A 72089-nucleotide genomic window follows, 5' to 3' on the forward strand; every position below is an offset into this window, starting at 1 on the left:
GAACATTGGTTAACTCAAGATAAGCGTAAGTTCCTTGCAGATGTACGCCATTATTATTTTGACAACCCATATTTGTTTAAATATTGCTTTGATTAGTTGGTTCATAGATGTGTGTCTGATGATGAATTCACTTATGTGATGCATTTTTGTCATAGTGGAGCGTGTGGAGGCCACTTTGCTTCAAAGAAAACTGTTTTAAAAATTTTGTAAAGTGGACTCTACTTGCCTACTATGTTCAATGTGAGGCTTGTTAGAAACTAGGAAAATCACAACAAAGAATGAAAATGCCTATGTCTCCCATTTTGACTCTTGAAATCTTTGACTATTGGGGAATTGACTTTATGGGACCTTTTCCAAACTCTTTTGGGAATTCTTATATTCTAGTTGCTATGGATCATGTTTCAAAATGGGTAGAAGTTATACCTTGTAAGACAAATGACCACAGGTGTTGACCTTATAGGTCACATCCAATTTTGATAATGACAAATACTTGTTGTATTTAATGGATGTTTGAGGAGATGTGCATTTATACAATTGGCAACTCAAAATGATGGCACAAGAAGTAGAAGTTGGAGGCCCTAAAGACCTTATTTATGTTGTATTTAAATTCATTATTCATTATGGGTCTGTAATAGTAAATAGGTTCTAGGTTGTAATAATTATATGCATCACCTACATGGTATGATAGGTAAGCTCAAACAAAAAATACCTAGAATGACCATAAGACATTAATACATGCACATATATATATATATATATATATATATATAGGTTATGTGGAAAGGGTGATCATATAATTAAATTGAACCGAAATGCACTTAAAATGCATGTTCGGTCGACCATACTACACAAGTACAAATATGTTGATCGACCGAATTGGTGACCGGGTCGGTCAACACTTTGACCACTGCCCAGTCGACCGAGCCATGCCCAGTTCATTCTACTCGGTCAATAGAACTTCCTCCGAGTCAATCATTTGACCATATGGTCGACCAAGCCCAAATCATAAGCCAACAACCTGGTCAACTGTACCCACACGTGAGAGAATCCAACGCTCCGGTCGACCGAACTACTTAGTTCAAAACCTCATGGTCTATCAAACCACACAGAAAAGAAAAATCGCCTTTGGGACACTATGGCTGGTCGACTGAACTTTTAGTTCAAAACTTGCTCGATCGACCAAACTTACACAACTCAGTCAACCGAACCTTGCCTTCGGTCGACCGATGCTCTCGGGTTGCCCTAATATTTTTACCGCGGTTAAAATAATAAAATAGGGATAATTTGGATAAATTGTTTTAAAACATTTATAATAATTCCTTATGTGTGTTGGACGACTATAATCAAGGGGAAGTCTATATATACCCCCTCATTTAAAATGATTAGCATCGAATTAGCAAGCTTAATTAGGAAAAATCCTCTAAAATTTGAAAATCTCGTATACTCATTTTTGAGTCTCCTACACTCATTCTTACCAGATTTTATTGCTTAAATCCCTTTGTAAGTGTGATTGAGTGTTCTTCTCATTAGGCTTAAGCTCTCTCTTGTTCTTGTTGATTGAGGTTATTTTATTAGAGAGCTAAGCTTGAAGCTTCTCTAGGAGACTTTGTTAATAAGTCTTCCCTAGGAATACTTCATTGAGCCTTTGAGTTTTGCATAGTCATTGCAATACTCAAGGAGTTCACTTTGGATTATGATTGCTAAAATATTTTACAAATCATTCTCAAAATATCTCTTGTGCTTATATTTGAAAAATATATATTTTGAAATATTTGTTTGAATGTCAAAAGATCTTTGTTTCTATACCTTTGATTAAGATCATCATTTTAATACAAAGATCAAATAACTATTTTTACAAACCATTGTTGAATATCTCTTGTGGTTTACTTTGATAAAAACTTATGTTGAGATATTTGGAGTATACTGTGATCTTTGCTAGTGCACTGTGATTGAGAATATTATTTTGACACAAAGATCCCGTCACTTACACTCTCACGTACTGATTACGTTATTGACATTAATTTGAGAGTAGACACTAAGGCTACACTGAGCTTATCGTATCTTATCATTTGGTGGTGTATGTGATTGTTTATATTGGGTACATATTAGTTTATGTAAGAAGCATTTCCTTGTACACAAAAATTGTATTTCAAATCTGTTGTATTCCAAGCACGGGCTTGAAGAGGGAGACTAGCCTTGGTAAATAGTCCCGGACTAGCTTAGACCCAGTTAGGAAAGTTAGGTGCGCCATCCTGGTAAGACATGTTGGTTGAGGTAAGCCCCGCTAATTGACCTAATGGTAACCAGTGCCACCCCACCCATTAAGTGAGCCTTTAGTGGAATCCTTAGGCTTGCGAGTTAGAGGCGGGGACATAGGCATAGTTGGACGAACTTTGATAACATATCGTGCGTGTACTTTATATTCTTAGCACTTTATGTTTCTGCACGTGTATATTATAGTGCATGATTTAATTTTCGCATATTATCTGTGCATTTGGGTTTGTGTACATAGAAAGACCCTAGGTTGTGAAATACTGCTGTTGAATTAGCTAAACTTAGGAATAAATTTTAAATAACCAATTCACCCCCCCTCTTGGAAATACACCAAAACTAACAACAGGGTTGTTATCCGGTTTCTCAAGGAGTTATTTGCATGCTTTGGCATGCCTAAAGCGATCATTAGTGATGATAGGTTGCACTTTTGCAACAAACCATTTGAAAAACTAATGCAAACATATGGAGTTACCCATAAGGTCTCTGCTCCATACCACCCTCAAACTAAATGGTCAAGCCGAGCTAGCCAATAAAGAGATTAAGATCATACTTGAGAAAATGGTTAATCCTAATAAAAAAGCTGGTTGATGCACTCTAGGCCTACCGAATTGCTTTCAAGACAAATTTAGGGATGTCTCCCTACAGGTTAGTTTACGGTAAGACATGTCATTTACTTGTTGAGATTTAACATCGTGCATTATGGGTTATTAAACAGATTAACTTTTCAGTTGATGATGCCAAAGGTTTGAGGAAGTTGCAGGTATGTGAGCTTGAGGAATCTAGGAGGCAAGCCTATGGCAATGCTCATTTAGCGAAGGAATGAATGAAGCTGCTGCATGATAAGAAAATCAAGGACCAACACCTTTTCCCAAATCAGCAAGTTCTTCTCCACGACTCTAGATTACATCTCTTTCCTGGGAAGTTGAAGTCCCGATGGGGTGGCCCATACATCTTTATACATGTTCATCCTCACGGTATAGTAGACATTGTGGATCCAAAGAATGGTAACGGATTCACGGTCAATGGATAGCGGTTCAAACCTTTCATGACTCCCTTCGATCCAAATGAAGAGGTCTTGCTTCTGCAAGACCCTAGGGGAGTTTTCTGACCTTTCTCTCCTATTACTTTCCTTTTTATTTTTCTTTTTTGCTTTATTTGTTTCTTTATTTACATTTTTCTTTTCTTTTTATGTTGCATTAGTTGGCAGTGATTTTCTGTATTTTTTTTTCCATCAGCTTGTTTCCCTTGTGCACTGTTTTTTTTTTAATTTCCTTTATGCTTTCACATTGAGGACAATGTTCCACTTTAGTTGGGCGGGGTGAGAATTTGCATATGACACTGTGCACTTCCACTTGCTAAGTTTTTATTATTAAAAAAAAAGAGTATTGAAGATGAATGATTATGTCATGATAAACATTGACTTATACCCTTCACATACTTGCATATAACCTAAGAGTTACACACTCGAGTTATTTATGTGTAGTTTCTCTTTATATGACTTTGTAACTCGATGGAGGTTGATTGGTAATTCATTTGTGTTAATCTGGTTATATAAATTCTTGTATTTACATGCTATCTCATGACACTGAATATACACATTCACGCGATTCGTTGCACTTAGGGTTCCTTGTGAGCATTAAGAGAACACCCGTGGCGACTATGACACTTTGTGAGGTATTCTTGAGCTATTTATTGTTCTTTTGAGTGTTAACATCAAATCAGAGTTCATGACATTCAGTTTTCTTTTCTTCTGGACAATTCTTTGTACACTAGTATTTGTTTTTGACTTGCTAGCCTAGAGGTGACATCTAGTAAGGAGATAGAAACCTAAGTCTTGTAGCCTACTCAAGATATGAAGGTTGAGCCACCCCTAGAGATAAACTTAGTTCATAGACTACTGTTCGAGCTTAATTCACATTGGTGATATGAAGACAATAAAAGAAGTGTAATGATTGTCCTAATTGACCATGAAAAGAAAGAAATTAAAAAATGAGCAGAAGAAAAAAAAAAAAAAAAACAGAAATGCACAATAATGAAGTGAAAGATTAATACCTGTTCCGCACAAATACCACAAAAATTCAGGGACACAACACATGTTCTCCACATATAAAGACTCTTTAACCACCTAATGTCTCAGATGTATTCATATATGGTTTGTGAATAAGTTGATCTAGGGTGGTCTTGGTCAGATATGGTGAGTAGGTGAGAAGATGCTAGGGTGAAGGACTCGACACCTCACAAATAAGTTGGATCCTTTTCAGACTAGTCCACTCCATACATTTAGTATTTGATCTTTGCAATATGTGGGGTGTTTGATCATGACACTCCTCCTTACATATGATGAGTGAACCCATCTTTTTTGAATGTTTTTGAGGGTATACAAGTTAGGCCGAGTCAAAATGACCGTTCTGTAGGTGTCCATGGATATCCTGGGTGTAACGAGTCATACACATTACATAAGTCTCGAGATTTCGCCTATGTATACTCGAATTTATATGGTTACATTAACTATGAATTGTATTGCTAGTTGAACCTATGTGAGTATATTGTTCTTAATGGCTATATAATGATGAAACTTGCATGAGTAACTTGCTTTGGAGTTGCATGAATTGTGTATGAATGGGTTTGTGTGTAATCCGGTGATATTCTTGTATGTGAAATGGTATACTTGTGTTGCATGTGTGTTCATTTAATATTCATTGGAATTAGTATCTCTAGGTATCGCCCTGAATTACATTCACGTTATTTGTTAGAAACTAGCAAAACGTTAGTTTGGGGGGGGGGGGGCGGTGTGATTACGCATCAAAGATGCGTAGTTAGGCATTTAAATTCATGATTTAAAGATTAAAATTTTAATTAAATGCCTGATTATGTCTAATACTTTAATCAATGAGTTCGTTTGATATTTTAAGATAATTATCCTATTTTTGCCAAAAATTTATGGGTACTCGCGTTTAATTATTGCAGGACAATTTCTAGAAGCTGGACCGCACACATGAGGAGAGCCCGAAGTTGGAACACGTGAGCATGCAAGGAATTATTTACTTGAAGCCGTGTATGTGGGTGAGCGTGCACGCAGATTAATGAAGTATTGCATGCAAATTCATATGTATTATGCATACTTTTGACGTGGGACCTATTTGAAAAAATGAGAAGGATTGAAGGCCGTGTGAACGAACGTGTGTCCGCGTCAAAGTGGCATGGGCTTAGTGAGTTCATGTGTGTGTGTGTGGCTAGTGTGAAGATGCAAGGCTGTGAAAAAAAATCATGAAGGTAGCTAGGTCTTTAAGAGCAGCTGGGCCGTAGGCCCCATGATGTGACCCGACCATGCAATGTGAAGTGTGGGTGCACTGGGTCTTGAAGAGAGGCTGGCTTAGGGCTTCACAAGGGGTTTTCTTTTTATGTGGGAAGTGCCACACAACAGCAAAGGGTGGTCTCGGCATTCTTCTTTCAGGCTCACGTCCTCTCTAAGTTCTCTCGTCCTCTCGGCTCTCATCGTCCCTCTGTCTCATCTCTCTCAGCTTTCCTCTCGTCTCTCTCAGCCCTCTCGGATCCGAGTGTTGCTGCTTGCTACTTCAACTGCTGCCTGTTGTGTTGTTCCAACCTGAAAGCTACACCCCGAACTACTGTAACACGACTTGCCCTTCTTCTCTCCCTTCTCTCTATCATCTCTTCTTTTAATCTATTTTATGTTTATTTTCTGTTCTCTTTTTTAAAGTAAGGTTAATTTTTTTTTCCTTTCTTTGTTTGCAACAATCTTTCTCTTCAGGTTGAGTTTTGTTTCATTGACAAGCTCGGTTTGCTCTTTCTAAATCTTAAGTTTGTTTTCTTGAGTGGATTGTTTGGTTTGGTTTAGTCTCTGTTTAAACTATTGACTAGGTTAATTTTTGTTTGAGTTAGCGTTTGATTGAGTTTTTTTTTTTTGGATTGAATGTTTTAGTCAAGTAGTACAATATTGGTTTTTTTTTTGGCCTTTATCTGGAAGTTCAAGCACAAGGTTTCTTTTCCGGTCCGAACATTTAATATAGGATTTAATTACTGTTACTTGTTTCTTGTTTAGATTTCCCACTGTTTTTAAGCTTCGTTGCACAAATCTCAAAAATCTTAGGAAACTAAATCTGAACTGTGTTCAGTAAACTTTTCTTTTCTTTCGGAATTATACAAAGTTTGGAATTAAATTGCATTCCCTAAGGAGACGATCTGACCCTTGGGCTAATTAATACATGACTGAACTCTTATACTTGAGATAGCTTTCAAGCTGCTTATTTTTAGAGTGAGTCATTAAACATAACAATTTTTAAAATTTGTTTATTTAGATCTCTAAACACTCTTTATTCTTTACATGCCAAATTGTTCTTTTGTGTTGTTCATTGTTTATATAGTTTTTTGCTATTAAAACTGAAACAATCTTAGACAAGCCAATGATAGTGTGACATATGAAACTTGGGAAACATTATTATAAGGGAAAATATGATAGAGGTATGATGACCATATATAAATGGGTTTTATTTAATTGTTTTTTTTTTTTTTTGGCTAGGCAAGAGATTACAAAAAGCCAAAGAAACCAACAAAAATAGAATGAAAGAAACTCAAAAAGGAGAATACAACATAGATAGAAAATTTAACAAGAGAAATAAAGAAAAGTTAGGTGACCTCATTCTCTAGCGAGCAATATTCAAATCTTATCTTAGCTTCCACTAAAGGTGGGAGGAGATAAGGAAGGAATGATAATTCCTAATGTAGACTTTTGTCAACTATCCACACAGTAAGGCTATGAGCTGATGAGTTCGCTTCTCTAAAGGCAAAAACAAACTAAACTAAATGAGAATCTTTAAGATTGTTGATCTCTTTTAAAATTGGACAAGTCTTTTGGGGTTTTTCATAACCAGGCTATTAATTTCATTAATGACCAGTTTCACATCCCCTTTAATTTGAGAGTGGCGCACTAGCGTAATTGTAACTTTCTTCACTGCCAGGCAAAAGGCTTCCCCCACCAAAGGATTCATAACATGGAAGTTCCCGCCTAGAAACTTTATTCGGGCTCTAGAAAAAAAGATTTAGAAAATATAAATATTCTACTCATGGTAATGAAAATTTTATTCATCTAACAACAAATCATCGGTTAGTAGCGTAAAGATATTATATTAATCTTACAATTGTTTTTCTCTTTCCTTTAATATTTCTTTTTATTCAAGTTTAAATTATTCGAACTTCAACAACTATAATTTTTGGCATTCCAACACGTTAATTCCTTGCAGGTTGATTATATAGTGAACCATTGTTTTCCATTTGTCATCCAAATGCAAAATGACCACATATGCAAACAATTATAAGCTTTTCTATATCAATATTATATACATTATTAAATTTATTACGATAATTGTATATCTTGAATTAATAAGGTCTTATTTTTTTGGAGCCCAAATTGAATTATTATTATTATTATTATTAAAAAGGTAACGCTAAATTAACTATGCTACGTAAATATTAATTTAATTATTTTTAAATATTATAAGCTTTAACATCCCAAAGATCTTAGTCAAATTATTTCAAATTTAAGTTTAATTTTACATAAACTTAATTTAAATTAAATGAGAGCTTAAATTTACATTACTTTCATGTTCAAATTTTAAGGTTAAAAAAAATAAAAATAAAAATAAATTTAATATCATTTGGCCACGCGAAAAATCCACATATATAGAATTCTCCTTTGTTAAATTTAAATGTATCTTACTTACAATAAAAACAAAATTTAATCGCCAGTTGTCCTCTTGAGCTAGTGCCATCTCAGCAGAGTGGGTTCCAAAGGCCACATGGCAGCTTCCAACTGGTGATTTATAAAATTGTAAATTTATTCTATTTAATTAATGCTCAAAGCTTAGACAAATCCCAATTTGCCACTTTAGAGTAAATTTTCCGTATATTTGAATTTATATATGAATTTTAAAACACGTATTGTTCTGCTTGTTTCGAATTAGAGAGAGCCACTGTTCCCAGATAAGCATTTCCGCCGTATTTTATCGCCCGTGGTGGCTGTGGTCTGCTTGCGGTGATCCGACGGCTTGACTTTGAGATAATCAGCCTCGCTTTCCTGGGTTCATGGCTATCTCTTTGGCAAGGTCAAGGAACATTATCCGTCGTCTCAAATCAAATATTGGTTTTGTGGGTGTTGCCAGCGACAGTTCTTGGACTTCTTCTTCAACTCATCATCCGCAGCGCCATATATCTTCCTTAACAGCCCCAATCTTCATAAATTACAGAAGCCCTCGTGCAGCTTTCAGTAATTCAGTAGCCCATTTCTCCGCTGGCCGTTTTGAATCGAGCGAAGCTGAAAACCAGTTGGATTCTTTCCGGGATGTAGATGGCGGTCGGGTACTCGCGAATGCCTAATTTTTATCTGATAATAATGATGCTTATATGATCATGACAGTCACGGTGTTTGTATGATTGTAGTACGTGATTATTTTGAAATTCGCAATTCATTGAAGTTTATTGTGCTGTATTTTCATGGGCAGCAAACTCTATTGTTGTTATTTCTGTTGGTTGGACAAATTGTGAGATTGTGGTTGCTAAAAGAATTGTGAATTTGGGGCGAGTGGCTTCAAGTCAATCGGAGTTGTAGAGAAATTAAAACTGGTAGGACTTTCTTTCGGGTATCACGTGTTGAAACCCATTACGCTATTATTTTAGGGTTCGCGTGGTTCGCGGTTATTCCTGGGAATCTCATCTCTATTACTGTAAAGCTGATTCTCTCTTTCCTGTCGTCTTTTAAAAATATCAAATTTATCTTATAAGTATATTATTCCAAATAACTCCTTCAACTACCTACAACTATCTCGAAATATCCTTACAATTATATCAAATTTATCCCTATAAATACTTGTAATTATCCCAAAATACCCTTATAACTTGTCTACAAATATCTCAAAATGCCCTTATACTATTCAATTTTTTTATTATTTTTAATAAATTTTTAAAAAATTTAAAAAATAGATAGTCTTGGGCACGCACTTTTTTTTTTTTTTATAAGAAGAGTGACACCTCCATTTATTTATTGATAAACTCTCACTTTTGGCAGAAGAATATCGTGATTACAAGACAATTAATGAGAGAAACAAAAGATAAAACTTTAAAAGCCTCCTAAAAAACAACACCAACATCCAACCAAAACAGGATTACAAGTCCAAGCAAAACAAAACAAAACGAGGACCTACAAAACAAAACTCACGCAACAAAAACAAATAAAAGATAAACAACATAAGGTATAAACCAAAACCAGTAGGAAATCAGCTAAACATACCTCATATAAGCCGTACCCATCTTCTCTAGTTTATACAACCTATTGATAACTCTAGAGAGTTGACTACTATTTGTAAATAAATTATTCCTCCCCATAGCACCTTGTCGAGTCAAGACATCTGCCACTTTGTTCCCTTCTCTATACCAATGCTTTATCGAAAAATCTATTCCCTTAATAAACCAATCAGTTGCTCCCAAAAATCTCACAAAAATACCACAAGGAGTACCTACTAGATCCTATCCAATTTACAATAATATTCAAATCACATTCAATATCAATCCTAGTATGGCACAGATGTTTGCAAATCTTTATTCCCTCCAACACAGCTCTCAATTAAATTTCGTTATTTGAACAAGAGCCAAAATATTTTGAAAAACCAAAAACAAAAGAACCTATATGGTCTCTAAGGATGCCACCACCACCCGCCGGCCCTGGGTTCCCCAAGCTGCTCCCGTCCAAATTTAGTTTCAACCTCCCTTGCCCCAGTTTTAGCCTTCTCACACATTGCATAGTTTTAATTCTTTTATTCATAATTTGCACTTCCAGATTCTGCAATATCCGAAAATTAGCATCCTTTAACTGAGTCATTCCTGTCGTGTTCTTGCTCAAAACCCCCACCCAATACTTAATGGACAGCCACACATCTGTACTACTCTCCAATTTTCCCTCCATTCTAGCCGCACATGTCTTTCTCCACAGCCTCCAAACTACTAAACAAGAAATCAAACCCATCAATGATCCCAATTGAGAAAATCTGGAAGCCCTATTAAACCATATTTGGACTCTTTCTTTCCAACTTTGTTGTCTAAGAAAAGGAACATCTACCTTCACCGAAACCTTCCTCCAAACCTCAGTAACAAGGTCACCCTTATTTAGCACATGCTCCATATCTTCTGGCTGCCGCATCTCACAACAATTACACGCCGAAGCAAGAGAAACCCGCACCCTTCTCACCTTTTCATCAACACTTAAGCACTCAAAAGCGGCCTTCCACATGCATATAGTAATTTTTTTCGGTAACCATTTATTCCAAACCCACTTTGCCCAATCAAACTTTGGAGTTCTAACTCTGATAACATCCCATGCGGACTTTGTATTAAAGCAACCATCCTTTTCCGAGAGCCATAGCAGTAAGTCCAAAGAGTTTCTAAGATTTCCCACCTTTTCCATCACTTCTTCCGCTTTATTATACCCCAGAATCCTCTGCAAATTTTTCGCATCCCACGCATTATTGATAACTAAATCTTTTAATCTGATATGTAAATGTGCACCATCTGGACACTCTGCAAACAAAGGTCCCGAATCTAGAAATTTATCATACCACAATTTTACATCTCCTTCTCTAACCTTCCATTTAGATTTACTTAACAGCTCAGACATACCCTGTAGAATTTTCCTCCAAAAGGAAGAATCTGATCCATGAGGTCTGCAAAGAGCAATATGTCCTCCTTTCACATATTTAGTTTTAAAAAATCTAGCCCATAAAGAATTTTGAGTTAATAAATGCCAACCCAACTTCATGAACAAAGACTGTTGCACTTCCGAAATGTCCCTTACTTCTGTGCCCCCCTCCTCCACAGGAATGCACAATTTCTTCCAAGCTTTCCATTTCATTTTTTCTTTTCCATCCTTAAATCCCCAGAAAAAAGAAGTAAACATACCTTGTATCTCTTTTATCACCAGTTTCGGGACATTTAGAACAGCTAGCAGATGTAATGACCTACTCGAAAGCACATGTCCCAACAAAACTAAACGATCTCCTTGAGACAACAGTCTACTTTTCTAGCCCTCAACTCTCTTCCTTATATTTTGAATTAAAGGGTCAAAATGACAGCCCTTCATTTTACCATCCACTATCGGCACACCCAAATATGTAAAAGGAAATTTACCTTCACTAAAACCAGTTTTTTGAAGAATTTCTCCCTTCCTTTGAACACCCAATTTCTTTGAGAAAAAAATAGTTGATTTATCTTTATTCACCCTTTGGCCAGTCCAGTTTTCATACTCCTTAATCACCTCCATTATCTGTTTAACAGATTTTTTTCCAGCATTAGCAAATATAACAACATCATTCGTGTACATTAAATGCGATATAATAGGTGCACCACACGAATGTGCAAGTAAAATCCGCTTCTCAGACAACTTTTTTTTAATTAATTTAGAAAAAATTTCTTCCATGATGATGAAAATATACGGCGACAACGGATCCCCTTGCCTCAAGCCCCTTTTTGACTTGAAGATACCTCTATAAGTGCCATGTATCATGACAGAAAACCATGGAGTAGAAATATAATTCTGAATCAACTTACAAAACCAATTTGTAAAACCAAGAGAATGGAAAATCTGATCTACCACCTGCCACTTCACTCGATCATACGCTTTGCTCATATCAAGTTTTAGCATTATATTACCTTCTCTCACCCACCTATGTAATAATTTTATCATCTCTTGAGTAAGCATTATATTTTCAAAAATATTCCTCCCTTTCAAGAAAGTACCTTGTTCTAAAGATATTAAATCACCCATCACCAACGAAAGCTTACCAACAATGATTTTGGAGAAAATTTTATAGATTACGTTACAAAGGCTTATCGGTCGAAATTTATCAAAAGACTGAGGATACTTTACTTTAAGAATAAGCACTATGTAAGAGAAACAAAAAAATCGAGGCAACATATCACCTTTGAAGAATTCTCTTACCGCATCCATCACATCATTTTTAATAATCTTCCAACAGGTAATATAGAAAGAAGACCCAAACCCATCTGGTCTCGTGCTACTATTCACACAAATAGAAGAAATAGCTTCATAAACCTCCTCCTCAGTCGGTTCTTCCCTCAACCAACCTATAGACTCCTAAAAAACCACCGAATGGATAATACCGTTCAGATTTGACCTTTGCATAGAACTATTTTGCCTCAAGAATTGCTCAAAATAATTCACAACCTCATCATGGACCATCTGCATATTTTCCAACACCGAACCAACAGGAAGCACCATTGAATTTACACAAGAGTTACGCCTTTTTTGTGTAATCACAACATGGAAAAACTTTAAATTTTGATCACCATCAATCAACCATTTCATCTTTGCTTGCTGCCAACTTAGCCTCTTCCCTTATATACCATACCACCAATTCAGCCTTAGAAATAAGGAACTTTTCTTCAACTGATTTTGAGTACTCTGTCTGTAATAAATTCTCATATTTTTCCCCCATTTCCTCCAACTCTTGAATAAAACCACCAATATGACCAAAAGTCTGTTTATTCCACACCCTAAGCCTTTGTTTTAGCCTTTTCAATTTACCTGCCAATTTTCACAATCCTGAATCCACCACAATGTGTTCTCTCCAAGATGATTCCACCATTTCCAAAAAATCGTCATTCGACGTCCACATGTTTTGAAAGCTAAAAGGCGCTGACCCATACCTCTCCATACTCGCACACAGCTGTAAAATGATAGGAGAATGATCTGAAGTATTTCTTTTCAACAAAGATGTCTTAGTTTCACCATATTTTATAGAAAAAACATTATTAATCAGCACCCTGTCCAGTTTCTACCAACTTCTCATCAAACCTTGTTGGCCGTTACACCATGAAATTGACTTCCTTCGAATTTGAGGTCCAATAATCCACATCTATTAATACAACCATTGAATTCAGCCATAGGCGAACCTAAGCGAGGTCTACCTCCTACCCTTTCCTCATCTGATCGAATTACATTAAAATCCCCCATAACAACCCAAGCCACATCAAAACTCGACAGCCCCTGAAGCTGTTCCCATAAATTTCTTCTCTTAATATGATAACATTTAGCATATACAAAAGTAAGAAGCAAAGAGTCTCTATCTTCTGTTAACAAAACTGTTACACATTGATTTGAGGTACCCACCCAATCCACTTGAACATCATCTTTCCAGAACAGTCAAATCTTTCTTCCTTCCTCTACATTAGAGCAAGAGTTAGTAAAATTTAAAAACGCTGCCCACCTTCTTATCTTTTCTATATCTTGAAAAGGTTCTGAAACTGTCAAAATCGAAACTTTCTAATCTTTCACAATTTGTTTCAATCTTCTCTTCGACGTGCCCAACCATCTTATATTCCAAAACATAATTTTGTCAATCATAAGTTCAACTTTTGAGGCACTGCCTTAGCCCTCTTAGACTTTCTCACTTGACCATCATCTTTACTTCTTCCTTCCGATTCACCCACTGTCACATTACCTGGATCAGAGCAATATTCTTTTTGAGTATCAATTCCATATCTCCCTCAAACAACACATCATAATTATCCCTACACACTACACCCTCCGCATCACCCTCTCTCTCATCCACCTCTTCCACCAAAATCACCTCCCCATCTTTGTCCTTTTCAACTTTTCCTCTCCACCCTTCATAAACAATTCTGATTTCCTAGGCAGACCTAGAACAACCTCCTAGTTCTACTTGCACCCCTACCACCCCTGACTTCTGTTCTTGACAACGATTGACTTTCTCTCCACTATTTTTCTCTACCAAATTAAACTCATCCACTTTTTGACTACCCGCATTATTAACCTCATTCAAAATTTCTTTATTTTTCTCAATCCCATTCGACGGACCACTCACGTTTCCATCCTTCTTCTCCTCCACCCTCTGATCTCGAATCTTCAAAACAGGACCTTCCTCTTCAACTCTCATATTCTCTTTTCTACCCACTTCCTTCCAAACCATCTCATCTCCCTCCTTCCTCATACCTACCTTCCATTTATCCTTAGGCTTAACTCTAAACCGGCATATTACTTCAGTGTGACCTTGCATACAACATTTATTACAATAGAATGCCCTCTTCTCATATATTACCCTTTGCCAATTTTGCTTTTGTCTTACCACCAACGGAAAACCCTTCACAGGATCCTTTTGCAAGTCCACTTCAACACATAATCTCACACCAGTGGCTCGTGTTCTATATAATGTGGCATTATCCGTCCCCAGGAATCTACCAAATCTAGTGGCCAAATTTTGCAAACACTCCATTCTATATAAATGTAAAGGTAGACCTAGTAGAAAAATCCATTGAGGTGTGATCGATGGCTCCTTGTTTACATCAAAATTCACGGATCAGTTAAAAAGCCGAAATTTGCACCCTTTCACCCATCTTCCTTCTTGTGCCTATGCATGAATGTAATCCTTTTCGTTTACCAAATGCAACAAAACATGATAGTTGTCCAAAAAACTTATCATTGGGACTTCAGAGAGACCGCATAATTGGATAATATGCCTATGAAGGACATTGATAGACGGCCTTGCAGAAAGAAATTTATGCACCAACGCAAACTTCAGATCTTTAGCAGCCTTTTCCATCTCCACATCTGATTACGCGTCAAAACTGCGTAATTGAGCATCTTAAACCGGGTTTTACGGTTTATATTTTTAATTAAATGTCCAAAATTGTCCAATATTTTAATAAAGTGCCAAAATCATCATTCTTGAATTTTATTTCATTATTTATGAAGTTTTGGTAATTTTTTGTCGTAGGAAAAATCTCGGAAACAAAAACCGACACCTGTTCGTATTTCGTGCATAACTTTTCCGTCCGAGCTCCGATTGAGACGATTCAAATTTCTGAAGAAAGAGGAAATGATTATCTACAACTTTCGTGTTTTGAGTTTTGCGAGAAACGGGCTCCAGAAGAGTTAGATTTGTGGTGAACAGAGAACGAAAAAATGAAAAAGAAAAAAAAGAAAGAATATATATTAAATGGGCTTTGATTTGACCCGGCCATGCAGCCGGGTTGGGTCTGGCGATTGGGTCTTAGGGCTGTGTTTCCCCTCTCCCCTTTTTATTCTTTTTTTTTTTTCCTTTCTCTTCCCGGTTGGGCGCTGCCCCAGCCGCATCCTTCTATTCCCTGTTCTCCTTCTTCTTCTTCTTGCTTCTCTCCTCTTCGCTTCTTTCCCCTGCCCTCTGCTCTCTCTCTCGTTTCAGCTCTGTTTTCCCTTGTCCCCTTGCTGTTGCACCTCCAGCAACACCAGCCCCAGCCTCGAGAAAACAAAATCTAATTCCCCATTAATTAGTTCTGATTTCCTCAATGGGATTTTGAATTTTGAAGATGGAATTAGCCTCTTCAAGGCTTCCGCAAACGATTTTTCCCTAACGAAACCTTCCCCCTTTTCGACCTTATTATCCCCCAAACCACTCCCCGCAACCCATAAACTAGCGTCGACACCTCCCCTCAACCCTCCGGTAACAGCTACCGTAGACGGTGCGGTCATGTCTATTAACTACCTGTTTTCCATATTGAACACCAAAAAACAAAATAAAAATAATCAATAAAAAACCAAACTTGTGGTAGACCTATGTCTTCCGTCACTGTATGTTGCCGACGCAGGTTCGCCGTCATCACTTTGTCGTTGTCGCCGTCTCAGATTCTCGCAGCCCAATGCCGGAGACGAAGCTGCTGCTGCTCTCCGACGAGAACCGCTGCCACTGCAACGCCTGAGTTCTGCAGCGGAGATGCCGGCACAAAGACGCTGAGGCAGACGAGTTCTTTGAAGCGGCGGAGATGGCGGCGTTGGCGAAGACAGATGCAACTCCTCCTTTCCCTTGGAGCTGCACGAGAGTCAGTCCCAACTCCACCACTGGCCGCCAACAGCACCGACGGTGACTCCCCATGCCGTTTGGGGCGATGGAACAACAGGGCGCCTCGCTGTCCAGAGGCAAAGCTCCAACGCCGTCGTCATCGTCTCTCGTTGCGACGACAACACGAGTTTCACATTCGCGGGGCAGAGTCGGAGAAGCACCCCCAAACGCCGTCTGGGGCGACGAAACAACAGGGCGCTCCAATGCGTGCAAGAGAAGCTGGAGAAGTCGGAGATAACCTTGTGGCGACTAGGCTTTCACAGAAAACCTCACGTGCAAGTGAAGCCGGAGGACACCCAAACGCCATATGGGGCGACGGAATAGTAAGGCGCTCCAACGCCGTCGTCACGGAACAACAGGACGCTTTAACTCCGTCGTCGTCTTCCCTCGTTGCGATGGCGGCTAGGGTTTCAAGTCTTGGGGCACGCACATATGCTAGTTTTTGTAAATAGGATGCCTGCCTCGTGGGGACATTTATGTTTGATTGGCATTGTAAGATTTCTAGGAATATATACAAGATTCTCATGTCAATGTTTGGCTCAACATGAGAAACCTAGTAGGTATTTTAAGACGATGACTATTATACCCTTAATAGGTGTGTAATGAATATATAAGTAACAATTGTATTTTTCAACACAAAAACCTACTAAAAATATGTACTTAATTAAATCTATATGCCAAAAATTTCAACAATTATAAATTTAAAATATATAACACTTGATAATCGATTAACCAAAATAAATGAGGGCAATATAGTGTCTAAATATTAATTGTTATATTAAATTTTTTGTTAAAAAATAGTAATATTACTTTTATTTAATAAATTGAAATGTCAATTAAAATGTTAATGAACATAAATATTAACAATTTTAATAGACATTTTTTATATTTCTAATGTAAAAATGAACTAAAATTTATGTTAATTAATATATTTAATTGCCATTTTAATATTTTCTTGATGAAAAATTTTAATTAAAAATTTATTATTTATTAATATCTTCAATTAACAATTTATATATACTTTCTAATTAAAATAGTTAATATTTATGCTAATTTAAAATTTTTACTTTTACTTCATTAGTAATTTATTATCTAATAATAGATTGTGATTATATTATACTATAGGGGTATTATTATCCAGAATCAAAATAGTGAGGGCAATTTGGTCCATAAAGTAGGATTTCCATGGGAATAGGATTCCCTTAAAACTTACCCATGGGGAGAGGTGGGAATAGGATGTCCATGTTTCATGGGAATCTTTACATTCCCAGGATTCTGAATATACCCGCCTTCTTAGATTCTCATGTTCAAACAAACGTGAGAATGATATGTCATGGGCATCACATTTCTTGGAATTTTAAAAGATGCTGTGAAACAAATGCCCCCTTATTGTTTTGATAATCAACATCAAACTCCATATATTTGGTAATGGATATATTGGACTCATCTTATAGGTTATGGAGCAGAGAGGATCACCCTCTATATGCATGCTGGAGATTTTAAGTTCAAACCTGAACAAGGGGTTGGCAGGGGTGTGGAATGGGGAATAGGTTACCCATTTGCAAAGGCCAAAGCCGATGTGCCTCTTACTGGAAGAATGTGTATTGATGATGCAGTCCCGTATGGATGGTTATATCACCGACAATTTATTAGTGTCAAATGGACTACAAATACATGTGAAACGAATGTTGGTGTAATTGACAGTCCTCTACACCCTGTGCACTGGAGATGATCCTTTTTTTGAAAGGGAAGCTATAGGGGTCACCTGCAAAATTTGAGGGAAAAAAGACATGTCTTTGGGTTACATACTGGCAATATTCACCTTAGCACAATTTTTACAAAACTTGCATGTGCAGATTTGATTAGTTTGGGTCTGGTTCATGAATCCAAATAGCTGAGATTTAACTTTATCGTTCCGAAATTCCTAATTATATATATATATATATATATACACATTTATAACATAATCTGATGCAGTTTGATAATTGACTAAAAACTGAACTTGAAGTACTGTACTCTTTGAAATCAGCAAAGATATCCTTCTTGAATTTCCTAGTTGATCATGATTCCTCATTCAATTTTCAAGTGCATCGTGTATATAGTGATTTTTTTACTTATGTATTTATCTAGTATTATCTTTCTTTCTTTCTTTTGTTTTTTTTTTTTTGTTCATATTTTTATAAAGTTTTTTTTTTTTAATAAAATGCTTCATACGGTGGGTTGTATTGACATGCCAAAATATGGTACTATTTTAGAAATTGTGTATCCATATTTATTTTTCATATAATTATATTTGCTTTTTAATAAAGGGCTGGATGCATATAATTATGTTTCTAGATTTGTGCTTTAGTAACAAACTTAACTGTCCTGTTTATATGTATGGCTTCAAAGACTAATATACCGTGCGTTAGTTGGTGGTGGTATATGTATAGGTTTGGAGTTTCGCTATATCTATAGGTAATTACTTATGCGAATCCTGACTCTAGCACCATCATGGCAGGTCTTGGATTTTCCAGGGGGAGTGGTTACTTTAACTTCTGAAATGAGGTTCATACCTGAATCCACTGAGAAGCGAACACATTGCTACCGTATCCTTGATGACAATGGAAATCCAGTCATTGGTGACAATTTTATACAGGTATTCCCTTGCCATCCCCTATATCTTTGTGGATGGAGAAATAATGAGTTCCTCTTGCCATCTCCACTTCTTAAAAAAATGTAAATCCAATATGATAAATTCTTCTAGGATACCATTTTAATCAGGTCAGCAAAGAAGTTGCTGTAAAAATGTACACCGCAATGGTCACACTTCAAATAATGGATTCCATTTTCTATGAAGCCCAGAGACAAGGAAGAATTTCTTTTTATGTCACCACCATTGGAGAAGAGGCCATTAATGTTGCATCAGCAGCTGCTCTCAATGCTGATGACCTGGTCTTCCCTCAGGTACATCACCACACACATGCAATATATACATATACATACATATATATGACTTGTCCAGTTAGTGGTTGGGATTGTATTTTGGGGGCTTGGATTTGGTTTTTTGTAGATTTGGAAAAAAACTCAGTTCAAATTTTTTGCTCTACTTTTTACTCAAATCCAAATCCAATGTGCGTATTCCATGCTCTCAAACCTAGGGTGGTCAATGCATTTGAGAGATCTATGTCAAAAATCATACTCTCATCTAAACCTAGTCATTGTACAGAGGATTTGATTACGTATGAGACTATTTCAGTTTATTTGTTTATTTATTTATTTTGCAAAGTCTAGTCATACGAAAATTGGTTAAATAATTATAGAGACTTGTAGGGAAACCCACTTAAAAATAGGTCAGCCTTTTCCAACTTTGCACTTTGTTTGGTTTGAGAGATTTGGAGGGGAGGAAAAGAAATGTAACAGACGAATTCCTTTGTTTGAGCATGTAAGGCGAGAAGAATGGAAGGGAATTCCTTTGTCTTGGATGCCCAAAATTCTGTCCTCCTCAATTGGGAGAATTGGAAGAAAAATTAGAAAGAGAGATACAATGGCGCATTTTGTTATTTTAGTATTATGAGATCCACATAAAAAATGATCCTTTTTTGTTTCATTGACTAACATAAAAGGGAAGAGAACCTTCCCTTCTCTCCTCTCTCCATAGTTGTTGAATTTTTAACCCAGATTGTAGGATTATATGATCTGCTCAACCTATGTAGCTAAAATAATCCAGCCATAGTATAAAATTGTAAGTTTATAGGAGTGTAATAGGTTCATTTTTTGGATTTGCTATTTGTAGGATTGTTTTAGGGATTATAGAATCTACAATAAACTAATATAGAATTGGTGTTCATCCTATTCAACTTGTCTTTGAGAAAGATTCGAGCTATGAGTTGATTTTGTTCATTTAATTTTACCCAAATTACGATGTCTTAAAAATATTTTTAGTTCATTATTGTTTAATAGGTGATTCAAATATGGATGTTAAGATTGAGGATGAAGATGAATTTAATACATAAGTAAAATTGACAATGATGATGGCGACAATTATGATGACTATATGTAGTAACAAACCAAGCCTTACGTCCCACTAGGTGGGGTTGGCTACATGAATCCTTTTCCGCTAATTTACACGATCGTGGGCAGTTTCTTTTGACAACTTAAGAGCTATTAAACCTTTACTATCTCATTCCAAGTTATTTTATGTCTACCTTTACCCACTCTACTGCTACTATCAATGAGTAGCTCACTCCTCAATTTTGGCCTACACTACTCGTGCCCAAACCATCTGAGCCATTTCTTTCTTATCTTATCTTCTACAAGTGGTATGCCTAACCTACCATGATGTTCGTTCCTTAATTTAGTTTTTAGCGTTATGCTACTCATCCATCTTAGTATTCTCATTTAAGTAACTTTTACTTTTTATATATGTTGTTTATTAGTTGCCCAATAGTTTGATCCATATAACATAGCTGGTTTTAAGCCTTCCTATATTACTTTTAATTTTTGAGGGTATTCTATGATCACACAACACGTCTGAAACACTTCTCCGTTACCCACCTTGCTTTAACTCTATGTATAACATCAGCTTCAATTTCTCCTTTAGCTTGCATACCTAGATATCGAATATTAGTTGTCATTAATTTCTTGACCATCAAGTTTAATATTTTCTTCAATATTCCTCCTACCAATGAGATTGCATTTCATATATTCTGTCCTATACTTATCCTAAAACCTCTAGATTCAAAAATTTCTCTCCGATTCTAACTTAAATTCTAGTTCACCCTAGTTTCATCAATAAAGAAAATATCATTTGCTAATAACATATACCATAGAACCTCATTTAGAATAATCGTAGTAAGTTATCAATCACCGGTGCAAAAAGATAAGTGCCCAAAATAGATCCTTGATGTACATCTATTGTGATTGGAAATTCCCTAGACTCTCCACCTATAGTCCTAATGCTAGTCATTACTTTATTTTCTATATCCTCAATGATATTAGCATACCTACTACATACTCCTCTCTCTCTTTTTATTTATTTTATTTTATTTTTTAAAATCTAAAACCCAGCATAGAACTTCCCTAGGTGCTCTACCTTAGGCTTTCTCTAGGTCAATATAAATTATATGCAAGTCCCTCTTATTTTTCCTAAACTTTTTTATTTATCTTCTTAAAAGATATATGGCTTTTGTGATCAATCTCCTAGGCATAAAACCAAATTGTTTTCTGAGTCCCTCATTCTAATCTTATTCTTTCTTCAATTACACTTTTCGATAGTTTCATTGTATGACTCATAAGTTTAATTCCATAATTTGAATATCTCCTTTATTTTTTGTATATAGGTATTAAAATGTTGTTCCTCTTTTCATTTGACATTTTTGTAGTTTCTATAATTATGCTAAATGAAGTAGTTGATCACATAACTCCATTTTCACCTACGTATTTCCAAATTTCAGTTGGGATGTCATCTAGTCCTATACCTTTTCCATTTTTCATTTTTTTTTTTAAATGCAAACTTATTTCATTAACTCTAATTTTGCGAACAAATCTAATTTTTTTTTTAGTTTTTTCCTCATTTGTCAGTTCTAACTTTAAGCCTTCTACTTGGTTTTCATTAAAGAACTTATTAAAGTAACTTTTCCATCTCTCTTTTATGTCGTCTTCTTTAATCAAGACGTAATAATCCTCATTTTTTATACATTTTACATTACCTAAGTCCTTGCTTTTTTTCCCTTCTCAAAGCATGTATTCATTGTAATAAGATCATATGACATGGGCATTGTCTAAGATTATATCACTAAACTCATTTGTTTTTTTATCTCTTTATCCATGTCCTTCTATCCTCTCATAGCCTTTTTTGTCCTTTCCAATGTGTCCATTCAAATTGACTCCTATAAATATTTTCTCTATCCTTGATATCTGTTGTATACTGCTACCCATATCTTCCCAAAATTATCTTTTAAGGTTTTCTTCTAAGCCTATCTAAGGAGCATAATCATTAATGACATTTATTATCTCTTGTCCTAAGACTATCTTGATTTTTATGATTTTATTCTGTATTTTTTTTTTAAACTTCTATTACACTTATCTTTTAGCACTTTGTCTACGATGTTTCCTACCCTATTCTTATGTTGTTTTTTTTTTTTTTCCCAATGTACCAAAGTTTAAATCCTAATTTTTCAAATTATTTTAGCTTTCTCCCTTACTTAATTTGCCCATGTGTGTCCCAATATTTGATGTTGCTAATCTAACCCTAATCTCTTGAGCTAACTTCTTTACCCGCCCATGTGTAGAATGATGTGGGAACCCTCGCATAATCAAATAGTACTTGGGCGCCAACATGGCACGTCGCTTCAAGGCGACAACCTAACCCACCCTTGCCCATTTTTTGCTACTCTTGAGCGGTATAAGTATAATGCATCGCTTGTAGGGGGCATCCCAATGCATAATCGATAAGAATTCATACCATAGAGATCTGACAAGTTTTGCGCTTGTTGTTAGTTACCTAATGCAACTCTCTTCCTTGACTCAAGTGTGGGACCGACTGTGATGATTTTATTGTTTTAGCAGTGGGCACTTAAAGAAGACACTGATGATGATCTCAAATTCTCAATGATATTGAAGAAGCAAAAATATGGTTTGGATGATGGCATGTTGAAGAGCTTGCGTGAGAGTTTGATTTTTGTTATTTGTTTGCTAAATCAGCTTTTAGGTTTTAATTAATTGATTTGTGTTAAAAATTATGTTTCTTTATTTTACGAATATATATTCCTTTTCATCAAAGATTTGGTTCATTGTGTTAGACATGCAATGATTTGAACCTTGATTGGCTATGGAGCTAATTTGCTAGTGATTTTTTTAATTGTTAGTACTTTCGAGACAATGCTTTAGGTTAGTTTTATTGAAATTTACAAAAATGTTAGATATAATGTATTTTTTGGTATTCTTTTACATGGTTGAATTGTAGGATTCTTGTTCAATCATGTTTAAATCCGCTAGGAATCCTACATAGTAACTTGATTTTAACATCCTAATCCCCTTGGAAACAAACTATGTTCATCGGGCTGGTTGGCCACTTTAGCTAGGCAAATTGACCAAAGTTTTTGTGCTCTTTGGTCCCATTTGATATAGCTTTCATATGCTTGATAGATTAAAAAGTCAAGGTTCTAAATTTGGATTTCAACTAAAATTTTGAGACCTCAGAAACATGGAAATTCCAAGGTCAATTTTTATTTTGATTTTTAAAAATGATGGAAAATTTAGTGGTGAATCATGAATTTTTTTTTTGTTTTTTAAAAATTGAACTTCAAAAAGTGTTAATGGACTTTATAATGCAAGATTTAGAGTTAAAATATTGTAAGTAAAATACATCAAGACAAGTATGTTGTACATGGTGCAATATGTGTTCTACAATTATCCTAAACATATTCAATTGTTATAAATGAAATTTAAAAAATTAATTGATTATTAGATATTAAATGTGAGCTTATATCTAAAGTTCAATTTTGCAGAAAACCATCCAGTTATACACTAGTTTAGCTAATAACTACATTAACACGCATAAGCTGACATGTTTATACAGTAAATATTTACACTGCTCTCTAGTTTTTATCACGCACATTGTTTTTCCAAATGAACTTGCAATATAACATGGCTTTAGTTTTACGAACCAGTCAATAATGGTCAAATTATCCAAAGTTAATTTCGATATTCACAAGGGATCATCCTAAAGACAAACTTTAACGCAAACCTTGATATTGGTCTCCTCCATGGCTTGACCTTGACAAGAAGGCATAGCTCAGGAATCCCAAATTCCTTATTTTTACAAAAAAAAATAAATGTGAAATCATAAGAATGAAACTTTTCTTCGTACTTTTATAATTCCAAGCCAATGGTCAGATTTCTTGCACCTTAAGTTTTTTGTTCAAGTTTTCATCATTATTCTGATCATTTGTGAGTGCATTTATGAGTTATAGTGGAGTCTTGAAGACATACCATGGGCTAATTTGTGGCTTAGCCCTAACCTTGTCCTCACACAAGGCTTTCCTAGGGCTTTAGGCTCAGGAGATACAATCCCTACTTCTGCACTCCAACTCTGTCGATGCATTTTCCCATCCAATTGTTTGATGAAACGCTGGCAATCCATGTAACGATACTGATTGTGTTGTAGCAGTCATGGTCATTTCAGATGCTAAGTAATGCGCAGTGGATGCCACATTCATGAATTTGTTTATAAGATTAGCAAACTTATTAAATCTTATAGTTTCACATGTTTTGACCCAAAATCTTGCACGCTAATGTCTTAAATGATTATTACCAAAATTTAAAATCAAATTACACATAGCGTATGCTAAACATGTTGATATTGGTTCTTTTGTCGCTAAAGGGAGAACATTCTTCTATCTGTTGCAGACACCATTGCATTGAGTATAAATCTAATCTAAACTAAGAAATCATAAAATAATGAAACATGAAGAATGGAACATATTTTTCATGTTTCATACTTCATACCATAGTCACATAAAGCATAAACAACTAATCAAAGAATAAGAGGCATGGATCAAATACTAAAGCCTCATTTCAAAATTTGATGCTGAATTTTTCTAACTGGGGGAGACTTGGCATAGGACAAGAAGCCAAACTATAGGTTGACCCTAGTCATGGAGAAGAATCGGACAAGAATTTTTGTGTTTAATTAATTATACTATGTGCGTTTAGTTTAATTTGTGTAGGACTCTGTATTTGGGGGGCTTGTTTGTAATATTTGTGTATTTTAGGATTTGTTTGTAATTTCATCTAGTTTTATGGATGTGTAATTTCATGTGTTAAGAGGCTTTCTAATAAACAGTGTGTGAAAGCCATGTAGAAGGTGGTTGTTAAAATTGAATTGAGAAAGAGTGTGTGTGTTCCCTGTTCTCCCCTTGTATCTCCTTTCTCCTCTCTTCTCTCTTCCTTCTTCTGCTTTCCTCCCTTCTATACCTCATGGTTGCTGATCATTGATGTTGCTCCTGCATCCTATAGGATACATGGATGTGGCTTAGGACTTATGAGGTATTCTCTTGTAATGATACTAGACGGAACAAAATCATTATGTAATGGTGATGGCTTATTTTTAAAACCATGATCCATCCAGACTACCCATCCCTTATTCTCTCATTCACTCTCATCTTATTTCATTTTCATTAGTGGCCAGCATTTACTTTTATATACTAAGCCCCATTTTGTGCACTCTCTCTCTCTCTCTCTCTCATCTTGTTTGTTTTTTTTAAGTTAACAGGATCCATTCAAATTTCAAGAATCATTTCATTACAATGTTGTAGTAGTCTTTTGATATCCAACTCATTTTCCAAAATAACTAATTTTCGGTTGTAACATCTATAATTGTATTTTACAACAGTCAAGCTACTTGCTAAAGGATCATTGACCAACTAATCGATGAGCTTTGGAAGTATGCAATTCCAATTGGAAATTTAATGCCAAGTTGCTGTGGAATGACTGAAGCCTCAAGACTCTCAACGATATCTTTGTTATCAATACTTTTTGGGGACAAAACTCATTTAAATTGAATAAAATAAAGTTTGAGTTTATTAAAGAGAGGAGTAAGTAATCACACCTTGATTTCTAGCTTTCCCATGAGAAATAAATTGATATCTTTTTCTTCATGATATTTTATAGAATTTTCTGACGGTTTACCTTTAGGACACGACCAATGGCAAATGCATTTGTGAAAGATGGACTGTAGGAGTATGAAAGTAGCTTGGAACACTTCCAAATAAATGCAAAATTTGCACACTTGATTTGATCCTGAAATATGAAAGAATGGTGTTTGTTTTATTTTATTTGAACTCATTTCTTGCTAAAAGGTGAGATTTTGAATGCTAGTTTATGCCTCCATTGGGAAATGGGGATGGTTGTAACTAAGTACATGTAGAGCTTCATAGAACACAATCGAGTTTTAATTGAAGTTCTTGTAAGATCTTTATTTGTTGTGCATTGGCATTGGAGGAGGGGAAAAAACTTCGGATTGGAGTTTGTAAGATCTTCATATGTTGTTCATGGAAATGAACTTGGATAGCTTGTGGATCATTAATGTTGGTTCTATAAGAATGTATTGAGGTAAATTTTGACAATAGACGACATATTCTTTTAATCATGGTTATGAGTTATGATATGACCTAGTTTCATAATTTCGTAGGAAACAAATGAACTTGATTGAAGTGGTGGTGGCAACTAACCAGTTATATAAGGCAGTTGACTGGCCACATAGAAAATGCTCAACCCAATAGAAGTGGTTAACTAGTTCGGCCAATTTTTGGTAGAAAATTACTTCTTTTAAAAGTGATGTTCTGACAACCTAGTCCTTGCTCAATTGTCCTTGTGACAAAGTTACCTTGAAGGCACTAGTTAACTAATAATTGGCTTGGGTTTTCTCTATTGAGTAAAAAAGAACTTGTACCCTTCTCCAGTTGTTTTGTGGCCTTTTTTATTGAGTTGATTTCGAAATAAAGAATTATGGGAATAAGACTTACTATTTACAACTTATCCGACCTTAGAGAGAAGGAGGTTTTTGAAAATTATTCCAATTTTATTTTAAGGAAATTTTTCTCAAAGTGAAGTGTAAAACCCTAGCTAGTATTTAGAAAATTTGTCTTTGGCAGGCCATATGATTGTATGTCTATGGATAATGCATGTTTGTATGTGTGCATGTATTTATTTTCATATACATGTACATGCATATAGTATATTCACATATAATATTTGTCAGCCGAGTAAATACCAACATCACCTAACTCCAAATATCCAACCAAATTCTGATTCTACCTTCCAAAGGACATAAAAGTGATGGATTTCTTCTATTGCGTGGTCATTAACATGAACTATTTTCTTGCAGTACAGGGAGCCAGGAGTTCTATTATGGCGCGGTTTTACATTAGTCGAATTTGCAAACCAATGCTTTGGAAACAAAGATGATCTTGGGAAAGGAAGGCAGATGCCAGTCCACTATGGATCTAACAAGCACAATTACTTCACTATATCATCGACCATTGCGTATGAACTATGTGAATTTTGGAAATTGTTTTTTTACATAATTTCTTTATATGTTTTTTAGTAAGAAACATGAGGAAACCAATTGCAAATATTTTTCTTGCTTTTTCTTCTTAGTACGCAAATTCCTCATGCTGTTGGTGCTGCATATTCTTTGAAAATGGATGGAAAAGATGCATGTGCGGTCACATATTTTGGTGATGGTGGAACAAGTGAGGTGATTATTACTCAATATTAATTGCATAACTTCATTATTTTTTTCTTGATTTAATAAAATCTAGGGCCATTTGGACACCTTATGGAATTGAATCCATCTGTTTTTTTTGTTTACATGTTTACATTAGTCAGTTTTGTATTACATTTTAGTTGGAATGACTATCTCGTTGCTTGTGTGAGATCATTTTTATGATTTTAGATATAAGATTTTTGCCTTGCTCTTATGATTTGAGTGTCAAAATCTTTTCTGATTGCAATAATGCCATTTTTTGGTCATTTGGAGAACACTGAAGAGATAGTGGCATCCAATGATGAAGATTGGCCTATACAAAGGTTGTTAGCTTTGGAAAATGTCTTGCCTTAGTGTCACAAGCCAGGCTAATGACCTGCCTTAGTGTCACAAGTCAAGCTTGTTCAAGGCATTATGCTTGCATGTGACTGCTTGTCTTGTGTGCATGGAATAGGTTACTATCATGTAAATACTATTATGACTTTTATGTTTTGAGTAGGTGTAAGACTTAGTGTAAAAGGGGAGTGTGGCAACTTGGACTATTTGATGTTTCCTAGTGCTAGAGCTAAAATAGCATATAAACCTCTTTAGGAGAGGGCGAGTGTTCATAAATATTTTACAACTCACTAGATTTTGCTAACCATGTTTAGCCTACTTTCCTCCCTCACTAAACATATGTTGCTTATGGAGGTGTTTCTAATGAATTATGTTGCTTCAATGTTTACTACTTGCTTGCCATTTTCTTTCATGAATTGTTAACTTCTTCCGTTAACTTTACATTCAACTGCTATGAATGTGTTCTGTTGGTACACCCCCGTAATCTTTGGCTAACTAGTTAAACAAGAGTGCTTTAGCTAGTGCCACACGACCCTTCATAGGGTGTGAAATATTCAACCTATGGAAATTGGTATTAGAGCCTAGTTATTTGCTATGTGAATTTAGTTTCCTTCGTTGTGGGATTGTGTTAAGCATTGGTAAGAGACCATGCCAACTAGTACCGAGAGGATTGAAGCGCTAGAGGCACAGGTTGGAGGGATACAAAAACATTAATAGAATTCCATGATGGAAATATCAGAGGATCTCCACCATATAGTAGAAACTTTGCAGGCTCAGATGGCAAATTTGACTGCAAAGATGAACCTGATGGTTCTTGTTATAGGAAACTCCAATGTTATGGAGTATAGAGGAACTAGGGTGCTAGAACACAAAACATTTGGGGGTGCCCGTGATGCTAAGGAGTTAGAAAAATTCTTATTTGATATGGAGCAATACTTTTGTGTGATGAGTACAAACTTAGAACAAGTGAAAGTAACCGTTACAACAATGTACTTGGTGATGCTAAGCTGTGGTGGCATATCTAGTACAATGAAATTGAGAATGGACATTGTGTAGTTGATTTGTGGGTATACTTGAAAAGAGAGCTCAAGGCCCAATTATTTCTTGAGAATGTTGAGTATATTGCTCGTCGTAAATTGAGAGACCTTAAGCACAATGGATCAATTAGGGAGTATGTGAAACAATTTTGTGTTTTAATGTTGGATACTGAAACATGTCGAAGAAAGATAAGTTGTTCTGTTTTCTTGAGAGGTTGAAATCATAAACAATGACAAAACTTCATTGATAGAGTTTAAGACTCGCCTATTGCACAAGCTACTGTGGAATGCTTGACTAACTATGTTGGAGAGAGTTCCACAATGCCCAAAGAGAGTGGCATAGGTGGAAACAACGGAAAGTCTTTCAACAAGGGCAAGCCAAGTCTTTCTAAGGGCAAGATGACATGCTTCTTATGTTGAGGCCCTCACATAGTTGCCAAGTACCTTCATAAGTCATGGACAATGTCTTACAAGCTTCCATTGCAAAGAGGGACTAAAAGATGATGAGGATGAGGAGGAAACTTTGAGGATGGGTGCAATGCGGTTAGCGAATGTGTTGGAGAGGCGGGCGAAAGAGACAAAAATTACCCAGGCTAAAGGGTTAATGTTTTTGGATCTACGGATCAATGGGAAGAACACTTGTGCTATGGTTCATATCGGGGCTACTTGTAATACTTTTTCACAGGCAAAAGCGTAGAGACTCAAGTTATCCTTAGAGAAGGATTTAGGATGCATGAAAGCGGTTAACTCCACAACTCAGCCCACTCTAGGAGTAGCCAAACAAGTGACTGTGAAACTTAAGTAATGGGCAGGACATGCGAATTTCATAGCTGTGCCGTTGGATGAATATCAAGTGATTCTTGGATGGAATTCTTGAAGGAGACTAAGGCAAAATGACTTGTGTGACACGATAGGGAATATCATTTTTTGGTGATGCCATTTCGGTTGACTAATGAGCGATATTTTGCACCTTGATGAACTAGGTATTTCATGAGTACCTTGACAAGTTTGTTGTGGTATACTTAGATGATGTTGTTGTTTACAGTTTCACTTTAAAGGAACATAAAGAGCATCTATAGAAGGTGTTCGATAGGATGAAAGAGAACAGTCTGTATTTGAAGAGAGGGTAGTGCTTTTTTGCTCAGTGGAGCATTAAATCCTTGGCCATGTGATTGAGTAAGATCATATTTGGATGGATATGGAGAAGGTGAAAGCTGTGCAAGATTGGAAGATCCCAATGATAGTAAAGAAGCTGCGTTCTTTTCTTGGACTTGCCAACTATTACAAAACGTTCATAAAGGGGTACTCGAGGAGAATTGCTCTTCTGGTAGAATTACCGAAGAAGGGTCATGAATGGAATTGGATAGAGAAGTGGCAGGGAGCCTTTGACAACTTGACGGATTCCATGATGCAAGATCCAGTACTTGCTCTTCTAGACATCATGAAACCCTTTGAAATACAAATAGATGCATCACATTGTGCCCTTGGGGGAGTCTTGTTACAAGATGGGCATCTTGTTGCGTACCAGAGCCATAAGCTTATTGAAGCCAAGCGTACACAACTCAAGAGAAAGAGATGTTAGCGATGATGCATTGTCTTCACGTGTGGTGACATTACCTACTTGATTCGAAGTTTGTGGTGAAAACAAATAACTTGGTTGTTAGTCACTTCTTTACACAACCAATGTTATCCCCTAAGCAGGTATGATTGGTAGGAGTTCCTGATAGTGTTTGATTTCATATTTGAGCACTAGATGGGGCAGATGAACAAAGTCCTAGATGCACCTAGCAGGAAGGTTGAGCTTGTAGCTTTACAGATGGTAACATGCTTAATTAAGTAAGGTTACCATGAGAATGTGGAAGCGCATTAAGGAGAACCTTGCCAAAGATCTAGTTGCCTAAAACCTCATGAAATTAACAAAAGAAGGCAAAGCACGCCAATTTTGGTTAGAAGATGAATTGTTGATGACACATGGTAACCAACTCTTTGTGCCTCGAGCTAGAGATTTGAGGGAGACATTGCTTTCAAGACTATGATGACACTATGTGAGTAGGACATTTACTGAAGCAGAGGTATTACTAGCTACACATGTGTGATGATGTGGTTGAGTAAACCCAAACTTGGCAGCAAGACAAAGCTGGCGTAGAAAAAAACTGTAGGGCTATTGAAGCCCCTTCAAGTACCAAGCAGATTGTGGGAGTGTGTCTCACTTGACTTCATCACCAGCCTGCCTAGAGTGGTAGATGCAGAAAATATACTTGTGGTTATAGACAAGTTTTTGAAGTAGGGTACTTTCAAACCTACATAAGTACTGTTCGACAGAGGTGGTAGCATAGTTTTTAAAATATATTGTGAAGTATTGAGGTGTTCTCTAGGATATTATCAATGACTGGAACACAAGATTCACTAACAACTTCTGGACAGAACTTTTTAGAATCCGCAGTTCACAGTTTGACATCTCTTCAAGTTACCACCCACTAACAAATGGACAGACAAAGAGATTCAAGGGGTTGCTGAAGGAGGGTTTTCCCTCCCTTACATTGAAAGGTCTATAAAAAGACCTCCTATGAGAGACTTAAAGGCACGTCCAAGTAAAGGAAAGGTGAGGGTTTCAAAGCATATTCGTGGGTTTCAAGAAGGTTTCCACTTGAAGGAGAGAAAGAGGAGAAATCACAATCCTCTTCTTTTGAAAGAAACTTTGGGGATGTGATTTGAAGAGGGACCTTCCACTTGATATACGGAGGGCTATTCTTCAAAGCGATGTTTTAAAAGGTGAAGGCTTACGCGAGGCGTTTTACCCTCCGCGAGGCGAGACGCAAGCCTTAAGGTGTTGAGGCATAAGTATTTTGGGATTATATATTTTTAACTAATTAATAAATAAAATTAATTTATATGTAGTAAAAAAATAATAAATATTTTAGAATAATGGAGGAAAAAATATAATTTTTAAATATCATATAGGCCAAAACATTACAAATGGTTCCCATTAATTTTTAAATTTAAAATTTAAAAAGCTTAAGCGCCTTTTAAAACATTGGTTTTTACTATAAAAGAGGGGCCCAAAATTTTTACATTAAGCCCAAAATTTTGAAATTTGGGGCAAAATAGCTCCCAGCTCTGTTCGACAGCTTCGATTTCCCTTCGGAGATGGATGAGAAGCTTGGACGAATCGTTGGAGGCAATCTTCGAGTAGTCAGAGAGGGAGAAGAAGCTTCGTTGAGAGAGGAATAGTTGAGAGAGCAGAAGCTTCATCGAGAGATTTGAAGCTTCATTGAGAGGAATAGTTGAGAGAGGAGAAGACTGGAGGCTTCGAAGAGAGAGTAGGGGAGAAGAAGCTTTGTGGGGGAGAGAGGGAGGATAGTGTTTCAGGTGCATTCTGGATTCTGGCTTTTTAAATATATGTTTTAAACCAAGAATCCCAAAATGCGTATGCCTTTCAGCTGAGGTGTAAAAAGGCGAGCTTTTTTGATTGAGGCGTACACCTTCTCACCTGAGGTGTACGCCTTTGTGGACTTAAGGATTTAAACTTTCGCCTTGGTGCGTTTTAAGCCAAAAGCATCTCAGGGTGCGCCTTAATTATGCCTTTCAAATCATTGCTTCAAAGAGATCAGTGCTCACCGCCAATTAGAAAAATTGGATGCAGCTACTTGATGTGGCTTAATTCTATTTCGGTCAAAAAATCTTAACAACCAATAAGAGTCCTTTTGAGCTTGTTATAGGCTAGTAGCCGCTGTTACATCACATAGTTGACGATCTGTATAGAGGAAAGAGTCTAAAAGCATACATTTTAATTTGTTTTTTACAAGTGATCTAAATACTCTAATCACCACAGAACTATTTTCAGCGAACAACTATACCACTTTTGATATTCCTAAATATGAAAGAGATTAAACTGAGATTTCAATATATATTCAATCACACACTATTGACAATTCTTGCAACAAATTAATATTGATAAGAATATTTCCAGCCACACAAAATAGGTAATACAATAACTTGAATGAATAATTGAACCAATACAAAACGTTTCAGCAGATTAAATCAAACCTATAGTTGTTACCACAACAGAGTTTGATTAATATAAGTATTTAAATCATTCACAAATCAATATGGTACATTCACAACATACACAACATTCACAAATCAATAAACTTGAAAAGTAAAAGAGAAAAGGGAAAGAGTGACGCCAGTATTTTTTACAAGGTTCGGCAACCGTGCCTATGTCCTTGCCTCAAGCAACTTGCTATGAGGATTTCACTAATCCTTCCGTTCAATAGGTGGAGACACCTCTCTCCTTCAGTAGGTGGAGACACCTCTCTCCATTAGTAGGCGGAGACACTTCTCAAGAAAAAACAACTCTCTCGCTTGTCAACGATTCACAATCAAAACCGTCAGTTTACAAGGAAATCAATAACTGATTTTGTACAATGAAAAATTCTCTTAATAGAGCGGATTTGTACACGAATAAACACTATGATACTCTCAAAAATAATATTTGCTGCGAAGCTCAAGGAGATTACCTTAGTTTTTTGGGGTTGAAAGCTTAGAACTTGAAGTATAAACCAGAAAATATTTTCAGCAAAGGGGAATGGCGCTCAGCAGATTTTCAATCGTAAAATCAATGTGTTCTCTTGCCCTAACACAATTAGGGTTAGCCTTTTATAGTTAGGTTTGAATTCTGACCGTTTGTGTAAGTTTTGGAAACATTATCTTTCAAAATCGGAAAGATATCTTGCTGTCCGCGAAAGTTATCGCACGGTTCGGTCAAATGAACTGGTAGTTTGGTTGCTTGGACCAATTAAAATTATGAATTTCAAACTGGCAGTAGCCTTTCGATCGATTGACCTCTGAGTTCGGTCGCCCGAACATGTTTGGTCGACTGAACATGACGTTCCGTCGTCCAAACCAACACTATCTGGAATTTTAACAATGGTAGTAGCCATTCGGTCGATTGAACCATAGGTTTGGTCGCTCGAACTCTCTGATGCTAGACAAGTTTGTTCAGATTCTTGCATTCGGTTGACTAGGCATAAGCCTCAGGTGCCTGAACACCCTAAAATTTAATGTTCTTTATCTTTTTGATTCCAAAACTTATTTTTACCGTTTTGAAATGATATTTGGAGTTTGTAAAAATATTTTCCGAGATTTGAAAAAAGGTATCTTAGTTCAAGTGATTATCTTCAAAACTTCATGACAAACACTAAATTGAGAAGTACTTACATTAGACTTATTAGCTTCATCCAAGCTTTTCTTCAATAGCCATTCTTCATTTACTTGTGTTCTTCATGTCTTTACATTTAAACATTGTTCATTGTGCTTGTAAGCTATAATAGCTGTAAATTACACTTGATAGCACAATTAGATGCCTTAGTTTGTCATTATCAAAACGAGAATAAGCCTTGTTAGGCCAACAATCTCTCCCTTTTTGATGATGACAAACAAAGAGCAAAATGAGGTAGCCTTGACAAGACTCCCCCTCAATAAGCATAAACATAAAAATAATCAATGTAAAAATATTTGTTCAAGCTCAATTGTGATTAAATGCTCTCCTTTTCAAAAAGTTCTTCCCCTTTTTACTTAGAATTCAAAAGATTTTTTCTAATGATTTTTGCATTACGCTCAAAAATATTATTTTGTCATATAAAAAATTTTATTTTGCTTATTATTCTCCCCCTTTGGAAAATGCAAAATACAAAAATATTACAAACATATTATTCATTTTGCTTATTCTCCCCCTTTGGACATCAGCAAAAAGAATTTCAACAAAGATTAAACAATATAGCACAACCAGTCAAATGAACAGCAAAAGCAAATATCTGTTTGCCAACAATCAGCATGCACTTCACAAAAATATGACCATCAGTAGAAAGTCATAATCATCATTCAGCAGATAACATCCATACTTAGTCATTAGATCCAATATAGAACTCATAAATGTTGCTAATAAAACATATATACATTAACATCATTAAGCATACATAAAGAAGTTGTTGTCAACTGAATCATAACAAAAACAAAAACAAGTACCCTTAAATTACAACCAGATACAAAGATTTTCAAAGATCTCAACTAGATGAGCTCTCATCCTACTCCTCATCATCTCTGTCCTCTACTTTGCTCGAGCTTTCCTCTATGGGCGCTTTCTCTCTTGACGAGGAAGCACTTCCTGTTTCTTGGAAAACCAAGATACCAGAGAATGTCATTAGAAGTGAAATGTACTACTTGTACTCTTGCGGTCAATTTTGCACCCGGCATAGTCCGCATTAGAGTAGCTGATTATTTCAAAGGATGTGTCCTATGAATACCATAAACCTAAGTCTGTAGTACCAATCAAATAACGTAAAATCCTTTTAACAACTATTTGGTGTGATTTCTTATGTGAGGCTTGAAATTTAGCACACATGCAAACACTGAACATGATATCTGGTCTACTTGCCGTCAAGTAAAGCAGTCTCCCAATCATAATGGTAGTACTTAATATCTATCGGTTTCGCTTGCTTATCCTTATCAAGATTAGTGGAAGTGCTCATCAGTGTTCCCAATGCCTTGCCACCTTCTATATCAAATTTCTTGAGCAGGCCTTTTATGTACTTAGATTGGTTTATGAATGTGCCATTCTTGGCTTGCTTGATTTGAAGACCTAGAAAATATGTAAGTTCGTCCATAATACTCAACTAAAATTTATCTTGCATGAATGTAGCAAACTCTTTGCATAGATCCTCATTTGTAGGACCAAATATGATATCATCAACATAAATTTGAATGATCTATCTTTCCTCTCGAGAATCCATTTTCTAAAAGAAAGCCGCTCAGTCTTTCTTACCAAGTTCTAGGAGCTTGTTTTAACCTATATAAGGCTTTCGAAAATTTGAATACATGGTTCGGAAAATGGAAATCTTCAAAACCTGGGGGTTGTTCTCATGTACTTCATTTATGAAACCATTTAGAAATGCACTCTTTACATCCATTTGATAGAGTTTGAAGTTTTTGCGGGATGCATAGGCAAATAACATGTGAATGACATCCATTCTGGCTACTGGTGCATAGGTTTCCTCAAAATCAATCCCTTCCTCTTGATTGAAACCTTATGCTACTAGTCTGGCCTTGTTACGGACAACAATGCCATTTTTATCCTTTTTATTCCTATAAACCCATTTAGTCCCAATGAGTGAATGATTATCTGGTCTAGGAACTAACTTCCAAACTTTATTCCTTTCAAATTGATTTAGCTCTTCTTGCATAGCTAACACCCATGAATCATCATTGATTGCATCATTTATGTTCTTAGGTTCCTTTTGTGATAGGATAGCTAAATGATCGCATAGGTTCTCAAGTGAAGAACGAGTTGACACCCCTCGTGATAGTTCACCAATAATTTGGTCCTTAAGGTGGTTCTTCACGAATTTCCATTCTTTTGGAAATTTGTTGACTTCAACTTGATTTTGAGAGTCATTATAAGATGGTTGGTTTAATTTCAATGCTCTCTTCTTTGCTATCATGAATTGCTAAGTCTTCTAAACCTTTTCTTATCTTTGGATCATCATCAATAGAGGTTTTAGAAGAGAATGGGTTGGCTTCATCAAATGCAACATGAATGGATTCTACAATCGTCATCGTTCTTTTGTTGTATACTCTAAAGGCTTTACTGTTTAAAGCATATCCTAGAAAAATTTCTTCATTTGATTTTGCATCAAATTTTCCTAGGTTACCTTTATCGTTCAAAACAAAATATTTACAACCAAAGACATGGAAGTAAGAGATGTTTGGTTTCTTTCCTTTCCAAAGCTTGTAAGGTGTTTTATTCAAGTTTGTCCTAATGGAAACTCTGTTCATGACGTAACAGGCAGTATTTACCGCTTCAGCCCAAAAATATTTGGGTAGGTTATGCTCATTTAGCATAGTCCTAGCCATTTCCTGTAAGGATCTGTTCTTTCTCTCAACAACTCCATTTTGTTGAGGTGTTCGAGGTGCTGAAAAGTTGTGTGAAATACCATTTTCATCACAAAAGTTTTCAACATCTTTATTTCTAAATTCTCCACCTCTATCACTTCGTATGTGTAAAATACCATAACCCTTTTCATTTTGGAGTTTCTTACATAAGTTGGTAAGCATTTTACACACTTCATTTTTGGAGGCTAAGTATAACACCCAGGTGAACCTGGAGTAGTCATCTACTATGATGGATGCATATTGTTTTCCTCCTAAACTTTGTGTTTTAGTAGGGACAAATAGATCTAGATGAATTAATTCCAATGGTCTTCCAGTGGATATTGCTTCTTTTTGAAGCTTGTCTTGGTTTGCTTCCTGAGTTTGCAAGCATCACAAATTTGGTCTTTTATGAATTTAGTATTGGGTAAACCCTTGACTAAATCCTTCCTAACTTAGATAGGAGGTCCATGCTAGCATGTCCTAATCTCATATGCCATCACCAACTAGATTAATTCAAGGCCGTAAAACATTTTACGTCTTGACACACTAAGTTTTCAAAGTTGATGCAATACATGTTTTCACAACGATTTGCAATGAAAAGTATTTCATGTTTTTCTGCATTTTCAACGATACACTTATCCTTTTTAAAGGTTATGTCAAATCCTTTGTCACTAAGTTGACTAATACTAAGAAAGTTATGTTTTAAACCTTCAACTAATAAGACATTCTCAATGATTAAGGAAGGTTCCTTACCGACTTTGCCGATGCCGATAATTTTACCTTTGGCGTTGTCTCTAAAAGTGACGTGTCCACCTTGCTTTAGTGTTAGTGATTTGAACTTGGACTTGTCTCCCGTCATATGCCTTGAGCAGCCACTGTCCAAGTACCACTTGTCTTTTGAAGGGATGGACCTAAAACATACCTACAAAAGGATTCAAGTAATTTTCTTAGGTACCCAAACTTTCTTTGGTCCTTTTAGGTTAGTTTTAGAAGTTTCTTTGACTTTCCACACCTTTTTAGTTTTGACATGCTCTTTTCAAATGGGCAATCAAATTTGATATGACCCTTCTTTTTACATAAGAAACATGTGGTGTGTGTGTGTAAGCATTGTTTAAAGAAGTGCTGGCATAGTTTTTAGATTCTTTAACAAAATAACCGATTTAGAGATTCTTTTTTCTCTTATTTTCTATTCCATTAAAGCCAATGTCTTCCTTGTCTAAAGATATCTTTTGAGAACCAACTAGTTTGTCAAAATTATCTTTTCCTCTTGGGAAGTTATAGATTATTTTAGAATAATCTTCTACCTTGTTTTTCAGACTAGTGATCTTTAAATCTATCTCATTTTCAAAAGTGTCTTGTGATTTCAAGTCCTCTAGTTCTTTTTATAGTTTTTCAGTCTTATTCTCTAGTGCAGCAATGTATGAGTCTTTTTCTTTTTCAACTACGTGATTTGACTCTAATTTCTTCATTAACATTTCATTCTCACTTTTTAGTGTGGTGTTTTGTTTGGACATCCTAACAATGCTTTTATGTAATTTAAATAACTTGATTTGCAATTCAGTATATGATGGCATGCTATCATAGGATTCATTTAAGGAATCATCACTAGAATTAATAAACGAGTTAAGAGTAAGAGTTTACCTCATCGTTTAACACCATAAGGTAGAAGTTTGCCACCTCCTAATATAATATTATATTACAATATATGCGTATCATATTATAGTATGTAGACGTGCATGTATATATGTATATTTATGCATTATAATGAGTAGGGTAAGAAATATTGTATTTTTAGGAATTAGGATTTAATTCCTGAGTAACAGATAGAAATCAAAAAGTAAGCAAAAGGGAGAATCCCATTCCTGTACAAAATAGGAATCGGAATAAGAATACCATAAAGCAAACGCTAGGAATGCGAATCAACTATTCCGATTCCGATTTTTAGAGTTGGTTCTCAATTACCAAACACCACCTTAGTGTAAATGGGGAGTGTATCTTTTCGGACAATTTGATGTTTTGTAGTGTCTAAAATAACATTAACGCTCTTTAGGGGAGGGTGAGTATTCATTAGTTTGGTAAAACTCACCAGTTTTTATTTATTTATTGTGCTTAGCCTACTTGCCTCTCTTGCTAAACACATATTGCTTACAGAGATGTTTGTTTATGAATTTCGTTGCTTCAATGTTTACCACTGCCTTGTCATTTGCTTTCATGAGTTGTTTAGTGAACAAGAGCACTTTAGCTAGTGCCGCATGACCCTTCACAAAGTGTGAAATATTCGGCCCATGACAGCCTTACCCCGCCTTATGGGAGCTTTAGCATTTATGCTGAAGTGTTCAAGCTCCTACTACCCAGTTTCAATCTTTGGTGGTTGTGATACCATTTTACTAGAATAGGTTTCTCCATATGAATCATAATCATGGTCTTAAATTTCCACGAAATTGTTGAAATTTTTTATTTCTGTTACCCTGGCAATCGAAATGGCAATTGATTTTTGTCTTACATAATTTTCATCAAAATCTAAATGAATCATCCAAAATTTATCAAAATTTCAAAATTTTAGCGAAACCTATCGAAAATTTAAATACATAATGAAATTTCCTCGGAATTCAAATGAGAGATTTAGGATTAAAGTGAAATTTCTCTTAATTTATTTATTTTATTTTTATCAAAAAAAATTTATTACGAGGGCTTTTGAAATTATTTAAAAAAATGAACTTACAACAACATTTTATTTAACCATTCATGTCTACATTATCGTTGTTTGTATATTAAATAATATTTAAATGATTTATGAATTTTATTTGTATTAACTAAATATATTTAATGCTTATTATCTTACAAATATGTTTGAGACACATATTATATTACAACTTTTCCATCTCATATGCAACATAGATGTATTTAACTTGTAATATATTAGTCCTAGAAATTACATTATTTGGTTTGTTAACCATTTCTAGAGTTTCACAAAAGAGTTCCATGTTTTACTATTGATTTCCGTTATTTTTTCATATTGAAATCGAAATTGACATCGAAATGGAAATTTCCATACTTTTGGAGCTTCGAAATTTGAGTCGAAATCAAAATTTAAGACCTTCATTGTAATGGAATGATTTGTTTTCTTCAGTTGTTGAAAGGTCTCTTTGTTTCAATTAATTGGGTTCTCCTTTTTCTTTCTCTTGAACTTTTTTCTTCTAATGTGTTAATAATGTTAGGGAGATTTTCATTCTGCATTAAACTTTGCGGCGGTCATGGAAGTTCCAGTCATTTTCATTTGCCGGAATAATGGGTGGGCCATCAGTACCCCTGTATCTGACCAGTTTCGAAGTATTTCCCCCATCCTATTCATTTTCCTATTTTTAGTTTTCCCATTTATAGAATGTTAATATCCAAATATGATTTTGAATTTTTGTTCTTTAATAGGTGATGGTGTCGTTGTTAAAGGCCAAGCTTATGGGGTTCGAAGTATTCGTGTAGATGGTAATGATGCTCTTGCAATGTATCGCGCAGTCCTTGCAGCACGTGAAATAGCTGTTAATGAGCACAAACCTATCTTAATTGAGGTAAAATTTTGCATATTGAATGGAATATTGTTTAATCATGTACACTTCATATGTGGATATTTGACCAATTGATCCAATTCTTTCATTGGCAGGCCCTAACATATCGAGTGGGGCACCACTCCACATCAGATGATTCAACCAAGTACCGCTCAGCTAATGAGATTGAATGGTGGAGAATGTCACGGAATCCTGCAACTAGATTTAGAAAGTGGCTTGAAAGTAATGGTTGGTGGAGTGAAGAGGCTGAGTTGATGCTTCGAAGCAGTGTGAGGAAGCAGGTAAAGCTCCCAGTTTGTGTAAACTATAGAACCTGGGGAAAACAGTTTCAATTTTGTATTTTCATTTTTTCAAATAATATAAACTACCACCTTATTTTTCAGTCTTCCAACATATGTGTAGGAAACTTGGAAGAGTTTTTTTTAAAAAAAATTGTTTTCCAACTTTTATATCCAAACGTTGGAAAACTGAAAAATAAAGTGCCAGTTTTGTACTTATTTTTAGAGAACTGGATATGGAGAAGGAAAACAATCTTCCACAAGCAAATAGGCCCTTATGGCCTGTTTAGTTGTGGTAATTAGTTCCATTTTTCATTTTATCTTGAATTACAAAAATGCCATTCAACATCTTAATAGGAAAGCTTGAAAACAGTAAAAAAATTTCAGCTTTTATATACAAAAGTTGAAAAACTGGAAAATAGGGCGGCCTTTCATAATTTTATGAATAAAATAAAATAAAATTGTTTTCCACAAATAAACAGGCCATTAAAACATTTAAACATGGGAAGGGAAAGGGTGGAAGGACTGAATTATTTCATTTGATGATCAGGATAGACATCATGACTGGTAGTTCAGTAGCTTAGCCTGGATCATTAAACTTCTCATCACTTCTTTCCTTCCCTTCTACCAGAGACAGCACTAATTTCCATATGATATCGCCAGCCATTTTTGAAATTAATAAGCTCTCACAGTTTCACCGTTGATTACACCAAATTGCTTTACGGGTTTGGAATGATCTTGTAAAGGATTGGAAAAAAAGTGTTCTATCGAATTGACAAATTCAGTTATTCGGAGTACTTACATTCACTTTAAATAATTCATATTAAAAAGTCAGTGACACCGCATTCTGGATGTAACTTGAATGTTTTCCTTATAGGAATTTCCAAGATTATTACATTCCCAACCTCATTTGCCCTTCAATGAAAGTGTTCATTTTTCCATCATTTTTGGAGAAACGTATAGCAATATGCATAATATGTTGAAGAAATTATTATAGAATGAGAGACTTCTATGTTGCATGTACTGATCTTATATCCGAGAATTGCAAGGCGTATAATATCACCCACTTTGCCCATAAGGCCACTACATATCATTCTGGCTGGCAGTGGAGGAGGTTTATCTTCAGCTGAAATTGTAGCAAAATATGCTCTGTCAAAACTCATTTTGAAATAATCTCTGTATTGTCTTTTGTGCCTATAATCTTCTTAAAACATCTCCAACTGATGCCACTTTTGCTACAGTTATTGCATGCAATTCAAGCTGCAGAGAAGATGGAGAAAGCTTCAATTGCCGAACTTTTTACAGATGTTTATGATATTCCCCCGTTCAACCTCCATGAGCAGGAGACATTGCTGAGGGAGTCCATCAACAGACACCCACAAGATTATCCCCTCAATGTCCCTGTTTAGATCAGCATAACGTTTCTCACATGATGCTCGAAATTGAACTCTCTTGTAGCGCAACATGCATTGGCCAGTCAAATGTACAGAATAAAGTCGTGCAGTTAGCATCTGTGGTCATAGCAATAGAAGATCTGATTCTGATATTTTTCATTTGAAACTGGATGTTTTTTCGTGAAAAAAAAAAGAAAAACCCATATGATTATTTTGATTCACAAAATTAGCTGCCTTATCCGTGTGACTACTTGCCCCAACTGCAAGTAGTGAAAAAAATTCCTGTGAAGGTTGTATTCTGTTGGGCTTTGGTGAAGGACTTCGGGTTGATGTTGGCTCCATAGTCCAACAGATATTCTGCCGCAGGAGGGGTAGCTTAGAAATCATTTTGTCCCAATTAATGGCGCCATTGATAAAACGCAATGCCAAATCCTAGCAGCCAAAGATAATATTGTAAACTCCTATGTCATGCTACTAGTAAAGACATGGACAATATTCCTCTTGAATCTAATGTTTGCTTACAGGGTGGAAATTCAGGGAAGGTCCTATTTTGGAGTTGAGGGGGCAACCATTGTTTACAGAAAAAAAAAAAAAGGAAAGGAAAGAAAGCAAACCATATTATCCCATATTTCAGTATTTCCTCTGCTTCTATTTACCTTCCTCTGCACCTTTTTGTGTTCCCTTCACTTTTTAACTGAAACACAATGCAAGAGTGAAACACGAGACAAAAGATGCGGTCAAAGTTTTTGTGAAGCAGAAAGAAGACACTGCCATGAACTTCAGCCCCCATTCACTAAACATGGAAGCCTCATTTGCCCTTCAGTAAACATTGACCGATTGAAGTCTCCATCTGCCTCCGGATGTTAGTGGAATATTGCCTCATGGATTGAACTACTGGAGCTAAAATCCAAGGCTGAGTTAGAAGAGGAGAAGATGGGTTAGGTAATATGGTTTTTAACCAGTTATCATCGTTAGTTAAGCTGTTAGTTTCCTATTTCTTGTTTCTTGTATTGTATAAATACAACCATATATTCTGTATTTTATAATGTAGAGAAGTATTTTTCAATTCATACAAAAACTTGACATGGTATCAGAGAACACCTTGTTTTCCGCACTATTTCTCAGTTTCAAGAAACTTGAGAGCTATGCTTCCTCTTTCACAATCTCTCCCTGTTCTTTACATTTGTCTTGCCTACGACTTTTGATTTTGTCTGTGCGAATATTTATAGAGGTCTGAAGCCAAACAGAGAAGCTGATGGTTTAGCATTTAATTTTTCTACAAATGAAAAACATTGCTTCACATTGATCTTATATTGAGTTGCCAGCATTGTCCCCAAGTGCATATTGAACTGGTTCTGTCTCTGATTTTCTTTACGAGGAAAGTTTTTTTTATTTTTTTATTTTTTTTTGCAATCTTTCTTTATTTTCTTGCATTTCTTGAAGAAATTTAAGAAATGACTTTTGTTGACGAAAATTTTATTAGTTCTCATACTTCTCATCGCACGATCAATCCTTCGGATGATTCATTTAGTCCATATTACTTGCATCCAAGTGACAATCCTGGTGCATTACTTGTTTTTGAAATCTTCAATGGTGATAACTATATCACATGGAGTCGATCAATCACCATTGCTTTAATAGTCAAAAACAAAGCAACATTCATTGATGGTTCGATTCTTGTTCCTCTTGTTAAATCAGTGTACTCTCCATACTGCTTGGCTGTGTGCCAATAATCTAGTTCTCTCATGGTTAATAAATTCTATTTCTAAGGAAATAAGGAATAATCTTCTTTATGTTATATTTGCTGTTGATCAATTACTCAATGCTCTTTATCATTTCCTGAATATTTTAATTCTTTCAAGTCACTATGGGATGAGTATGTCAATTACAGACCAGTCCCAACTTGCAGCTGTGGAAAGATGGCAACATGCACCTGCAACCTGTTTGATATTTTGCTGGTTAGACAACAAACTGATTGTGTTTTAAAATTTTTGGTTGGCCTAAATGACTCATATGCTCCAATTCGAAGCCAATTGCTTATGGTTTCACCATTACCAAGTATGGCAAAAGTATTTTCTTTACTACTTCAAGAGGAAAATCAAAGACAACTAAACAATGTTGTCAATAATGAAACTCTTGCTTTGATTGCTAAACAAAATACTCAGCCATCTGTTCCTTTGAAATTTTCCAAAGACAAATAGAAAAATCTTCTTTATACTGCACTCATTGTGGATACAATGGACATATAATAGAAAAATGTTTTCATCTTTTTGGTGACCCTCCCGACTGGACTGGACCAAAAGGAAAGAGGAAACCACCCACTGCTCATGCTGCTGTGTCAACATTTGAGGTCTATATTCAACACAGTAACGAGGACCAAAAGTTTTCTTTTACTTCTAAGGAATTCAATAAATTGCTGGCACTTGCAAATTCTACCTCATCTTCAATATCCACCCAAACACCTTCACTTGTTGTCATCATTGTTACTTCTCAATTTTCTAGTAACCCCTCAAATTTTTGCTATTTTGCCTCTTCATCTTTAGAGAATGTATCCTCATGGATTTTGGATACAAGTGCAACAGACCACATGATATGTTCACCACTATTATATTCTTCTCCGCCTAAACAAATCAATGCTTCCATAAATCTGCCAAATGGGAACTCTGTTCCAGCTTCACACATTGGCAACATTTGTCTCTCAAATACACTATCTTTACATGATGTGTTATGTGTTCCTAGTTTTTCATTCAATTTATTATCTGTTTCTAAACTAACAAAGCAATCTAGTATTTGTGCTTCTTTCTTTGACTCCCATTGCCTTTTACAGGACCAATCGACAAAGAAGATGATTGGGATTGCATTTGAGAAACATGAACTGTACCACCTATCTCAAGCTACTTCAAAGGCTACTTCTCACAACCAAACCATGTTTCATTCTTCCTCCTTGGCTTCAGCCATTACCCAAACTCAATTAGATACTTGGCATTACAGACTTGGCCATGTTTCTAATTCAAGATTACCCTTTCTTAGATAGCTGGACTCATCCATATCTTTCAACTTTACAAATGTTTATGATGTATGTCATTTAGCAAAGCAAATAAAGCTTTCATTTCTTGTATCTCAAACCAGTTAAAATAAAAAGTTTGACTTGATTCATTGTGATATATGGGGCCCCTTCAATGTTGTTTCTTATTCTGGTTTCAAATATTTTCTTACTATAGTTGATGACTATACACGTTGCACTTGGGTATACATGCTCAAGATGAAATATGAAGTTCCTTTTATCCTTAAATTTTTTTGCAAAATGGTAGTAACCCAGTTTAGTGTTCCTATCAAAACAGTGAGATTGGATAATGGTCCTAAATTCCTTTTGACTCAATTTTATAATGACAATGGTATTATACATCAAAGAAGTTATGTGGAAACTCCTCAACAAAATGGAGTTGTGGAAAGAAAACATTAACATTTATTAAACACTGTCAAGGCCTTACTGTTTCAGGCAAACATGCATTTAACCTTTTGGAGTGACTGCGTATTAACAGCAGCTCACATCATAAAAAAAAATTACTACTCCTCTTCTCAACAACAAAACATCATTCGAAATGCTATTTGATAAACCACCTAATCTTTCTCACCTTAAAGTGTTTGGTTGTCTTCGTTTTGTATCAATACTCACAACTTATAGACATAAATTTGATCCACGAGCTACCAAATGTCTATTCTTGGGTTATCTTTTTGATATAATAGACTACAAATTAATAGACCTTAATACTAATAAAGTTTTCATCTCAAGAAATGTAGTCTTTTCTGAAAATGTCTTTCCTTTCAAGGCTTTTCCTTCTAATCCTAAAACTCATACTTTCTTATTTCCTCCAACAACTTCTACCTCAGTGTAACATCCCAACTTGGGTCTTCCAGGGACATTGCGTCTCTCCTCCTCCCCCTGTACCAGACAATAGGAGGGGTGAGCCTTATCGGACTAATGACTGGCCCCACAGATAAACGCGTGTCTTTTTTAGTGTGTTTTGTCCTCACTAACACACTTTTAGAGAACTTTCCAGAAGGTCACCAATCCCAAGATTACTCCAAGCCAAGCATGCTTAACCGTGGAGTTCTTATGGGAAGTCTCCCGAAAGAAAGGTGCACCTTGTTGATATGGGTAGTAACATCTAATCCTTTTTAAGCCTTTCTTCCATAGGGTATCATATTCTTCCCCACTTACAGAACGTAACGTTCTCGTTGCGAACCCATATTTCCAAACCCATGCAATGTGAATCTCATCACACTTTCGGCTGGATAATTTCTCTAATACCATTTTGTAACACCCCAACCTGGGTCTGCTAGGGAGCATTGCGTCTCTCCTCCTCCACCAGAACTAGACAACAGAGGGACAAGCCTTATCAGACTAATGACTGGCCCCACAGATCAACACGTACAATTTTTAGTGTGTTTTGTCCTCACTCACACACTTCTTGAGAAAACTTCCTAAAAGGTCATCAATCCCAAGATTACCTCAAGTCAAGCACGCTTAATTGTGAAGTTCTTGTGGGAAGGATCCCGAAAAGAAAGGTGCACGTTGTTAATATGGGTAATAACATCTAATCCTTTTTAAGCCTTTCTTCCATGGAGTATCACACTCAACCTTTATTTTCATTCTTCTGATATTTCCTCTAATCAACATCCACCATCACCTCAACACCTCATCTCATATTAGTATCCTTCACACCATCAACCATCTTTGAACAATGACCCTACCCCAAATATTGTTTTACCACGACTTAGAAAGTCTTCAAGAATTAAACAAAAGCCAAGTTACTTGTAGGATTTTTATTGTGGTACTGCTTCACAGGTTCCAATTGCAACTCCTTCATCTGCTATTGCTGGTTGCTATCCTAATAAAGGTATTTTATATCCCATATCTGATTTTATTTCTACAAACCGATTGTCTTCTTCTCATAAAGCTTTTCTAGTCTCTCTTTCAGTCTCTATAAAACCCAAAACTTACAAATTGGCTACTCAAATTCCTGAATGGCAATTTTTTTTTGGTAAAAGAGGGCGGCACCTCCTAACTTTATTAGAAAAATCCCTCACTTATGGCGGAGGAAAACCATGGTTATAATTTTGAGACTTTGGGACAACAAAAGCAAAATCCAAGACCCTAAAACTAACTTAACCAACATAAACCAAACCAAAAAACCAAACAACGGCAACCAAAAAAACTAAGAAGTTAAACCACTAAAAGTGTAATAACACAAAATATCATGAGCGCAAAGAAGGAAAACCCAACAAGTCCAATCGAATCATTCCCTTGACTTGCTGAGGAAGATCATCTTGACAACTATATGATCGAGAAATACCAGCTTCACCTTATTTGGCAAAGAAATCTGCACTTTTATTCGCCTCCCTGTAAACATGTTCCACTTTGAACTGTATGTCTCTTAATGCTAGCATAAGTTCTTCCCACAAATCCCATAAGATCCAAACCGAGCACTTCCCATAATTTATCCATTGAACCAACAAAGCAGAGTCACATCCAATCTCCACTTGATCAAATCCGAGATCTTTGCACAGATTAATCCCTTAAATAATAGCTTTCAATTCAGCCATGTTATTTGTTCCATAACCCAATAATGAGGAAAAAGCTGCTTTAAATAAACCTTTTTCATCTCTTATCACACCTCCACCACCACAATTCCCTGGGTTACTTTTACAGCTCTCATCCACATTCAATTTAACCCCACCTATCCCAAGTTTACACTATCTGACTACACGAGGAAGACGAACCCCTATATTTTTTACTTGAATATCCAAAGCACGAAGGACTGCAATATCCGTGCAAGAAGCAGGTGCACATTTATTTAACTTGTCTGAAATTGATCTCAGTCAATATTTAATATCAAGCCACACAATTCTCACCGAATCATGAATTGATTCCATCCTGGCTCTACATCGACGAGTCCAGAGTCTCCAGATGATGAGACTAGGTATAAGACTTACCAAAATGCCTAACTGTGAGGCCCGTCTTGCACAACTAAACCAGACCTTAACTCTGCCTTTCCAAGTACTCGTTGCCATACAACTAACACCCAACGTCATTGCTGCTTTTTTCCATACCTCCTAAGCAAAAGATTTGGTGCAAAACACATGGTCTAGAGATTTAATCTTGGCATTTGAACAACAATTACATTGAGAGGCCATCTGGACACCTACTTCTTTAATACGAGTATCAACCGTAAGACAAGCAAACCAAGACTTCCACATACAAATTGATACCCTTTTTGGCAACATAGGATGCCAGATCCATTTTGTAACTGAAAATTCCTCTTTATGCTCCCTTATAATTTCCCAAGCACTTGTCGTGGTGAATTTCCCATCTGTTGAAGGTTTCCAAATTACTGTATCTGGACCCTCCTTGCAAGAAATAACAGAGTTCATTACTTCCTCAACCTAATCTTCACCCAACAGATCCACTAATAAATCAACATTTCACCCATCTCTATCCCAACAATCTCGAGTTCGAAGCTTATGGTTACTGATTTCCTGAACCTTAGCACAAAGGGGGTCAAAGGCTAACCAATGATCAAACCATAAAGAAGCCAACCCTTCTTTAATTCGAACACGGACATGCTCTAAAACTTCAGGAATCACATGAACAATCGATCTCCAAAATCTAGTTCCTTTCTCTAGTTTCATTTCTCTTAAGTGGTGTTTCTTATACAAATACTTGGCTTTAAAGAATTGAGTCCACATATTATCCATAGTTAACAATCTCCACACAAACTTCATATGCAATGATTTTTTTACCTTTGCCAAATCCCTAACACCCAAACCACCCTCACAAACAGGCTTACATTTATTAGACCAGGAACACCAATTCCTTTTTCTTTTGTCATTTACTCCACTCCAAAAAAATTTCGATAACATAGAATTTATCTTTTTGAAGACAGTAGTAGGAATGTCCAATAATGCCAATTGATGAACCACCATTGATGATAATACATGCTTAATTAAAATTAGGCGGCCCCCTTGAGATAAAAGTTTAAATTTCTAACCCGCTATCTTTTTCCTCAATTTATCAACTAGGGGCTCTAAAATACGGTCCGTAAGACGACCCGATACCAAAGGAACACCCAAATATGTAGCAGGAAAACCTCCTTCCGCAAAGCCAGTCGTCCTTAACAGAGATATCTTCCGAGCAAAAACAATTCTTTTGGATAAAAAAATAGTTGACTTTTCTTATTTATCAATTGACCAAACCAATCCTCATACTTCTTCAAAGTCTTAATAAGCATTCGAATGGAACTTCTCTTGCCATTGGCAAAAATAAGAATGTCATCCGCATAGAGAAGGTGAGATACCAAAGGCGCCCCACGAGGATGATAGTAAGCCCCTATCTTATTCTCCATAAAATTTTTCTTTAGAAGTCGAGAGAGAACTTCCTGTAAAATAATAAATAGATAAGGAGATAAAGGATATCTCCTCGGCGAAGCCCTCGAGAAGGTTTAAAGAAACCTTTATAAGTGCCATTCATTATAATGGAGAACCAAGGAGAGGAAACACATTCCGCCACTAAACCACAAAATCTTTGTGAGAAACCAAAGCTTTCCAGATGCAAGTTTAAAAAAATTGCAATTGACCCTATCATATGCCTTAGCCATGTCCACTTTGATCATTACATTTCCACCATTAGACTTCTTATGCAGAGAATGAACCATTTCTTGTGCCAAATAAACTAAATGCCTTAGAATTAAATAATACTTGGGAACTTGTTACTCTTCCTAAGGATAAACAAACCATTGGTTGTAAGTGGGTTTTCGAATCGAGTATAAGGAAGATGGAACTATTGAGAGGCATAAATCTAGATTAGTAGCTAAAGGCTACACTCAACAAGAAGGATTGGATTTTTTTGACACTTTTTCTCCTGTAGCAAAGATAACTTCCATTCGGCTACTGCTTGCTATAACTGTTGTTAAGCATTGGCATCTTCACCAGTTGGATGTTAATAATGTATTCTTACATGGTGACTTGCATGAAGAAGTTTATGTGGATTTGCCCTCTAGTTTGGTTGTCAAAGGACAAAATAAAGTTTGTAAACTTTTGAAGAGTTTATATGGTTTAAAGCAAGCTTCTAGGCAATGGTTTGCAAAACTATCCACAACATTACTTGCTTATGGTTTTACTCAAGGTAGCTCTGATTGTTCTTTGCTTATCAAGAAATCTAAATCATTTTTCATAACCTTACTAGTCTATGTAGATGATATTTTTTTGGCCAGTGATAGTTTACTTGAAATATAGCTGCTTAAGTCTTTTCTACATGACAAGTTTACCATTAAAGATTTGGGGGAACTTAAATATTTTCTTGGCTTGGAGATTGCAAGATCCAAAACTAGTATATCACTTTGTCAAAGGAAGTTTATTCTCGATATACTTGAACAAACTAGAATTCTTGGTGCACATCCTGCAGCTTTTCCAATGGATTCGAACTTAAAACTCACTGCTTTTGATTCTGATTTGTGTGAGGATCCTTCAGCTTATAGAAGACTGATTGAGAAATTGTTATATTTAACATTAACTCGACCTGATCTTGCATTTTCAGTCCAAGTTCTCAGTCAGTTTTTGGCCAAACCAGCTGTGAGTCATTTCCAAGCTGCCATTTGAGTTCTCAGGTATCTAAAGGCAACTCCTGGTCAAGGCTTGTTCTTTCCAGCTTCATTAGAACTGCAACTCAAAACTTTCTCTGATACTGATTGGGTAGGATGTATTGACACTCGAAGAAGTGTCATTGGATTTGCTGTCTTCTTAGGTGATTCCTTAATTTCTTGGAAGAGTAAAAAGCAAGCAACCATCAGCAGATCCCTGCTAAAGTAGAATACAGGGCCCTTGCCTCAACAACTTGTGAAATTCAATGACTTCTTTATGCACTAAAAGATTTGCATATTCCCCATCAGCAACCAGCTTTGGTTTACACCGATAGTAAATCAGCATTGTCCATTGCTACCAATCCAGTCCAATATGAGAGAACCAAGCATATACAGATAAACTGTCATCTCATTAGAGAAAAACTACAACAAAATATCATAAAGTTGTTTTATGTTCCTGCACGATTGCAAGTAGCAGACATTTTCACTAAGCCTCTCGGTTCTCTTCCATTTCATCATAGTCTTTGCAAGATGAACATTCAAAATATACATGTTCATCTTGAGGGGGGTGTTGGAATATTGCCTCATGGATTGAACAATTGGAGCTAAAATCCAAGGTTAAGTTCGAAGAGGAGAAGATGAGTTAGTTAATATGGTTTTTAATCAATTATCATAGTTAGTTAAGCTGTTAGTTTTCTATTTCTTGAAATGTAGAGAAATATTTTTCAATTCATACAAAAACTTGACAGATGTGATATTTTGTTATTATTATTATTATTATTATTATTATTATTATTATTATTATTATTATTATTATTATTCAGCTAAGCTCCTCCGGATGCAAGGCATTGGCACAGAAACATATGGATGGATGGTGATTTTTTCATGCATTAGTACCATTGTTTAGCTTGATCACATGGATGGTCCACTAATATATGTCATTTATTCAATGATATAAGCCACATTTATTAGAAAGTTCACATGAAGATATTTGTTCAATCTATTAATGCTAACATATGGAAAAATATTAAGAATGTGCCTTATATTCCTTACAAGGCTATAAATGGAGCCTGCTATGAAATAAAAATGAATATGATGCTAAAAAAACTCTCCTTATTGCTAAGTCAATGAAGCTTTAGATTCAAATGAGTTCAATAGAGTTTTTAGTTGTAAATCAATAAAAGAAATCTAGAAAAGACTAGACAATTGTCCACGAAGTACTATTCGAGTGAGAAAATAAAAAGTAATTTATTGATGATTGAACTTGAAACATGTTGTGTGGAAGAGTTTGAAAGTCAAATGTTAAAAGTTGAAAATGAAAAAGAATCGTGTTAAAGAAAATTGAGATTTTTTATTATGGAAAGAGTGAGCTACATAGTCAAGTGATGATTTAATTGAAACTCTTGAAAAATTTATAAATGGTCAAGATATACTAAATGTTCTTTTTGAAAATAAAAGGTGCTCTTTTGAAAAGAGTGGTGTTGGCTATGAATGAAGATCAAAGTAGAATGATATAAAAAATTTCTTTGAAAGAACACGTTAATACACTTCACCTTTTATTAGATGTTATTTTCATAACAAAAGAGATTATCTTGAAAGAAATTATTTTACAAAAAAAAAAAAAAAGGAAACAAGATCTTCTCAAAATATAACAAAATAAGGTAAGTATGTCTTAAGAATAAATAGAATGATCATACTAGTCTTTATGAACCCAACAATTCTTAGGTCCAAAACTCAAAGAAATAAATTTGTTTCATGTAGGTGAAGAAATCAAAGAAAGAAGATAAATGATATTTTGACAGTGCATGCTGAAGACATAAAATTGGAGCCCCAACTTATGAACTTCAGGCATGTTGGTTATATATATATAGTGAATCAATTGTATTTTTGTTGTTTTTCTTTGCCATCTTTGTTCTTTTATTGCTTCTGTTTGAACTGAATTATTCATCACCATTTTCTCAATCAATAAAAGTTTTAATTCTCACATAAACAACCCTGAATTATTCATCACCATTTTCTCTCAACAAATAGGTTGGATTTACAAATTACTTGTTTTGTTTGGCAAGCTATGGCTATTAGAACTTATGGGGAAATTATAAAGTTGGTGAGCTGACGATCACATGCTCAATGTATCCCATTGATCTTCTCTAAAATCTCTCACTGACAACTGCTTAAAACTAATGGGGATACTCGTATCTGGATGAAAGGCCCTAATCATGGATTAATTACGGCCTAATTAGCATAATTATATATCACCTCATGCATGGACCAGCACAGATATTTCAGCAGGGGTGCGATGAGTCCTGTTTGCCAGTGCGGCATTTCAGGGAGAGCATCAAGAGAAGCTGAAAAGGTGGCTGTCAATGGGCCACGCATGCATCATGGGGATCATATATATATATATATATATATATATATATATATATATATATAGAGACACACACACACACACACAAACACAAGAAGCCAATAGGTGAATGGTTGAGATTTGAAGAATGTGCAGTCCAAGTCAAGTGTTGAAGGAAATCCAAACGTCAGGTGAGGTGAGGTGAGTCTCTTCAGCTAAAAAAATAATAAAACAAGAGAGCATGTGAGCGGGTCTGGACTTCAACCCACTTATTAATTAATTGTTTTTATAAAGGAAACCCTGTATTTGGTAGGAATCGAGAAGCGAAATGCAATTGCGAGCCAACCCTCCCTCCCCGGGATAAAACAAAATGTGCAGGCATTAATTTTACTGCGGGGAGGTGCCCATTTGGGTTGGTATTTTGGAGTTTAATTATATTAACCCTTTTTACAACGTTGCCTTTTTTAATATTGATTTTGTGAAGAACAATGTTGTTTGTTGGCACTCAGTTAGGTCTTTAATTTCTTTTTTTTTTTTCTGTCCCTTTTCGGAGTGGCAGACATGGCAGTCATAGTCTCATAGAGAACCCACTCAAACCCATGCACTCTTTGGCATCATACTGCTTCAAAGTTATGTTAATAACAAATGCAGTCTCTTTATTGTGGGTGTCATCACCAATATGTATATATATATATATTAATCAAAATCAAGTCGAAAATTGATTAGTGCTCAAAATGATGAATTCCTAATCAGTGGTGCGTGCGTGCACATCACTGAAACGTATTCATATCTAGAAATATTTTAAATTAAATTATCTTAAATATCATCCTAGAGTCACCTTCACAAGTAAGAAATATGATCTGTAGGTATTTGATGTGAATATTTAGATTTTCCCGTTAAAAAAGATGAACAATTTCATTCAAAAGAAATGAGTGATGCAAAAATGATTAATTATATTTCCATGAAAACCTAAAATTATCTAAAGTAAACATGAGCTTTAAATAGCTTTGTAGGTATGTTTCAAAATTTTCACTTTCAAACCTATTAATATCAAAAGTTGTCTCATACGAGTTGGTATTAGCTAAGCACTTCAATGGCCTTTAAAAATTACCTCTACTTTTAAAAATCGCCTCAATAGCTAAGCAGAAGGTCTTCCATCAACTGTTCACTAATGAAAAAATTTCAAGTAAAATTTCCTTGCTCTCTGGAGCAAATAAAGTAGAGATGAGATGGTGCCGGCGTCCAGAAAAGATTAAAATATAGTCAAACATTTAGCCACTATATGCACATTAGGGAAGAAAATAGAAGACCTACAACTACAGTATAACATAAGACAAACAAAAGCAGTCAAACAAATGACCTTTTTTACTAAATACTGATGCAGTTGAACTAGACAGCACAGCTACAGTTAAAAAATACACTTATTTTAGTGTTAAAGAAGGTGCAAGAGAAAGGATCCCTACAATGGTCGCAAGTAGCTAGTAACATCCCATTTGTTAATTTGGAATAGTAATTAATTGGAGTTTTAAATTAGGATTACGAGGTGCACCTTTTCTCTTCAAATGAGAAGAAATCAAGGGAGGATTTTCTGGAGATATGCTTCTAATTAACCAGTAGCTATAGCGAGGCCAGTTGAATAAAAAAAGAATTTGAGAGAAAAAAAAAACACTGAGGAAGCAAGCAATGCTGTGATGGCAAAGATGGTCTCAATCTTTGATGGGAAAAGCCAAAATTGCACTTCTACTGATTGCATGTATGAGGTAAATACAAAAAATATTTGTTTTTCCTAATTTTTAAACTTTGTACGAGGTAATATTCAGAAGCATGGATTTTGATATTTGAATTTGGGTTTGTCCATTTAGAAGAAATTCTATACATATTTTACATAAATTAAAATATGAGCTGAAAATCTCGAAAAATTATGAAATGATGTATTCCAACTTTTCTATATATATAAAATTGAAAAATTAAAAAATAAGGTGAGATCTTTGTAATTATTTGAAATTTAGAAATGAAAAATAAAACTATTTTCATAAGTAAATAGTGCCAAAATTATTTATTATTGTACATTTATTTCATACAAATATTGTAAAAATAATAATAATAATAATAATAATTTTATGAAAAATGAAAACTGTACAATTTTCAAAACTAAAATGGGTCTTAAGGCCGGAATTCTCACATTTGTTTTAAGATTGAATCAGGTTTAGGCACGTCCTAACAATTAGAATTAAAGACTTGTAGGAGTTTTCAGTTGGAATTTTAGGAAGAATAAGAAACAATTAAGGGGGTGTGGAAGAGAGATGCATGGCTATAGCTAATTAATTTCCTCCAGCAACAGCAAGCAACCAAAACTGCAAGAAACTGATCAAAGGGCATACTATATACAGAAGAAATGGGTTAATGCAGTGGGGAGATCAGATGGAGTGACTGCAGGTGAATTGAATAGAATATGAAGGTGCAGCTTTTGGCTTTAAATGAGAGGAAATCGATAAAAGATCGAGCGGAGATATGCCCCCAACAACCAGGGACCAGCCCATATATGCTAGGTGTCTCATTGCCTTTCTATATTCCAATTTAGTTATAAAAATCAAAACACCTGGCTGATCGAATGCCCACGTAGCAATTACTGCCCTTATGGTCTCCATATATCCATCCTCCTCCCACGCTCATATGCAAAGCATGGGGGGAGCGGTGCAAGAGAATTGACATCAACAGTTTGTTTTTGTTGATGCTGCGTGCAAGCCTCCTTTATATTCCCAAGGGGTTCATCAGCCGGCTAGTGATGAGGTCAGTTTTCCACTGCTACTTGCTTTCTCTACAGTGAAAATTAGAGTGACTTTGATTTTGTCCTTTCAACATAGATAAACAATTAGAAAGCACTATATATATATATATATATATATATATATATATAGGTTTACACATGCATGCATCGAAATTTGTGTCACAGAAACAAAACGATTCCATGAATTCGTAAGTTTAATTGCTGAGAAAATGAAATGAATGAAAACTCCTAGCTAAGTAGCTTGAGCAGAATGGAAGAAAAAAGAAATCTAGTTTTGGGTGCATGCTTGGAGGCCACATTCCAAACTTTTTGTTTCTTCCCATCCATTTTGTCTACAACCAACAGCTAGCTAGAGGGCTAGAGAGCCAGCAAACTGGGAACCAACACAGAAGCAGAGCTTAATAATTTTATGGAATGAAAAATACATACACACACACACACACACACACATATATATATATATAGTTCAAAGATGGATATGGATGGATGGATGTTGATGTGGTTGCAATGCATGATTTTGACAATGCATAGTGAAGTATGTCTATATGACATTTATATGACAGTAATGGGCTAGCTAGCTTTCACAGTTTTACTGTCCTCCTCCTTGACAATTACATGTAAATTCTGAAATCACAAATACAAACTGGATGTCCAAGAGCATGAGAGCTCACATTTCTCTCTCTAAATTCTGCTATTCATCACAACGTGACAATAACAAATTAAAACCAAGACAGAAGGCAGGGCACATGAATCTTAGCTTGTCAGAGAACACATCCTAGTTTGACAGTTGTGTTCCAAATTTTAGTTTTTAACCTTTTAAAGTTGGAAAGAGCATGAGATAGGATATCCCTTAGAGAAAGACTAACAAATTTTACAAGGCGATAATTTTTTATAAGGCAAAAGATATTCACTTTTTCAGTGGTTTGAAAAAAAGATATGAACCTTCCATCAAGTTTCAAAAATTTCATTGACCTCTCTTAAGGTTTGGTAAAAAGATATTTACCTTTCTTAAGATTTCAAAAATTTCAGAAACCTCTCCTAAGATTTCAAAAATGTTACAAATCTCTCCTGAAATTTGGCAAAAATATACAAACTTTTTCCTTAAATGTTTTGCCTTTTTGCAAAATACAACGAGATGTTTGTATCTTTTCGGCATACCTTAGGAGAGGTTCTTGAAATTCTTAAAACTTTAGGGGAGGTTAATGAATTTTTTGAAATCTCATGGGTGGTTCATATCTTTTCGTCAAACCTCTGAAAAAGTGAATATCTTTTGCCTTACTTGTAAATCTCATAAATTACTTTTGAGGTTTGACAGGAAAAATATAAATTCCACCTGATAGTTTTAAAAATCTTAAGGATCTCTCCTAATATTTGATTTTGGGACACTTACAATTTCCGCATCACTTTATAGGGGGAAGGTCAATATCATTTAATAAATTAATTGTATATAATGCTAGGGCAGATTCTTAATATTTTTAAAACTATTAAGTCGAATTTATATTTTTCTGCCAAACCTCAAAAGCGATTTATGAAATTTTATAAACTTAGGAGATTTTGGGCGCATATCTCTTTGACAAACCTAAAAAATATTGCTTTTAATTGCCCTAATAAGTATTATTTCTTTTCCCCATATTGCCATCCCATTTGTCTAGCTGAGCTACATTTGCATGCTTCCAAATGCTTTATATTAATGGAAAGCAACAAACAGAAAAAATAAAAAATTATATTAAGAACAAAGTGACAGGGAGTTCTAACAACCCTTTTAATGCATTTTTCAATTTATATGATGACCTTTTTTTTTTTTTTTTTTTCTTTAATTGAGTTTTGCTAAACTGACAGTCAAGGGAGTAAAATGTCATATTGATTTGTCTACCTAAGTTCAATGACTACAAAAGAGTAAATTACCAATGATCAAAGTGCATATTTACTTATTATGTTTTAAGGAAGAAAAAATTTAAAGAGATGCCAATATTTAATTGTAAGGCATAGTTGGACTCTTTCTCTAAGTTCTTATATAAATATTATTTTTTAAGAAAACATTTTTAAAATTTTTTTATATAATTAAAAATATTTTAAATAACAAAACCATAAGTACTAGAGTACTATATCGATGGGGGAAATAATTTATCAAATATTATATGCTAGCATAATAATAACTATACCTTCATTTTTCACTTAAAAGTATTAGAACAGATTTACATTAAACAAAAAAAATAAAAATAAAAATGCAACATACAATTAGGGGGAAGACCTGAAAAAATGAATTTGTTAAGCTCGATTTAGTAGCAAGCTAAATCTTGATAGCTGGTGAGGAATTACATAGGCTAAAAAAGAAACTTTCTGAAAGCCATGATAATAATATAATAGGGTTATCACAAGAGGTAAATCATCCCGATAAATATCTCATAGATTATAAACTATATATATATATATATATATATAGAGAGAGAGAGAGAGAGAGAGAGAGAGAGAGAGAGAGAGAGAGAGAGAGAGAGAGAGAGCATTTCGAATAATAATTCAACAAGGAAGTAGGTTTTGATATAGACAAGCAAATAAATATATGAATTAATAAATAACACTTGCACAAAGATAGAATTAAAAATGTACACTAATCTTGCAAATTAGATACTCATTCTTTTTTTCTTTTAAAAAAAAAAAAAAGCATATCGTAGCTCCTACAATGTGATAATTAAATGCGAAATTACTTTATTTCCATTGCCTCAATCATATATAATTCTTGTACCATTAAACTAAGGTCTTATCTTAGAGTAGTCCCGTAAATTTATGAAAGGTTTTCCCAATAATGGATAGAGAAATATGGGCAGGCAGGGCAGGGCAGGGCATCCACTATAGTAGGACAAAAATTAAAGTAACTTTAGTAGGAACATTTAAAAAATAATAAAAAAAGAAGCTGGTTTTGAAAATAACCTATCCATAAACTTCTTGTATATGTGGGAGAAAGGGGAACAAAAAAAGAAGAAGAAAAAATTTATTAGGGGAGATGGGACAGGAGGTGGGCATAATATAAACAGCTACTTAACCAATAACTCATAAACTCTCTCTGCTTTATTCTTTGGAATTATCCTTTGGCAAAAGCTGAATCACTTCTAGTTACAGGAATCAATTTCATAATGCTGCTCTGCTATCTCTACTCACGTCACGTGAGAAGCAGATGCCTGAAGAACTAGGAAAGTGTCATAATTAGGTTTACGTGGCAGTAGATGAGTGGGCGTTTTCAATTACGCCTCCTCACATCAAATATTACACTAAAAAATTAAACTTAAGGGAAAGAGGATTCTCCCAAAGCCTTGTATATGATTTCTACTTCACATTTGTTTAGAATAATGGGGGTGAGGATAAGATCAAACAAAAAAATTAAATAAAAAACTGGATTTCATTTTATTCTTATATGTAATAATTTGGAATGTGAATTTACATTATTTTTTTTTTAAAACGATAATAAATTTTGAGTGGAGGCTGCTTCGACTACGTGCGTACAATTCTAATAATGTTTATTTGTATGTCTATTGGTTAGGGCACGTATTTCGTAAGATGTCGCTTTCTAAAATGAGACTCATCTCTCTACTCTTTTCCTTACTAATTTTTGTGAAGTTATTAAGCTATACTAAGTGTCTTTAAGCCTATATGCATGCCTAATGAATGTAGGTACTTCGTTGAAATGATTTATGATATTACCTTCTAAAAATATTCTAATATTCTAATTTTTTTTAATTGTTCATTGATTACTTTGTCTCGTTTATTGTGATGGAGTTTAAAAGAAAATTAATTTTTTATTCCCATTTATCTTAAAAGCGAAAAAAAAAAGGGTTTCTTAGGCTTTTATCACACGATGAAAATACCATCTTAGCATTCGAGGTATGATTTGGGAGAAAAAAAAATTAACATAAAGAAATTTGTTCATCTTATATGTAACAAGCTCACACATGATTTAATATTCTACTAATACTTTGATGGATATCGGTACGTACTTATCATTAAATGTGGTTGGCATTTCAAAGTCGCCCCAAAAAATTGAGAGCTATTTTGAAAGTTTATTTCCATTCAACTATTTAATATTTAAGTGGTCCTCGATAGTCCAATATAATCAAAGTTAGAACGCTTAAAATATTAAAGTATCTAATAATAGAAGCAAAATTTTGACCCTATACCCAATTCATTAAAGTCTTATATTTTATCAATAAATTAATTAATAACGAGATAAACTTTGATAGGCTCAGAAAAAAACAAGTTAATTAAATCATACATAAATATTAGAATGTGCGCTTGTGTAGAGACATGGATTCATAGACATTATTGTTTTGGGGTGATGACGACTTTTGATTTGGACATTTGATTGGTTTATTTAGCATTATTATAAAAATTATGAAAATAAAAGTTAAAAATTAGAAAAATAATTAAAAAGTAACAATATGCTTGGTAGATATTTTTGAAATTAAAACAATTTTAAAGTGCAATTAACAAATGCTCATTTTTTTCTTGCATAAATAATGATTAAAAATATGGTTAAAAATAGATATATAAAAAGTTATAAATATGATAATAGAATGAAAAGTATTATAATTATTTTGCTTAACTATTATATTTCAAAACTCACTTTTTAGTTTGACAATAGTAATATTATTGTACATAATAATTAAAGAATTAATCTAAAAAATATTAAATTTTATTGGCTTATTTATTCCAAAGCAAATAAAAATTATCAATGTAAACAGCGAAACAATTGAGTAATAGCATAAATATAAACATAATATTAATTATATATTGAAGCTAAAACCTTAGAAAAATGACAATGCCTGTGTGAGACGAGACATTGGACCAACCTGCTAGAGGGGTCAATGTTCTTTTTTGGTACTCCATAACGTGCGATGGCATAAATTTGAAAATGAAATTTGCAGCGGTGGAGCGGATCGGAGCTGGGAAGCAGGCAGTGCGAACGAACTGGAGGATCCAAAAATGCAAGAGAAGAGAAGCCATAACTTTCTGTTTGCGTAGATGAGATCTCCCTTTTTCTGTGTTAAGCGTGAAGACAAAATTATCAATTAGTTCCTTCATCACCAGCTTCAATAATGGCGATTAGCTTCAAACAAGCTAGCAAGCTACGGTACGTGTATGCATATGAGATCTGTATTACTATCACACTACAGACATTGGAATTGGATGCGTAAGCGGGTGAGAGAGGAGAAAGTAGTGGTGGGTGACGCTTGTCAGTTTCTGTTTTTAAGGCTTCTTGGATAAGGAGTCATCGCTTTCTCTAGGAAGGCTGTTCCCAGCCAGCTACGATACCTATGATCGAGTGCTGTTGCTGCTGCTGCTACTCACAGCCTGTATGGTTCATTTTCTTCTTTATGGTTTCTGCAAGAAGCCGCTCAATTCCCATTAATGCATTTTGGCTGGTTTGGCATTGCCTTTGTTGTTATTGTTTGTCCACGATGCTACTAAAGTACTCATGGGAAATTGCACCAAAATACTAGTTTTTTTTTTTAAAAAATTCAGCTTTCTGTCCGTGCAGTGGGCTGTTGAAAGAGGTTTATTTATTGTTTGATTTCCTCATTTGGGCTTGTTGCCATATATATATATTCAATATTTACTCGAGTTTTTTCTGTTTTTATTTCCTTTTTTACACTTGAATTTGCTTAATCGGGGTTTTTCTGGAGATTTTGATTGGCACTTGAATTTGCCCATTTGATTTGTTTTTCCCTTTAAACTCGGACTGGCGATCGAATATCCAATGTGTTGGTTGGTGATCGTTTGCGAATTGCCTTGTGTTGCAGAGAAGGGTCTGATTTGATCCAATAAAAAGAGGCTTAAAAGGAAGCAGAAGAGCAGAGCAAACGACTGCGGCGTCTTGTTTACTGGGCCGCGCCGTTCGTGTTTGTCGGCCGTGCGCTGTTAATATCTTCTCAAAGCGCAGATCTCAAGGTCCTGTTTCACGGCCTCAGTCGTTTATTTATCAGCATTTGTTGGGTTCAGGTTAAATTTCTGCACAACTCTGATGGATCCATACCCAGTCAACAGAAGGCTGCTGCTCTCCTTCAATATCTACGGCGCCGGCTGCCCTGCTCCGTCAACATTTCCGGCTCCACCTGCTTTGCCGGAAATGTTGACATTTCCGGCCGCCCATTGTTGAATTTTTTGCTCCCGCTTGTGTGTATATATACATGTGTGTGTGGTGTTGTAAATCAGAGTGCAGAGTGTGCAGAGTGCAGTGCAGTAAGAGATAAGAGAGAGTTGAGTGAGTGCTGAGGGAATCCTCCTCCTCCTCTCTGTTTATTTTTCCCAGCAAATAATAATCCCTCGCTCCCGTGGACGTAGGCCGGAATTTGGCCGAACCACGTAACTCCTGTGTCAATTTTGTGTGTGTGCTTGTTTACTCATCTTATTCATCAATTGATTGATCGGTAAAACCCAACAAAGTGGTATCAGAGCGTCCAGGTACGCCGGAGTTCACCAAACAGAGGTGAACAGAGGAGAAATTCTATTTTCTCCCAGTTTTTGAAGTTGCTCAAAATCCCAAATTGAGCCTTCCATTGTGCAATTCAGCTCGAGACGATTCCAACGGTGTAAACCAAGCCTCAAACGGACACCAGGGTAAGCCCCACGCGCCGGCGAAGACTTCGGGACGGCGACACGCGCCTGCACGCGTCTTCCTCGCCCGATTGGCGAGATCCGACCCGCGTGCCCGACCCGTAACCCGGCACAGTGAACCGCGACCCGGATCCACGACCGCGACCCGGATCCGTGCTCGAGATCCGACCCGCCTCCAACCCTCTCCCAGACGCCGCGTCAGCGTCCACGTCAGCGGCCGCGTCAACGCCCAGTCAGCAACCGGTCAAACGCCACGTCAGCACCCGTTGACCAATTTTGACCAAAGTTTGACCAGGCCTTTCAAGGCCATTTCAGGTCCGTTTTTCGAACAACTTAAGTCATTTCCAGGGTTTTTGACCGTTCCGGACGCAACCGTATATTCGGTTTCTTGAGATTCTACCCCAATTTTTTCTGTACAAGCAAGTTAGTGCTTAAAATCAATGGAGGAATCAGACTCGGGTACTATGATCAAGCTCACAGCCTCCAATTACACTCTGTGGAGGTCTCGGATGGAGGATCTCCTTAATTGTAAGGATCTGGCAGACCCTTTGGATTATAAAGGTATGAAACCAGATTCCATCAAAGATGACGATTGGAGAAGAATGAATAGAAAAACCATTGGTCAAATCAGACAATGGATTGACCACAAGGTATATCATCATGTCGCACAAGAGACTGATGCTTATAGCCTTTGGGAGAAGCTGGAAAACATGTACCAGGCCAAGACTGCCCGCAACAAAGCCATGTTAATGAGACGGCTTGTTAATCTGAAGTTAAAAGGCGGGACCTCTATAGCTGAACATACTAGTGAGTTCCAAAATCTAGTAAATCAGCTTTCATCAGTAAAGATGGATCTTGGCGATGAAGCAGAAGCATTGTTGCTTCTTAGCTCCTTACCAGATAGCTGGGAGACATTGGTCATCACTCTCAGCAATTCAGCTCCTGACGGCAAACTTACCATGGCGATGGTAAAAGATGCTTTATTCAACGAAGAAGCCAGGAGAAAAGAAACAGGTGCAGAACAGTCACAGGCCTTTGTTACTGAAACCAGAGGCCGACCTCAAGAAAGTACCAGTACCAGAAGTCGAGGTAGAGGTAGAGGCAGAAGCAAATCTAGAGGAAGATCCCAGGATCGCAGCAGATTCAATGATGGTAAAAGTTGGCAGAGAGGGAAAATCTCGTGCTACTATTGTGGCATTGAAGGCCATATGAAGAAAGATTGTCGAAAATTTCGACGGGATCATGGTCAAAGCCACCAGCAACAAAAGAAGGAGGAAGGTGAGAACTCGGTCACCTTAACTCAAGATATATCAGTTTTCTCTATTGATGAAGATGCATGCTGTCATATTGGGAACCACGACACTGAATGGGTGGTAGACACAGCAGCCTCCTACCATGCCACTCCTCACAAAGAATTCTTCACGATGTATAAATCTGGAGATTTTGGTACAGTAAAGATGGGGAACACTAGTTCTTCTCAGATCGTGGGAATCGGAGATGTGCAGATTGTAACCAATATTGGTTGCACCATAACATTAAAGGATGTGCGACATGTCCCAGACCTTCGGCTAAACCTTATTTCTGGGGCAGCCCTTGATAAACAGGGCTATGAAAGCTACTTCGGGAAAGGTACTTGGAAATTATCAAAAGGTAATTTGACAATAGCACGAGGACGCATTTGCTGCACATTGTACAAAACGCAGGTGAAGATTTGTACTGATGCCATCAATGCAGTGGAAGATGAAGCATCACCAAACCTATGGCACAAGAGACTCGGACACGTAGGAGAAAAAGGACTCCTTACACTGGCGAAGAAGGCATTTATAAAAATCACAAAAGGTATTGCCTTAAACCCATGTGATCACTGCTTATTTGGGAAACAGCATAGAGTTTCATTTAGTTCCTCTATGAAGAGAAGGTCAAAGCCATTGAGTTTGGTACATTCTGATGTATGCGGACCCATTGAAGTAGAATCAATCGGCGGCAATAGGTATTTTGTTACCTTTATTGACGACGCTTCAAAGAAAGTGTGGGTATATTTTCTGAAAACAAAGGACCAGGTTTTTAAATATTTCAAGGAATTTCATGCTATGGTGGAGAGGCAAACAGGGAAGAAATTGAAGTGCCTCCGGACAGACAATGGAGGCGAATATACTTCCAACGAGTTCAAAGCATACTGTACTGAACGTGGTATTAGGCATGAAAAGACGGTCCCACGTACCCCACAACATAATGGTGTAGCTGAGAGAATGAATCGGACCATTATGGAAAGAGTTAGAAGCATGCTCAGTATGGCTAAATTACCTAAGCCATTCTGGGGGGAAGCTGTTCGTGCCGCATGTTACCTTATTAACAGATCACCGTCAGCACCACTTAACTTTGGAATTCCAGAGAAAGAATGGACCAGAAGAAAAGTTTCTTACACTCATCTAAGAGTGTTTGGGTGCAAAGCTTTTGCATATATATCTAATGAGCAGAGGCAAAAGCTCGACGCGAAGTCCATTCCATGTATCTTTATTGGCTATGGAGATGGTGAATTCGGCTACAGATTATGGGATCCAGAGAGGAAGCAGGTCATCAAATCGAGAGATGTGGTTTTCCATGAAAACCAGGTGTTTGAGGACTTTGAACCACAAACAAAGTCTAACCAGCCTAGTTACGGTGCTCCTGTCATTGTAACAGATCCTACACTATCATATTCTCCCACAAACCATGGAGAATTGCAGGATGATCCTTTGGAAACAGATGTAGAAGGTGTTGAGCAGGGGGAGCAACAACCCCCTTCACCAGAAATTGCAGAATCATCACAGCAGTCAGATGATGAGGTATATCCTCCTCCAGAAGAAGCTGAGCCCAGAAGATCTGAAAGAGGTCGTATTCTGATTCCGTCGAGAAGATATCCAGAATCAGAATATCTTTTACTCACTGATGAGGGGGAGCCAGAAAGTTTCCAAGAGGTCCAATCTCATACCGACAAAGCCAAATGGATAGAAGCTATGAAAGCAGAGGTGAATTCTTTACATAAGAATCAAACGTATGAGCTGGTAAGACTTCCCAAAGGGAAGAGAGCACTAAGGAACAAATGGGTGTTCAAGCTTAAGAAAGATGGCAGTGGAAAAATTGTGACGCATAAAGCCAGATTGGTCGTCAAAGGTTTCGAACAGAAGAAAGGTGTTGACTTTGACGAGATATTTTCGCCAGTAGTGAAAATGACAACAATTCGAGTCATACTCGGATTAGTAGCCAAGATGAATCTAGAGCTTGAACAAATGGATGTGAAGACAGCCTTCTTACATGGTGACTTGGAAGAAGACATCTACATGGAGCAACCAGAAGGATTTGAAGTTCCAGGGAAAGAACATCAAGTCTGCAGGTTGAAGAAAAGTCTCTACGGTCTTAAGCAAGCACCGAGACAGTGGTATAGAAAATTTGATTCTTTCATGGTGAGTCACGGATACAAGAGGACTGCAGCAGATCAGTGTGCATATGTTCAGATATTTCCTGATGGTAATCTTGTCATCCTACTACTCTATGTTGATGATATGTTGATCATTGGTCAGGATACAAGAAAGATCAACAAGCTAAAGATGGAGTTGTCTAAATCTTTTGAAATGAAGGACTTAGGCCCAGCTCAGCAGATCCTAGGCATCAGGATCAGTCGCGACAGGAAAGCCAGAAAGCTATGGTTATCACAGGAGAAGTATATTGAACGGGTAATTAAAAAGTTCAACATGGAAAGTGCCAAGCCAGTAAATACTCCACTGGCTAATCATTTCAAGCTAAGCAAGAAGTTGTCTCACTCATCAAGGGAAGAAATGTCAATAGTCCCATACTCATCAGCAGTTGGAAGCTTGATGTACGCAATGGTATGTACGAGACCAGACATTGCCCACGCTGTAGGTGTTGTGAGCAGGTTTCTTTCCAATCCAGGGAAAGACCATTGGGAAGCTGTGAAATGGGTTCTCAAGTACTTGAAAGGTACATCGGGATTGTGCTTATGTTTCGGGGAAGCTGAACCAATCTTGGAGGGTTACACTGATGCAGACATGGCTGGTGATCTTGATGGAAGAAAGTCCACATCAGGTTTTTTGTTCACCTTTGCAGGGGGAGCTGTATCATGGCAGTCAAAATTGCAAAAGTGTGTTGCCCTATCCACAACAGAAGCAGAATATATTGCCGCAGCGGAAGCTGGGAAGGAGATGTTGTGGTTAAAGAGGTTTCTTCAAGAGTTAGGTGTCAAACAGGAAGAATACAAGGTACATTGTGATAGTCAGAGTGCACTGGACTTGAGCAAGAATTCAATGTACCATTCCCGAACAAAACACATTGACATTCGCTATCACTGGATACGCGAAGTGATGGAACAACAACTGTTGAAGTTAGTCAAAATTCATACTAAAGAAAATCCGGCAGATATGTTAACAAAGGGAGTAACCTATGAGAAGCTCCAGCTATGTAGGGATATAGCTGGGATGGATGTCAATTGAAGATTAACATATTATTCTCCTCCTATGGGTATGGAGGGGGAGAATTGATGGATCCATACCCAGTCAACAGAAGGCTGCTGCTCTCCTTCAATATCTACGGCGCCGGCTGCCCTGCTCCGTCAACATTTCCGGCTCCACCTGCTTTGCCGGAAATGTTGACATTTCCGGCCGCCCATTGTTGAATTTTTTGCTCCCGCTTGTGTGTATATATACATGTGTGTGTGGTGTTGTAAATCAGAGTGCAGAGTGTGCAGAGTGCAGTGCAGTAAGAGATAAGAGAGAGTTGAGTGAGTGCTGAGGGAATCCTCCTCCTCCTCTCTGTTTATTTTTCCCAGCAAATAATAATCCCTCGCTCCCGTGGACGTAGGCCGGAATTTGGCCGAACCACGTAACTCCTGTGTCAATTTTGTGTGTGTGCTTGTTTACTCATCTTATTCATCAATTGATTGATCGGTAAAACCCAATGAATCGACCAGTTGTCATAATTCTCTCGGGTCAATTTTGGAATGACCGATTGGATAGTACCGTTAGCCATCGAATTTAATATATAAAAAACAGAGAAATGGGGGCTGATTTTGGTAAATCTAATGCCACCAATAAATTCAGAAGATTGAAAAACCTTAGGAACCGGTTTTGGTTTGCAAAGAACCGGTCTAAAAATCACTGAACCGGCTATAGGAAAATCCTGGGGAATTTTAAACTAACCGGTTTAATTTAACGGCCTTTAAACGGCGTTAACTGTTCCGTTAGGCCACGTGGCGCTTTCTGGACACGCCGCGTGTCGGAGCTTGGGAGCGGGTCGGATCTCCTTCACGGATCAGGGTTGCTGGTTTGGCACGCGGGTCGCTGACCGGGTCGCAAGTCGTGGATCCGGGTCGCGGGTCGCTTTGCGGGTAGGATCTCGCCAATCGGGCGAGGAAGACGCGTGCAGGCGCGTGTCGCCGTCGTCGGAGTCTTGCCGGCGCGTGGGCAGAACGGTGCTTACGTGGGAGGCGCGTGGGAGCGCGTGGGGGATATCCCGGTGTCTGTTTGAGACGTGGTTTTCACCGTTGGAATCGTCTCGAGCTTAATTGCACAATGGTAGGCTCAATTTGATATTTGGAGCAACTTTAAAACTGGGAAGAAACTTGAATTTCTTCTCTGTTCACCTCTGTTTGGTGAATTCCGGCGTACCTGGACGCTCTGATACCACTGATGGGTGGAGAGGAGCACTCAGTCACTGGCTGTGACTGAAACTCAGTGAGGATAAATACCAAACAAGTATATTTCAATTTGAAAATAATACAGAGGAATTAAAATCTCTCTCACGGCTCACTGGCTAATCTCTCTCACACACCAGATAGATACGACAAAGGGGGGACGTCACAACAAGGAAGAGGACGAGACCGAGGATCTCGTGGAAGAAATTCTGGGAATTTTAACTCCAGAGAAGGTGGCAGAGGCAGAAGAGGTCCCACTAGAGGAGGACGAAATCAACAGAGCTATGTCCCACAAGGCAGAGGACAAGGAAGAAGAGGAGGATATAATAATCGCTCAAATGTAGACAAAAGAAACATTCAATGCTATAATTGTCACAAGTATGGACACTATAGCAATGAATGTTGGGGGCGACAACAAGAAAAGGTTAGCGAGGAGGCCAACCTTGCCGAAACTGATCATGCAGATGGAGAGTCGTTGATGCTGATGGCACACAATGCAACTCCTCAGGACCAAAGCGTTTGGTACCTTGATTCTGGAGCCAGCAATCATATGACTGGCAGAAAGAACCTATTTTTTTAACTTGATGAGAAAGTTCAAGGGGAGATCTCTTTCGGAGATGATTCAAAAATCTCAGTCCAAGGGAGAGGAGATGTTTTGATCAAACAAAAGTCCGGAGATCATGCTTACATCTCCAACGTCTACTATGTGCCAGCCATGAAGACTAATATACTTAGCCTCGGACAGCTCGTGGAGAGAGGCTATCGAATTAGCCTCAGTGATAAGCAGATGGTGATAATAGATGCTCAAGGAAAGCTTGTTACTCGAGTTCAAATGGCAAAGAATCGAATGTTTCCGCTCGCCATCCAACATGATACGCCAAGGTGTTTGAGCGCCATCATCAAAGACAAAGACTGGCTATGGCATCTAAGGTATGGGCATCTAAACTTTGAAAGTTTGAAACAATTGGGAAGCAAGAAGATGGTTAAGGGCTTACCCAATATCCATCATCCAAATGTGATATGCGAAAGCTGTATTTTGAGCAAGCAACATAGAAACAGCTTTGGAAAGCAAGCCGACTGGAGATCAACCATGCCGCTCCAGCTAATACACACAGATGTGTGTGGTCCATTAAGACCATTTTCGAATGGACAGAATCGATACTTCCTCACCTTCATCGACGACTACAGCAGGAAGACCTGGGTCTACTTCTTGAAAAGGAAGTCAGAGGTATTCGATAAGTTCAAAGAGTTCAAAACTCTTGTGGAGAAACAGAGTGGCTTCCGCATCAAGTCACTCCGGTCAGACCAAGGAGGAGAGTACAAAGACGAAGCTTTCCTGGAATTCCTTAGACAACAAGGAATTCAGAAACAGTTCACACCATCATACACTCCCCAGTTGAATGGTGTAGCTGAAAGGAAGAACCGCACAATTCTTAACATGGCTAGAAGCATGTTAATGGATAAAAATGTGCCCAAGAGTTTTTGGGCAGAAGCAGTGTTATGTGCAGTCTATCTGCTCAATAGGTGTCCGACGAAGAGTCTTGATACAAAGACACCATATGAAGCCTGGAGTACTCACAAGCCCAGTGTGAGTCATCTTAGGGTGTTTGGCTCCATAGCCTACGCCAAGATCCCAGAAGCAAGAAGGACAAAGCTGGATGATAAAGGAGAGAAGTGTATCCTTGTAGGATACGGTGACAGCACCATGGGATATCGACTCTACAATCCCATCAACAAGAAAGTCTTTCACAGTCGGGATGTCATCTTTGAAGAAAATGAATCCTGGAAATGGGACCAGGTTGAATGTTCCAAAGATGCGGAATTGACACTTGAAGGAGAAGAACCTACACAGACAAGAGAAGTGGCTATCGAGCCACAAATTCCTGAGCTGCAGACACCTCCACATGGTTCACCACAGAGGAATGAAGCTCCATCACCAATTGAGCGTGAAATCTCAGACATGAGACCTAGAGGAGCTCGAAATCTAGCCGACCTATATGAAACTACAGAACCAATTGAAGAGTATGTTACTCTTTACTGTCTATTGTTAACCAGCGACCCGGTTAGCTTTGAGGAAGCTAACGAAGAAGACAAATGGAGAAAAGCGATGGATGAGGAGATTCAATCCATCGAGAAGAACAAAACTTGGGAGTTGACAAATCTCCCGAAGGGCCGCAAAACCATTGGTGTGAAATGGGTCTACAAGACCAAAAAGAATGCTCAAGGAGAAGTTCAAAGATATAAAGCAAGACTTGTCGCCAAAGGCTACAAGCAAAAAGAAGGGATTGATTATGGAGAAAATCTTTGCCCCGGTTGCTAGACTTGAAACCATCAGATTACTTATTTCACTTTCAGCACAAAATAGATGGAAGATTTACCAGCTAGACGTGAAATCAGCTTTTCTGAACGGTTTTCTGGAAGAAGAGATTTATATCGATCAACCACCTGGATATGTAAAGAAGGGCAAAGAAGATAGAGTGTACAAGTTGAAGAAAGCACTCTATGGCTTGAAGCAAGCACCTCGTGCGTGGAACATGAGGATTGATGACTACTTCCAGAAGAATGGATTTGAGAAGTGTCCCTACGAGCATGCGCTATATATAAAGATGGAGACAGATGGAAGCATGCTCATAGCCTGCCTATATGTTGATGATCTGATCTTCACCGGCAACAATCCAGAGATGTTTGCCGCTTTCAAAAGGAGCATGGTCAAAGAATTCGAAATGACAGATATTGGCCAGATGGCTCATTTTCTTGGCATAGAAGTCGTGCAAAGCGAGAAAGGAATTTTCATCTCCCAGAGCCACTATGCAAAAGAAGTATTGAAGAAGTTTGGGATGGACAAATGCAACCCAGTGACAACTCCAGTTGAAACAGGATTGGAGTTGAGAAAGAATGAGCAAGGAGATGTTGACCCCACATATTTTAAGAGTCTGGTTGGAAGCTTGAGGTATTTGACGTGCACCAGACCAGATATACTCTACGGAGTTGGACTTGTCAGCAGGTACATGGAGACTCCTGACCAGTCCCACCTGAATGCAGCGAAAAGAATACTTCGATATGTCAAAGGTACCATCACTGATGGTATGTTTTATTCATCAAGAGGTAATTGCAGACTTATTGGCTATTCAGATAGCGATTGGGGAAGAGATCTTGATGAAAGAAAAAGCACAACTGGATTCACATTTTTCATGGGAGATACAGCGTTTACATGGTCTTCAAAGAAGCAACCCATCGTAACGTTGTCATCATGTGAAGCTGAGTATGTTGCTGCCAGCTCGGCTGTTTGTCATGGTATATGGATTAGGAATGTACTGAAGTATCTGGGATTTCTTGAAGGTAACCCCACAGAAGTTTTCATCGACAACCGATCAGCGATTGCACTTGCGAAAAATCCAGTTTACCATGAAAGAAGTAAACATATTGATACTCGGTATCATTTTATCAGGGAGCATGTCAAGAAGAAAGAAGTGGAATTGATATCTTGCAGAACGTATGATCAGATTGCTGATATTTTCACAAAACCACTCAGACATGATATTTTTGCAAGACTGAAGACAATGCTCGGAATAACAAAATTAGGAGAGTCAAGTTTAAGGGGGGATGTTGAAGATTAAACTTGAAGACCGGCAGCCCACCTCCATTGAAGATCGGCAGCCCACCGTTGTGGACATTGGAGATTTGCAGGCTGCCTACTCCACCTACCAGCCCACCTCCTCTGAATTAAACACCCACCATTGTTGATTTTATTGCTTCTGTAATAGCTATAAATAGGTGTGTGTATTGTGAGCAAAATGTGGTGTGTGAGAGAGATTAGCCAGTGAGCCGTGAGAGAGATTTTAATTCCTCTGTATTATTTTCAGATTGAAATATACTTGTTTGGTATTTATCCTCACTGAGTTTCAGTCACAGCCAGTGACTGAGTGCTCCTCTCCACCCATCAGTGGTATCAGAGCGTCCAGGTACGCCGGAATTCACCAAACAGAGGTGAACAGAGAAGAAATTCAAGTTTCTTCCCAGTTTTAAAGTTGCTCCAAATATCAAA

The 72089-nt window shown here is 36.5% G+C and overlaps 1 protein-coding gene across 2 annotated transcripts; it reads left to right on the forward strand.

Annotated features, from left to right (window-relative positions):
* The first annotated feature begins 8228 nt into the window (after nt 1–8228).
* On the forward strand, nt 8229–42204 carry LOC131164956 (2-oxoisovalerate dehydrogenase subunit alpha 2, mitochondrial). 2 transcript variants are annotated; one of them, XM_058122524.1, is made up of 9 exons: nt 8229–8646; nt 18691–18828; nt 18954–19136; nt 27061–27218; nt 27333–27432; nt 39962–40073; nt 40170–40309; nt 40402–40587; nt 41826–42204. In XM_058122524.1, exons 1-9 carry the CDS (start codon nt 8374–8376, stop codon nt 41991–41993), a joined length of 1458 nt encoding a protein of 485 aa, XP_057978507.1. In that variant the 5' UTR covers nt 8229–8373; the 3' UTR covers nt 41994–42204. The 2 variants fall into 2 exon arrangements, with proteins under 2 accessions (XP_057978507.1, XP_057978513.1); XM_058122530.1 differs by having other exon boundaries at nt 8235–8646; nt 19035–19136.
* The last annotated feature ends 29885 nt before the right edge of the window (nt 42205–72089 follow it).

This window comes from Malania oleifera, chromosome 1, assembly GCF_029873635.1.
Source record: "Malania oleifera isolate guangnan ecotype guangnan chromosome 1, ASM2987363v1, whole genome shotgun sequence".
NCBI classification, from domain to species: Eukaryota; Viridiplantae; Streptophyta; class Magnoliopsida; order Santalales; family Ximeniaceae; genus Malania; species Malania oleifera.

Coding starts and splice junctions, on each gene's coding strand:
- LOC131164956 (XM_058122524.1), top strand. CDS start 8,374: ATGGCTATCTCTTTGGCAAGGTCAAGGAACATTATCCGTCGTCTCAAA. Junction 27,219..27,332: donor ACTATATCATCGACCATTGC/GTATGAACTATG, acceptor TTTTCTTCTTAG/TACGCAAATTCCTCATGCTG. Junction 40,310..40,401: donor ACAAACCTATCTTAATTGAG/GTAAAATTTTGC, acceptor TTTCATTGGCAG/GCCCTAACATATCGAGTGGG.